At 40.1% G+C, this 70,751-nt stretch overlaps 5 protein-coding genes and 1 non-coding gene across 7 annotated transcripts; 3 read left to right on the top strand and 3 right to left on the bottom strand.

The window, feature by feature from the left end:
• Positions 1–4,584: 4,584 nt before the first annotated feature.
• Positions 4,585–10,560, bottom strand: LOC105938253 (complement C1q subcomponent subunit C). The gene is made up of 7 exons (XM_021307256.2): positions 10,433–10,560; positions 9,753–9,947; positions 7,902–8,078; positions 6,266–6,345; positions 5,996–6,112; positions 5,812–5,895; positions 4,585–4,906 (listed from the first exon to the last, which is right to left on the bottom strand). Exons 2-7 carry the CDS (start codon positions 9,913–9,915, stop codon positions 4,754–4,756), a joined length of 774 nt encoding a protein of 257 aa, XP_021162931.2. The 5' UTR covers positions 9,916–9,947; positions 10,433–10,560; the 3' UTR covers positions 4,585–4,753.
• Positions 10,561–11,674: 1,114 nt separating this feature from the next.
• On the bottom strand, positions 11,675–17,418 carry LOC105938225 (zinc-binding protein A33). Its single transcript, XM_012879893.3, has 2 exons — positions 17,347–17,418; positions 11,675–14,110 (listed from the first exon to the last, which is right to left on the bottom strand). Exon 2 carries the CDS (start codon positions 14,091–14,093, stop codon positions 12,699–12,701), a length of 1,395 nt encoding a protein of 464 aa, XP_012735347.2. The 5' UTR covers positions 14,094–14,110; positions 17,347–17,418; the 3' UTR covers positions 11,675–12,698.
• Positions 17,419–17,620: 202 nt separating this feature from the next.
• Positions 17,621–32,623, top strand: LOC105938239 (deoxyribonuclease-1). 2 transcript variants are annotated; one of them, XM_021307254.2, is made up of 10 exons: positions 17,621–18,070; positions 20,058–20,150; positions 20,389–20,477; positions 21,810–21,896; positions 22,751–22,863; positions 23,485–23,588; positions 26,419–26,576; positions 28,584–28,680; positions 29,114–29,186; positions 31,917–32,623. In XM_021307254.2, the coding sequence occupies exons 2-10, from the start codon at positions 20,070–20,072 to the stop codon at positions 32,033–32,035; spliced, it is 921 nt and encodes a 306-aa protein (XP_021162929.2). In that variant the 5' UTR covers positions 17,621–18,070; positions 20,058–20,069; the 3' UTR covers positions 32,036–32,623. The 2 variants fall into 2 exon arrangements, with proteins under 2 accessions (XP_021162929.2, XP_021162928.2); XM_021307253.2 differs by lacking the exon at positions 17,621–18,070 and adding an exon at positions 19,705–19,805.
• A 3,221-nt stretch (positions 32,624–35,844) lies between these two features.
• On the bottom strand, positions 35,845–35,917 carry trnal-caa. Its single transcript has one exon. It is a non-coding gene; the product is annotated as a tRNA-Val (tRNA).
• Positions 35,918–39,424: 3,507 nt separating this feature from the next.
• Positions 39,425–56,430, top strand: LOC105938240 (deoxyribonuclease gamma). Its single transcript, XM_021307255.2, has 10 exons — positions 39,425–39,578; positions 44,413–44,498; positions 44,679–44,767; positions 45,602–45,688; positions 46,843–46,955; positions 47,083–47,195; positions 51,832–51,989; positions 52,206–52,302; positions 52,990–53,065; positions 54,400–56,430. The coding sequence occupies exons 2-10, from the start codon at positions 44,418–44,420 to the stop codon at positions 54,552–54,554; spliced, it is 969 nt and encodes a 322-aa protein (XP_021162930.2). The 5' UTR covers positions 39,425–39,578; positions 44,413–44,417; the 3' UTR covers positions 54,555–56,430.
• Positions 56,431–61,483: 5,053 nt separating this feature from the next.
• LOC118567252 (deoxyribonuclease gamma-like) lies at positions 61,484–69,096 on the top strand. Its single transcript, XM_036151926.1, has 6 exons — positions 61,484–61,679; positions 65,242–65,327; positions 65,493–65,581; positions 66,616–66,702; positions 68,741–68,852; positions 69,073–69,096. Exons 2-6 carry the CDS (start codon positions 65,247–65,249, stop codon positions 69,094–69,096), a joined length of 393 nt encoding a protein of 130 aa, XP_036007819.1. The 5' UTR covers positions 61,484–61,679; positions 65,242–65,246.
• Positions 69,097–70,751: the final 1,655 nt, after the last annotated feature.

Below are 70,751 nucleotides of genomic sequence, written 5' to 3'. Positions count from 1 at the left end.
AGCCAGACGTTTGATTTGTTCCAGAAAGCGAGAACATATTTTAGAGTTCAGTTGTTCCACATACCAGATTAAAGACAAAGGGGGATCGGGTTTTTCAATCTGTGGCACCAAAGCTGAGGAACAATCTACCTCTGCAGCTACGTTTAGATGACTCTGTGGAATCTTTTAAGAAGCAGTTAAAAATGTTCTTTTTCAAACAGGCCTTTTGTTGAATGTTTAATTTTATCGTTATTTTATCTTATTTTTATTATTTTATTTCATTGTTGTTTTATTGGATTTCTGTACAGCGCTTGGTGATTGCTTTGTCTGTGAAAGACGCTTAAGAAATAAAAAGGCCTGTGATTACATTTGTCACTGTGTATGTAGTGACAAATGTATTTGACTTTTCACCCACACCTTGATAATAATACTGATGAGCTTCTCAGTGTGTTTAAATCTCTTTTGAAAAAGAAAAATATTTTCTTATCTGTTCAAAACCCAACTATACAGAACAATCTGGTTCTGCACATCAAACTGTTTTTTTTCTTCTCAGTGAGGCTCTGCCAGCTTCGGACTGACTCTGGTTCAGTTTTATTTATATGGAAAAACAGAAGCTTCTGAAGGATTGAGAAACACCGGAGCTCCGCTATGAAGACAGAGAAAGGGTCATCTGAGGATGGACCACCACATTCCAGAAAGAGGATGTAAAAAAACCCAACTGGTTTCGTTTCCTTCATCTTTAACAGCAGCACACAAACATTGTCTGGAGAGAAGGACGAACAGCATCAGACATGGAGGGATGGTCATCTTTTATAAAACAGAAGGGAAGATAAATTTATCTGTCGTGCTACCAAATATTGTTCCAAAATACACCCAGAGCATGCTTGCATTAAACACATAGCTTTGTCTATGATATTTCTTTTTCTGAAACTCCTTGAAGCCTTCATCATCCCTTTAAGAGCGTGTGAAGGTCTCTTTGTTTTTCTACTTTATTTCTATTGTTTCTTTTTTTTAACAGTAATTTTTTGTGTGGCACTAGTGGCCTTTATAGGAGAGCATGCTGACAGAAAATGGGGCTGAAAGAGAGGGAGAAGACATGCAACAAACACTGAATTCAAACTCAGCGCTTTATTCTACCAACTTTTTACCAAAACTGCAAGTTCTTAAAAAATGAAAAATAACTCTCTGAAGGGGGCGGAGCTTGGGTCCTGGGTCTGCGTTTGTGATTTGGTTGGGAGGATGTTATGACTGTAATATTAACCTACATGGCTAGAGTGCAAAAAGAAGGAAAACTGTGATGTTGAACTTTTTATTGAGCCTTTTTTTTCTATCATCTATATACGTCTATCGACCAATATGTATTGTTATTTAATAATCGTCCAGCGCTATGGGTTTTATGATCTACCTCTGCGCCCCCACCACATCCCTTGTTACAGTATTTTCAACAATATTGAGAAAATAAAAAGAACATAAAAACAGAGGAGGTGCATATGTGATCTGGCCTGGTAACACCTGGTTATTCCCCAGAATGAGCTGGAGTCTCTGGGAAGAGGGATGTCGAGGTTTCTCTCCTGAACCTGGTGCCCCCGCTACTCAATCTTGGATAAGCGGCAGACGGTGGATGGATGGACAGACGAGTGGGTTGAAAGATGATTTTATGCATCTAAGTGTTATTCCCTGGTATCCTTTCCAAGTTGTTTTTCTTCTTCCCACTACCAAAAAAAAACTACGGCAGCGAGAACTTAATTCTGCTCACCATAAAGCGGGACTTTCCCGTTTTTTTGTACTGCAACTGTTTTCCTCTGGATAAATAAAGCATCTTGAATCTTGAAATGCCTTTGCAGGTCTGGTAGGGAAAGCCCACCTCGTTCCATAGGAATCTGTAATGTTTTTGTACCTGTGACCCTTCCATATAAAACCCCAGAGCATTCTGGTCTACATGGTATGAAGGCTTCTTATTTACCCTCCTGTTTCCTTCAGGTCATATTGACCCTAAAAGCAGAATTTTTTTTTTTCCATCTTGAAATTTGATGACTTTTCCTAGACTGACCCCAAAAAAGTATACATTTTTACCTTTATTCTTATTACCTTGTAAGCTGTACAAAAAGTTACAAATATCGTCTTTGGATCATTTTGACCCAACAGTCATTTGGCATTGAAATCACAGTAGAGTCAATTACACACGACAGTGACAGCCATCCCTTTGGCTTTGGCAGCCAAGGGGATGGCATCATAGATGAGGGTGTCTAGAAATGTAAAAATATTGCCAGCTGGTCAATATGTGTGCAGTTTTTCTTGTGTTTCATTGCTCAACAGGTTCTAGAAATCCTTTTTTCAAGCAAGGCAACTCTGATTCAGAAGAGGGGGAGATATCAGAAGAAGGTTTATTATTATTTTTCTTTGTTATTGTTCACTGGCACAGAAAAGACTTATTGGGGGGAATAAAAATTCATTAAAATGTACTAGCTTTACAGTTCGGCGACTTTAATTTATTGAAGTACTACACAGATATTGCTCACCGCGACAAAACTAACCCCCTACACAAAAACTAAAATTATTAACAGTCTCATTGACGCGAGTGGTGGTATCTACTGAATAAATGTAGTGTTTCTGCCATGTGGAGAGGGAAAATTCAGGCATTCACTCTATTTGTGGTGAATGGCAAGTTGTCCCTTCGGGCAAAAATATATTTGGTGTTTTAAATACAATTAAACTGCTTTATAGTGGCGGTTTAGTGAAGCACACAGGGTGTATATAGAATACGAGGACCACAGCATGGTTAACTCACCAAGTTTCTCCAGATACAAAAATTTGGGCTTTTTTAGATGTTTCACAGGCCCAACATGGAAAAATTATATACAGCAGGTTCTGTAATGTCCGTCAACATGTTGCTGCGCTCAGAATATATGAAGGGATTCAGTAATAAACAGTGTTGGAGATTTTGTGATTATAGAGACTGAAGCTTTTCCCTCACGCCCTGATGGAACCAGAAGGTACCCTGGATGGTCCGGGCCTCAGGTCCACACAGAAAGCACACAACTAGATTTCATTAGCGGCAGATATAAACCTGTTCATTTGTACGTCAACAGCTTGTGCCTCAGGAAATTCTGGTTACATTTGAGAAATACGCAGTAATGTCCCTGGATAGACAGGGAAGCTTATATTCAAGCCAGACACGGTGTTAAGTTTTTAAAAAAGTTTATTAATGAAAACTTGGAGACTGTCAGGGAACCTCTGCAGGAGCAAGCTGGAGACCAATGCATTTCAATGTTATTTATATAGCGCCAATTCATGAAACATGTCATCTCAAGGTTCTTTCCAAAGTCAGACTCCATCAGATCCTCCAGGTTGGTGAGAAAGTTTCCTCTCTAAGGAAACCCAGCAGGTTGCATCAAGTCTCTCCAAGCAGCATTCACTCCTCCTGAAAGAGCGTAGAGCCACAGTGGACAGTCGTCTGCATTGTTGATGGCTTTGCAGCAATCCCTCATACTGAGCATGCATGGAGCGACAGTGGAGAGGAAAACTCCCCTTTAACAGGGAGGAGAACCTCCAGCAGAACCAGAACCAGGCTCAGTGTGAACGCTCATCTGCCTCCACCCACTGGGGCTTAGAGAAGACAGAGCAGAGACACAGAAAGCTCAGAAGCTCACATTGACCCAGGAGTACTTTCTATGTTAGAGAAGACAGAGCAGAGACACAGAAAGCTCAGAAGCTCACATTGACCCAGGAGTACTTTCTATGTTAGAGAAGACAGAGCAGAGACACAGAAAGCACAGAAGCTCACATTGACCCAGGAGTACTTTCTATGTTAGAGAAGACAGAGCAGAGACACAGAAAGCACAGAAGCTCACATTGACCCAGGAATCTCCAGGAACCAGGACCTTGGTTTCTTCAAGAAGAAATCTTTATTTGTCATTGTACAGTCCAATGGAATGTGTCTTCTGCATTTAACCATTCCTTAGGGATGGCTTATTGACTGCCGAGGCGGTAGGCAGGATAGCAGAGGCTATAGGTCAGAGTCCGGGAAACAGGCTTAAGTCCAGGCGCTGCTTTTTAGAAATAAAAGCTACATTTGGAGAGCCTTAGAATAAAGATTATAAAACCACATAACCGTAGGTAGAGGAAAAAAATTAGACCAGCAATCATCCCAATGTTCCCTGAAGTGAATATGTGGTTTATTGGTTGGCAGTTTACTTTTGTTTCCATGCTGTTATTTTATTTTATTTTATTTCTTACTTCAGTTTATATTTAAAATCCTTTCTCTCTTTTTAGACTCGTTAGCCAATTTGTATTTTTGCTATAACATTGCTTGGTGGTAGTCTTGTAAAACTGCTGTGTCGCTGTTTCTTATATAGGCACATAAAAAAATTTGATTATGTGAAAAGTCAAAGAAGGTATTGGCCGGTTTATTGCTTGGCGCTGCAACACGGATCTAAAAAATGTGTAATTAACAGACTTTACAGCATACTGAGGGAGTGGTGCAATCGATTGGATCAGGTACGATGAAGCAGATCTAAAACACGTCATGGGGGGGGGGGGTCTGAGATTGTCTGGTAGAGTTATACTCATTGCAAGCTGATCATGACATTAAAACATACCTTCAGACTCAGAGTCATTATTTAATGAAATGGACTCAGAAACACTGAGGTACATCCACAATGTTTAGCATAAGAGTAAACGTTCAACAAACTACACCGTTAAACAGTCGTTTGTCCAACACACGAACAGAAAGCAGAGACTGGCGAACCTTGCAGAGTCGGGGCTCAACTACAATTTATTCTTGATTTGAGAAGATCAGGAAGCCGTTGAAGAAGATCTGTTTTTCTGCAGTGTTTCGCGCAGCAGATTCTGTCAGCGAGTTTCTGACGGACTCCAGCCAGACTGTCTGTCCCACTATCAGCTCCAAGACCACGCCACCGGACAGCACCTGGAAGACGACACATCACGGCTTTTAGAGGAAAAACTGCGCTACACCTCTCTGCTGTTGATAGAGTCCTTAAAGGGCAAACATCATGAAAATCCTGATAACGAAGAATAGAGCAAAAATGTCCTTTATAGTCGCTCAGTGCAGGAAATTAAGTGCAGTGGGAGCAAAGAGACATGCAAAAGGAGGCATGCACATACCTATAACTATTAAAAATAATAGAATATACGAAATATGAGGTAGGCGAATATTTACAACATCAGAAATAATCACTGTGAATCAATTTTGCATAATTGCAAAGAGATGTGCAACAGAATAGGTTAACTTTCTAGGTTTTCTAGGTTTTTATTGTAAGTGAGACACTAAAAATGAGGAAAATGGTGACCATATATTTTATATTTAATTCCTTTAAGCAGGTATTAAACACTTTTCAATAAGCCCCAGTTTCTTGTATGAAAAATGTTTTTTTTATTGGTCTGATGCAATATTCTAATCTCAAACGTTGTGTTTTTAATAGCTGGAGGTGGAAAAAAATCATGAATAACAGAAATAAAGGCTCTAAAACATAATCTGTGTCATTCCATATGATGTATATTCCTTTGTGAATTGCTGAAATAAATAAACTTTTCTCTCTCTCTCTCTTTATGCATATATATATATATATATATATATATATATATATATATATATATATATATATATATATATATATATATATATATATAAAACTGGATGATTGAATTGAACTGACTTCATAAAATGCCCTAAGAAGATGAGTTGTGAACTGTTGCTTGCTGTATATATATAAAAAACTATATTGAATTCTATGCAACTGTGTTAAAAAGTTGTTTACAAGGACCACTTAGGTCAGTTTTTAAGCATCTTTTGACAAATGATGGTATACTCACATGTTCTTGGTTCCTGGTGTTCTCATCACAGAACACTTGCCGCTCCTCTTCGTCTTTTCTGACCAAACTCAGGCACATGCTGACCTACAAACACGAGCAGATATTTGACAACAGTTTAATATGTTTTATGTTTTTTATTCCGATATAACTAAAGGTGACGACGAGGAACCGGGTGGAGAGATACCTTGGCAACAGCGTGGAAGGTGAAGTAATAAAAACCAGGCACTCTGCAGGTGAAGATGCCGGTGGCTATGTTGAAATCATCGTACTTGTTGACGACGGCAGTCTGAAAAGTTACTTTCTGGCAGAGACAAAGAAGACTTTAGGTTCAGTTAGGTCTGGAAATCTAAACAAATTAGAATAATCAGGAAGACCTGAACCCGTCAGCAGGAGATTTTTACAGTAAGTTGTTAAATGTGTCACTTAGATCATGTTTGATGGCTGTGAGACGAACCTGGCCGAAAGCTGGATAAGTGTTGCTGGTCCTGATCACAGAGAAAGCTGAATGAGCCTGCTGATTGGACGAGAGTTTCCCTGAAAGCCCAGACAAACACACAGACACATTTAATAAACTAAATACAGACGTATTAACACAGACGTGATGCTAACTGACCAACTATGTCACGATCCTGAGCTGCTTGGGTTTATAATTTTCTGTATTTTTTTGTCTTATAATCAATCCATTCACCTTCTCTTTTGTTTAGATTATCTTCTAGTTTCCTGGTAATTCTGTTTTCCATAAACTTTGAGTTATTTGTGCTTGGTTCCTATCATGTTTTGTTTTTATCGGTCAGATTTCTCTTGTTATCCCTGTTCCACCTGTGGATGTAGCCAATCGGGATCCTTTCACCTGCGTCATGCCTTATGTATGCTGGTCAGTTTCATTCAAGCCTCACAGGTGAATGCTCTCCTTCTCTGTTGGCGCCTCTCCATCGTGGTTTGCTGGGAACTTTTCAAAGACCGGGCCAAGGTCAGTCCCCTCGCTGCTTTTCCTTCCACCTCTTTGGCCTCTGGTCGTCGTCGCCGGAGCTCGCCAAAGCACTGAGGTGGCAAACACCTGGTCTGGGCTCAGTGCGGTGGGAGATCGGACTTCCACACAGCCTTCTGTTTCCTGGACACGACCTGGACTGATCTCTCTCTCTCTGATTCCAGCCTCTGCCCTCCTGCCTGTGGCCTGCTGCAGACGGCTGCTCTCTGACGGTTTAAAGCGTAACACTGTGTCTGGTTCTGTCAGTCGGGGCGTTACACTCCAGGCATAATTAACCACACAATCTGTTAAAACGATCTGAATTTCATGTACGTAAAAGTCTTGCATCATTGCATGTCCATCTAGCATTACAAATGCTGCAGAACTCTTAGTTTCTAAATGCATTCTTGCACAAATGTCCTTTTGCACAATCAAATTCTGTACATACAAATGGTTTTTAAAAATACTCACCTGTACACTGTGACTTTCTCCTGCATTGTTTACATTTCAATTGTTTTACTTTTAAATCACTGCTGCACCTTATACTGTAATTAGATTTTTACTGCAATTTACAAGCTGTATGCAATGAAATTTCGTTCTGTACGCATTCTGTGCATACAAAATGACAAATAAAGTTGTCTAAGTCTAAGTCTAAGTAGAAGAAGAAAAAGTGTGAAGTTTCCTGAGAAACAAGCCTAACAGGAGAGCTAATAAACTTTTTATTACTGTATCTGCCTCAGGTTTATGTGCACAGGGCTGCAGTGTTTCAGTTTAATCTCTCTGGAAATCACAGCTTTTGCATCCATGATGAAGGAGCGGGCGTCAAAACGAATTGCCCTGATTGCCATTTCCTCATTTATTGTAGTGTGATTATAGTTGTTCTGGCATTTACTCTCATAATAAATCAGCAGTTTCTGCTCTATAGTCTTTGAGAGCAGACCCAAAGCCTGTCGCTTTTAATTTGCTATATTTTAATCATGTAAAGCACTTTGCATTGTCCCTGTACTGAATTGTGCTATATAAATAAATTTGCCTTGCCTTGCCTTGCCTTGCCTAGACCTGTTTGCCATCAGCACCACCATGGCGTTCAGTGGACCGTAGGGGGTAAAATCGTCATGTTTACCGGAGTCGATGTTTTTCCCTGGTGGGCCGGGTGGACCAGGCGGGCCGTCCTTTCCCGATGCTCCCACTTCTCCACGGTAACCTTTAGGACCAATCGGACCTGGAGGGCCCGGGCTCCCTCTGTCCCCTTTCAGCCTGTGCAGCACGCTCGGATCCACTGGGCCATCCACGCTGACAGCTGAGGACAAAATCATAAACCCATGAACGCTAATTTTCTACAAAAACACAATTCAAACACACCCAGATTTGTTTTTACACTCATCTTGTGTTTAGCCATTAAGTTGTTTGTTCTGATTTATTTAAAGGAAACAACTGGACCAATGTTGAGCAAAGATTGGACGCCAAAAACTAAAAGCAGTTTGAAGATCAGACATTCTTCTGTGTCGCCTATAGCAGAGCTGGACAATTCTAGTCCTGGAGAGCTACTATCCTCCATCTGTTTCTGGAGGATAAATGTGAGATTAAAAGATCACGTGACGTCATTAACACCTTCTCCAGTGCTTCAGGTTTGATCTTGAACATAAATAAATGTGAATTACTTTCTATTAAAGCTCCTTTAACAGACCAATTTCTTAACATCCCTATATCTGGGGATCACAGTCATTCAACATGAAAGTCTAAGATTCTTGAAAAGTTGGAGCCAAATTATTAAAATTATGTGTTGTCATTTCTGCTTTAACTTTCTGCTCTGTCTCTTTTTTCTTCATAGTAGGTACACCTGGTCTGGCGTTCTGTTAACTGTGACATCATCCAGAGAAGACGGCTCACCCGCTACTACCATCTAATGTAGAACAGATTACTAGATCAATGTGTGCTTCTGTGCTTTTTTGTTTCTCTTGTTGTGTCTCTGTTCTGTCTTCTCTAACCCCAGTCGGTGGAGGCAGATGACCGTTCATACTGAGCCCGGTTCTGCCGGAGGTTTTCCTTCCCGTTAATGGGTGGTTTTTCTTCCCACTGTCGCTTCATGCTTGCTCAGTATGAGGGATTGCAGCAAAGCCATGTACAATGCAGACGACTCTCCCTGTGGCTCTACGGTTCCCCAGGAGTGAATGCTGCTTGTCGGGACTTTGATGCAATCAACTGGTTTCCTTATATAGGACATTTTTGACCAATCTGTATAATCTGACCCAATCTGTATAATATGATTGAACTTGACTTTGTAAAGTGCCTTGAGATGACATGTTTCATGATTTGGCGCTATATAAATAAAATTGAATTGAAAATAGTTGAGCAAAGATATAACCTGTGGCTTCTTTTAGGAAAATCCTTATTAGGATGCAGATTAAAAGCTGTAGAATAGCAGCTCTCAGGCCTTGTCTCTGGTCTACTCATTTCTGCAGGGTCATGTTTTGTGGGAAGGGTCTCTATCTCCAGCAGTCACTGGGTTGGGTCAGACATGCACACACACACATTTATACCAAAGGACAATTTAGATACCAGTTAATAAACCATTCAGGTTTTGGGTCTGTGGGAGGAAGCTGGAGTACCTGGAGACAACCTGTGGCCCATGAACCCCAGGCCAAGATTTGAACCCAGACACGTTTTTGCTGCGAGGCAGTGGTGCTACCAAATGCTCCGCTGTGCAGACCCTGAAGTTAAGACACATCTGCAGAATAAATTTCTGCTGTGGCTGTAGAGCAAACTAAAGCAAATCATTAAAGTCTCAACTTTGGGTGGCTTGGTTCAGCGACAGCCGTTTGTCTAAAAGCACATAAAGATACGAGATGTTCTCAAACTTAGAGACCTTCGTATCATCGATGTTAGTGTTGATCCTGATAAAATGACACATCTAAATATGCGTTTAGCTGACAGTTTTAAACCCATCTTTGGATTTTAAGCAGGATGACATTACCTGGCTCTCCCTTCTGCCCTTTCATCCCAGCCAGTCCGTCCCGTCCAGCGGATCCGGCCTCTCCGGGGTGACCGTCCGTCCCCTTACAGTTCACATTACATTGGACGGCTGACAGCAGCGACGCCACAGCGACCAGAACCGCAAACCCGTAAAAAGCTCCCATGGCCCGAAACGCTGGAGAGAAAGAACGACGAGCTGAAGACGATGACGGCGGGAGTCAAACGCAACGCAGACAAAAAAAAATCAGGAAGGACAACGAGAAGTTCGGATTTTATGTAAAACTTTAACAAAATATGCATCTACTACACAAAATAAGGTTACACTACTTTTGATTTAGGACTTTAACTTCATCTAACAAAATCAGTTCATGTGAACTATAAAAAACAAAAGAAATTAGCCAATAATAATTAAACGTCCTCAACTTTCTATTTATGTTGTATTAAATATTAATTAACAATTAACAGTAAATAAATATCACCTTTAGAAGAATTTAAGATTTTAACACAGTGTGTTAGTGCAGAGAAAATCTCAAAATCAGATAAATTTTTTCATTCCAGTTACTTTATTAAAAACAACTAGCAGTGGTGTTTGAGGTGGATAAAAACTAATAAAAAAATGTTAAATCCAGTTCTGTGCTCCTTTTTTCAGCTCTTTTTAATAATCAGGAGAAACGATCTTACCAGTGGAGTCTGTCCAGGTTTCAGGGAACGGCTGAGTTTTCCTTTTTATTGACGTAAATCAGATTTGCTGACTTACTGAGATCTGGAGACGCGCAGCCCAGCGACACAGAGAAGACCTCACCAGGAAGGAAATGAAACCCAGAACGATCCAGGGAAGCTGCTTTAACATCTGCAGTCAGATTTACTTTAAATAAACCTTTAATTGCTGCACTCCTGAATTTATACTCCTCAATTATATTAATTTTAAAGTTCTGAAAGTTTTCCAGCCTAAACCTCAGATAAAAATGGGACTAACAACCAACTTAAAATCAATGTAATCAATGTTATTTGTGCACTGAAGGAAAAGCAAAGTTCAGACTTACAATTAAAGCAATCTAACATTGGTTTAACATATGAAATAATACAAATCTGACATATCTTTAAAGTTATCAAAAGGCAGCAAAATGGGAAAAAAACACCATCTTTAACAATTTATTTTTATTTATTTATTTAACATTTATTTAACCAAGAAAAGTCTCATTGAGGTTTAAAAATCTCTTTTATAAGAGCGTTACAACATTTATCCACACATACAAAATAAACAATTACAAACCAGTGAAAGTATCAAATACCAAGTCTATCTTATCTTATCTTAAATGTCAGAAATAACAGATTTTACAATATAATGAAATATTAACATTGTTGATATAATTAAAAATGAGCATAAATCGTTTATAAATTCCAGAGTAAATGTGAGATATTTTAAGTCTTTTATTAAACTAATAAACATACCGTGATGCATTACTTCGGGTCTTGCAAGCTTGCAAAAGAGTGAATTTTAGAGCTGTGGTGTCCCCGTGTGGTCATTAACGTAATAGAAGTAAAACTCAGTTTAATTTATGAGAAATGACCAACATCCCATAACGGAGCCACGCTGAGTTATCCTTCTCCTTAGCAGCAAGTCCCCATTTTTTATAATAATTCATTAAGGCTATATAACATAATAAGTTTTGCTGAATCAAATCACCAGAAATGTATATACTATGTTAATTAGCAACAAACGTAACAAGAAATGTGGTTTATAATGTAGATATTGTTGAAAGAGAACCATAAGAAGTCCTGTTTGTAGTTTGCCACCAGCCATGCAAAGGTTCTCAAACTTTCCGTGACCAGGAACCCATTTAGATTCCTCATGCTGATAGTATTTTAAACAGCCTTTTGTACTGTTAAATACATTAGGAATTATGTATGTTTTTAAACATATATACATAAATACAGTCATTCTCAATGTAACTGTTGTCATACTTCCTAATTTTAGCTAACATGCATTTCATGGACCTCCATCCTGTGGTTCGCGGACCCGCTGGGGTCCGGGTACCCAAGTTTGAGGGCCACTGATCTAAGGGATGCAGGAAGAAGATTTTTGACTTTTTTGTGAGGCAAAATTTTAAACAGAAAAAAGACATACATTATATACACTGTAAAATATTTCTTAGCAATCCCACTGATTTAGCATAGCATAGCTGTTTTATTGTCAGTTCAATGGTCAGTGTGTTAAAATAAGGTAACATAGTAATAACACCAATTTCTTTATACTTTAAAGAATAAAATACTAAACTCAACTTTATATAAAAGTTAAAAAAACACACAAAAAACTAACATTTCTGACAACCTTTAAATAAGCTACATATGAAGAAAAATACAAGTCTATGGAAATTATTTCATATAGTCTTAAGTTAACATGTTTCAGCCAAAGTTTCAGCAACTAAACTCTATTAAGACAAAAGTTGTGACTTCAAGTGAATAACGAGCTGGAAGTCTGAAGAACTTTTATATAATTTTTTCCCACCTTTTATGCACAGATGCACCCATATGAAAATTTGAGACAGTATTGAGAACTGATGTTGCCTTTATGGCTGAAAAGTGATATTATATTATAGACATTTTACTACCATTTTGACAAAAAATTAACAAACCGCTGACATCGCTTCCCTGCGTCAGTCAAACATCCATCCCCTGAACCCAAAAACACACACAAGGGGTCGGAAAATGCAAATATCAGTTATTTTTAGAGACCGATATCAGCCGATACCGGTGTTGATACTTACTTATATTTGCTTGAAGAACTCACAATGAATGCGCTGATTTCCTGCCTGAGGAGACGTTAAATGTTTCAGAGCATCATATCAGGATGGCAGGTATTTCAAAAATTTAAAAAAATGAAATCCTTTATCAACATAGATATACTGCAAACCGCCAAAGAGAGAAAACAAAGGGGACGTCGTCATCAGGTCTTGTTGTCAGTTTTATCACCCATCGCTGGTCCACAGCTGCTGAGTTTCAGCTGTTGCCCCTTGTTGATGCTGAAGAAGGGAAACAGTTTCTCAGTAAAGCTGTGGGTGAAGGTGTGGATGTGGGCTCCGGTGTCGGCATCAGAGAACGACAGTTTTCCCTCCTCCCAGTCCAGGTGGACCCTGATCCTCCTCGGTGTGTTGATGGAGAGGACAGCATTTCGAGCCGGAGGGGAGATCGCTTCATAGCGACCATCAAACCCGATTGTCCACGATCCAGACCTGATGAACCCTTTCCTCTCCACAGACTCTGACGCCACACCCAGTTCCCAGCCTGAGCTGTCGCCAACCTCCACATCCCAGCTGTGAACCCCGCCGCCGAAGCCCTCAGAGCCCAGAACCACGTGAGAGCAGTGGAACCTCTCTGGGTTGTCTGGAAGCTTTTGTGCCGGTCCACGGGTCACGCTGGTCAGATCCTCAGACAGGATCAGTTCAGGATGAGCCGTGTTTGGATCCAGAATCACAGGACAGTAGCAGACGGCCTTCTGCATGTTGCTCCAGATGTTGAAGCTAAGGTTGCCCAGATGTTTCGCCACGCCTATCAGAGCTCCTGAGGACAGTTCTGGATCCGCCAGTAGGTGGCACTGTTCCATTCGCTTTAATGCATCTTTGTAGGCGTGCAGGAAGGAGGCATCTGCAGCTTTCAGCTCCTTCTCAGTGGCTCTGATTGTGTTGGAAATCTCTGTTATATTTCTGATTAGAGCTTCGGTTTTGTCCCTCGTCAGTTTACTTTTCTGCTTTTCCTCCTCCCTTAAAGCAGAGATCTGGGCCTCCTCCTCCTCTTGCAGAAGCTGATGGAGTTTCTTAAACTGATCCTTGATCCTCTTCTCTGTGTTTCTGTTTTGGATCTTAATCTCCTTGGCGGTTTGATCCCAGTTTCCTTTCGCTTGTTCAAAGAGTTTCAGCTTGCGCCGTAAAGGCCCGAGGGCCTCCTGGACCTTCTCTCTCTGTTCGGCCGCAGCTTCGTCGACGGGCCTGAAGCTGTGGCTGCTGTGTGCCTTCGAGTCTCGACAGATTACGCAGATGGACTGCTCGTGATCCAGGCAGAACAGTTTCAATTTCTCCTTGTGCAGACTGCAGATATCCAGCTCTGAAAAATTGGGGTTTTCCTTCTGCAAGAAAGCTTCACACAGGTTCTTCAAAGCTAGGCTAACAGGCGGGTCACTCAGTGGCAGTTCCTTACAAAGCGGACACTCTTTAACGTGTTTTTCCCTCCACCAGGCGTGAACGCAGGCCTTGCAGAAGCTGTGGCTGCACGACAGGACAACAGGATCTCTGAAGATATCCTGGCAGACAGGACAGGAAAGGTCCTTCTCAGAGCAGGAAGCCATTTTCTCTTTGAACGAAGCTGCAAGCAGAGAGTTAGACCAGCAAGCTAATTTACCTCGTTTCCTTCAGCCAATTAAATGATAAAATCTCTAATCGTCTCATGCAGGAAGCAGCGGAAAATGCAACCTTTCTTCTTTGTTCCTGATATAAGAGGTGGAGCTTTTAGGGGTCACTGGTTTCACTTTCAGTTTTCAGCATGTGTGCGATAAATACAGGCTGTCCTGCTGCAGAGACAAATTAACTCATTATGTCAACACGCCTTTCATGGGAGACTCACAAAGGTAAACATGGCAAGTTTAGGCATGCAGGTGGAAAGAATCTTGGAAGGAAAAAAAGAGGCGAGGTGGCAAACTTCTGACACTTTTTGCAAAGTTTAGTTTTTCATGAAATATAAGAAACATCTAAAGTGTTCAACAGGTAATAATCGCTGCTTTTGACCCCAAAACTGATTTGAAAGAATATGACTTCTAAATAAAATGCTTCACAATGTCTTTGAGGGATTTATTTGAGTTATGACATGCAAATGAGAAAAAAGTGTTTCTCCTTTATCAGATTTCTTCTATTTTTGCCTGTTTTTACCCACTGAAATGTTTCAGATAAAATACAAAAGACAATTAAAACGAAAAGTCACCCAAAACCAACCTGTCCCTATGTGAAAAATTAACAACTGGTTGTGCCAACAACTGCCATCAAATCCCTGATGATAAGTGTCATTTGTTGTTATTACAACTTTATGTGCTCTAGTAGCTACACTGCTATTAAAGCTATTGCTGCCAATTACTTTTGTCTTTTTCGCTCAGATAGAAAGTTCTCCTGGATCAGTTATTCTGGGCTTTTTCTGTATCTCTGCTCTGTCTTCTCTCACATAGAAAGTACTCCTGGGTCAATGTGAGCTTCTGTGCTTTCTGTGTCTCTGCTCTGTCTTCTCTAACATAGAAAATACTCCTGGGTCAATGTGAGCTTCTGTGCTTTCTGTGTCTCTGCTCTGTCTTCTCTAACATAGAAAGTACTCCTGGGTCAACGTGAGCTTCTGAGCTTTCTGTGTCTCTGCTCTGTCTTCTCTAAGCCCCAGTGGGTGGAGGCAGATGAGCGTTCACACTGAGCCTGGTTCTGGTTCTGCTGGAGGTTCTCCTCCCTGTTAAAGGGGAGTTTTCCTCTCCACTGTCGCTTCATGCATGCTCAGTATGAGGGATTGCTGCAAAGTCAAAGACACATGCCGGTATCTGTCCACTGTTCCTCCATGTTCACCCAGGAGGAATGAATGCTGCAAGTCAATGACTGGATGCAACCTGTTTGGTTTCCTTATAGAAAACTTTTAACCAATGTGATAATAAACTGAACCTGACCTAATTGTTTAACAGGAATGGATGTACTTGACTTGGATTCTGTCTGTATAATTCAACTGATTTAGCTTCTTTTATTGTAAATTTGCTCAAAACGACATGTGCTGTGAATTTGGGGTCCAAGTGATAAACCTTTCTGCAGCTTTAGTAGAATACATTTACACATTCATAAAGTCTTCCAGGGAACAAAGGCCTGACTGAAGTAGGATTGTCGTTACAACAGCCTGAGGTGTAGTACCTGAGCTCCTGGCTTTGTTCCTGGTTTTTAGGTTTAATTTCACCACAGGCTTGACTAGTTAGATAATATTGCCTGCTGCTCCAGTTTGGTAATGTTTGCATGAGGCAGGAGCACATCTGAGACAACTAATCGGTGGGTTTTTTTCTGGATAAAAGATCTCCTCCATTAATACAGCTGAGCTTTGTACAACCAATTTACGGATTATTATTCTTCCTCCAAGTTACAGAGAAGAATCACTGACATTTAAAAAAATCCTTTAAGTCTTTCTTTGACACTTTAAGCTCTGTTTTGGTTCTTTTTTTATTTTTCAGCTGCCAAAGAACATATTTGAGTTTAAATGCTATTTTTAATAAAACACTTCCATTTGTTCTTGAACGAAACCAAATTCATGTAAAGTGAAGGATTAAAACATTTAGTTTGCATCCAAATGATAGAAAGGTCTAAATAAAAAAAGGATTCTTTGTATTATTTTTGCATTTCTGTTGTATAAATTCTATGCAAATATAGCAGCAGAATTTAAAGCAAATAAAATGTGCATTTATTACCTTTGCATTTAAAATATTCCATGGTTCTTTATCACTTTAGGCCAAGGTTATGAAGAGCCACAGGTTGCAGACTCCTCTGTGAAACCATTTCTAATGACACATCCCAAAGGTAAGAGTCGTTTTGAGCATAATGGCCTCCTTTCAAAGGTTTTGTCCCACATGTTTTTTTCATCACCAAAACATGAATACATTTTAAAAAAATAACAAGTATTATAAACTTTGCACAAGGAAAATAAACTAATTTGGTATGATTTCTTCATTATAGGGACCACAACAGGTTGCAGGGCCAGTTCTACAGGGGCACTGCCTCTGGCTGGCCCTGGTTCACACCACCTATGCCTAAAAATTACTTTTGGAATCATAGTTTTTAGATAGTTTTAGCATTTTTCTATCTACTGCCTCAGATTTTTGTTCAGGGTCACTGAGGGGACAAGAGTCCATTCAAGCAGTACTAGGATGGACTCAAACAAGACTGATTTTCTCCTTATATTTAGTAAATACATTTGCAAGAGTAAAGCTGCATGGCAAAAAGCAGTTATATTATAGCATCTATTGCATCTATTGACCTTAACAGTGTCAGATGTGTATTCATGGCAGTTAGAAATAAAATCCTGGTTCCTAACATTCCTTTGCATAATTATTTATTCTCTGTAACCAGTGGGGACAGGAACGTATTGCAGGGGGTACAAGAATAGTCTTGCCTTTTTTTGTCCAGAGAATAAATTCTAAATGTGCAAACAGCACCCCCTGCTGTTTGGTCTGTACCTACGGTCAGTAGTATGATGAATACTATTAACAAACTCCTAAACCAGTACAAAACTCAATGTAACTGAATTTTGTCTATAATATTAATGGCTTGATATAATTTTTGTCATATGAGGTTAATAGCTAGTTAGTTAAAAGTTCACTGCAGGTACCAGTCAGGCTAAAACCCTTTTATGTTGTTAATATTAGGTAGGTAAAAAGGTGTGGCAATGTTGACACATTCTAGTTGTTAGAAACTATCTAAATGTTATATATTATCACATACACTGTGTGCTATAAAATGTTCCTTCTTCAAATGGGGGAGCAACAGAAAACATTTGAAAACCACTGCTTTAAACTAATGTGAGGCTAATTTAGCTCCTACCTTAAAGTCCATGAATTAACACTATCAGAGATTTTCTTTTTAGTGTTCACGCCTTTCATTTGGCTTATTGTCTAGTTATTCAGTCCTACATATGATCATATCTAAGCTCCAGAAATACTGCTCCGGGTTGAAGTTTTGGTTGAACAACCAAAGATTGTCCACAGAGACCCAGACAACAGTACCAGGTCCTGCTGGGTTAATCATTTGTTACAGCTCCACCTCTTGTCCAGCCTGCAGATTGCAGGTTTGAGATCATGTTGCATTTGGTCTTTCAGTTTGATTCTACTTTCTGATGGTGGTTGCGCTTCGTCTGCATTCTTTAAATGTCTTCAAGAAACGTCAGAGCATATCATATTTATGATGCTTTTCATTTCCAAAGCACAGACCCAGAGAGGAACTAACCTCTTCTCACACGCAGCTCGTGTCTTTATGCTGTCCACCAGTCTGAGAGACAAGCAGATCCAGCAGCAGGTTTCTAAGCAGGAAGGCATTAAGGGGCTGGGTTTTTGTTTTGCTACTTTTTTTCTTTGTCTATTTTGAACCTGTTCCACCGCTTGGCTTTCGACCAATCAAACAGCCGGTCTTCAGACTCTAAACATTTCTTTGGTAGTAATCCAGCACTTGCTTAAGAGTGAAGTCTCCACATCTACAGCAGAAGTCCTCATTTTGTTGGATTTTAACTTTAACTCTTTTTGGAGTGGAGCAGCAGCAGATTTAACTGCAGGTGAGGAACAATTTTTACGTGTTTTCTTCCTTTCAGCTCTGAATGCCTGAGACGTTCTCCATCGTCTCTTTATAGTAACCAGGGTCACAGGTATTGCCTTATTGTGTAGGAACACATGTTTTTTAAAGGAGCATTAAACAAGAGATTTACTGCAAAATAAACCAAAATCATACACATTTGTCACCCGCATAGAACTAACATTCTGTATAAAAAGTTGTTCCTATTTGTTTTTGTCAAGTTTTCCCCCCTCCAAATTTAGAGGTGCAGTGAAGAACTACCTGGGTCTAGAGTGTAGCCTGTATTTACTTCCTGGTTCCTATAGCCAATCATGAGAGTTCCCAGAGTTCCCTACACAGAGCATTTGTCTTTTATCTTGGCAAAATAGCAGCAGCCTGCAAACATGGAAGCCATAAAGAGAAGCAGACCAAAAATAGAACAGAAAACATCATGTAAGCAAATATTCAGTGGGGTTTCACAGTTCAATTCAGTTTTATATAGCACAACACATGTCATCTCAAGGCTCTTTACAAAGTCAATTCAGTCAAATAATCCAGACACTTCAGTCAGAAAGTTTCCTCTCTAAGGAAACCCAGCAGGTTGCATCAAGTCTCTCCAAGCAGCATTCACTCCTCCTGAAAGAGCGTAGAGCCACAGTGGACAGTCGTCTGCATTGTTGATGGCTTTGCAGCAATCCCTCATACTACATGCATGTAAGGTAAGGGACATTTATTAGTATAGCACATTTTAGTACAAGGACAATGCAAATGCTTTACATTACTAAAACATAGGAAAATAAAATATTGAATAAATGTAAAAAAAAAAAACAAAACAAAAAAAAACAGTTGGACTACAAACTTAAACTGATGATGTTTCAATTAACAGTTTAACTAGAACAGTCAAAGGCAATCCTTAACAAAATCGTTTTTTAACAATGATTTTTTTTTTTTAAACTAGGGGTTTCAGCACGTTTACCATCTTTTGGAAGTTTGTTTCTATAATACCAAGGACTGAGACCTTGGACCTTGATCTGCATAGTTATGGAAACTGATCTTGTTTTTTGATATAATCTGAGCTAAGGGAAGCATGTAGATATTGAATAGGAAAGGGCCTAAGAGGAAACCTTGTGGGACCCCACATGTAATTTCTGTAATCTCCGATTTAAAGTTACCTACTAATACATAAAAGTTCCTGTTCAAGTAAGATTTAACCCAGTAAAGTTCTGTGCCAGAAAGAACACCCCCGTTTTCCCAATGTTTTAATAAAATGGAGAGATCCCAAAAATATGGGATTTAAATGTATTGGTCAAAAATAACACCAATATTTTTTACTTTATTACCAGACGACAATGTACTGCCATCCAGATTGCGTGATTGATTAAGAATTTTAGTTTTGAAAGAGCGAGAGAGGCTATCTGCCTTTGGTTTGTGTGTTTTTGGGTGGCTGGCTGCTTGGTCTCTCCACAATCAGCTTCACCTGCTGTTGTCAATTAACACCAAGTCGTTTCACCTGAGACTCCACCTATTTTTACCTGCCTCACACAGCCAGTCTCCACCAGATCATCTCACTGCCTGTATGTTGTGTTCCTGTGTGGATCAAGTGCTTGCTATGCCCTCTCTGGGAACCCATTGGCTGCATGTTCTGGTCAGGACCTGGACTGACTTTGGTTTCTGGATTCCTGCCTAAGCCCTTAGTACTATTGCTTTGGTCATCAGCCAGTCTCAGTCATCAACTTCTGATCAGTTTGTTTCAGTCAGCCATTACCAGCCTGTTCAGCCATCACCTGTTCGGTCTGTCATCGCCTGCCTGTTTTACCTGTCACCGTCTCTTACCTAACAATAAATGTTTTACAACGTAACACCGTGTTCATTATTAGTTAGATCTGCTGCAAAAGAAAAATACCACTACCAATACACAACATATCCGGAGGATGTTCAGACACAACACGCTCTTTAAAACTCTAAAAATGTTTTCTGCTTTTTCTTTTCAGCTTTCAGCCACCATGAGAATCGCTGCGTTTAACGTTAGGAAGTTTGGACAGAAGAAAGTGTCGGACCCTGAGGTTTTGAAGACCCTTGTTAAGGTGAAAACCTTTAACTCATCGTGCCTGCTAGTTTGGTTTCTGCTCTGTATAAAATTGGCATAAAGAAAATATTTGTTTACTTTAACTGCTGCTCGGAAATAAAGTCATTTGATTTACAGTAAAAAGTAACTATGAATTTAATGACTAATTTCAGGTGTATTAAGATGTAAATCCAAATCTATGACCTGATGTAGCAAACAGATGTGATTTTTATTTATTTTTTTTCTGTCACTTTCAGATTATTTCTCGTTATGACATCATTGTGATCCTGGAGGTCGTGGACGTTACCGGGAAATCAGTGGAGACTCTAATGAAAGCTCTCAATAGGTTAGTAAAGGCAAAGTTTTCTGTCTTTGTTTTGTATTTTGAACATTTCTTTAATGTTACTTTCTTCAATTTATTTTTGAGGTTTTGGGTTTCGTTATGCTCCCATTTCTCCCTGTCCTCTAGTTTCACTTTCAGTTCATTTGTGGATTAGGTTTGTTGTTTGTTCTGTGCATATTTGCTTCCATGTATTTCCCTTCAGTTCCTGTTTATTGCAGTCCTCTGCTCATCTCCATTGGTCTTTGCTCTTCCTCTTATTCCCTGTTAAACTCCACCGGTCTGTCTCATTTTTACCCACACATTCCTCAGTATTCAAACTCCCTGGTTTTCATTCCGTTTTGTAAGTTTCTTCTGTTATTTTCATGCTTCACGTTGTTTTATTACCCAGATCATTTTTTTCTTTTTCTAGTTCTGTTCTTGGTGTGTGGGTGGGTGTTTGTTTAGTGCGTATCATCACTTGTGGTTTGTCTGTTATTTGGGTCCCTCCTCAACCACATAGATGACCATTTTCAAATGATAACCAACTGACAGCTGATCTCTCATTCACTTAATTTTTTCTAAAACATTCTCCTTCAAGGGTTGACACATGCAACAGGCAATATGTCACAACTCCAATGATTTCAAAAACTTGATAATCACACAGGTTCCACATATGTCATACAGACTCAAATATGAAAACAGGCCAACACAAACATTTAGCAAAACTTCCCTTAGCAGGATGTTTTTGGACCACATCAACAAGCTTCTTGCACAATTGTGGTTGGATATTTCATATCAGTAGTATTTTATTTACATTTAATTGGTTTCCCTGGCTGGTTTTCTCTGCCCTGCCCTGCAACGGACTGGCGACCTGTCCAGGTTGTACCCCGCCTCTCTCCCATTGACAGCAGGATGAATGAATGGATGGATGGTTTCCTGCCAGTTGCACAAGTGGTAGCAAGAAGGTCACATGGTCTTCCTGCATGGAGATTAGGAAAGTGATTAAGGTGGAAATTTCTTTGTTCTTTCCAGTTACTACTTCCCACGGTTCAAAAACATGATGTGTGTTACCTTGCCCTGCCTCTCTAAATTCTCCTTAGGTATGCATGCATGCATGCATGCATGGTTGTTTCTGTTTCTCTTTTCTTTTTTTTTTTTTTTTTCTTTTTTTGTTCTGTCGACCTGTCTGACATGTACCCCGCCTTGGTGGTTGGTGGTAAACCCAAACCAAAATGTATATATATATATATGTAAGGCCAAACCTCAAACTTCTTGTGAATCAGCTTTATATACTGCTCTTCTGTAAAATAAATACATTTTTATAATGGCAACAGATTTCTGCGTGTTTCTGCTCAGACCCAACAGAAAGCATCACTACACTCTTAAAATCAGCAAACGTCTGGGCCGAACACGCTACAAGGAACAATTCATGTTTCTGTACAGGTGAGAGTTCCTTCATTCATTCAGATGACAGTCCAGTTTACAAACTGCCTGTAGGGTGAGTTAAACTAACTCTAAGAGATGGGGATATTGGGTTTGATACAGAATTAGGTTAACGCTGAGGCTGAATTCAGATGAAAAAAATATTTTCTATTCAGTTTTGTAGTTATCCCTTGGCTGTTAACTTAGAAATTGGGTAGTGGAAGATTTATTTGTAATTGCATTTAACCTATCATCCTTAGGGAGCAGGGGGGAGCTCACCATGCCCAGGGAGTTGGTTCCATAGGAGAGGAGCCTGATAGCTAAAGGATCTGCCTCCCATTCTACTTTTAGAGACTCTAGGAACCACCAGCAGACCTGCAGTCTGAGAGCGAAGTGCTCTGTTAGGAACATACGGGGTAATCAGAGCTCTGATATATGATGGAGCTTGATTATTAAGGGCTTTATATGTGAGGAGAATTTAGAATTCTTAATTTAACGAGAAGCCACTCTGTCATACTGTGGGAGCCGCTTCCCTTACCCCGGGGTTCTACTGAACGCCGAAGCGTTGCGGGAGTGCCACGCTTTTTGCCAGGCGCCCTTTCCACCGGGAGGTTGGACTCGAATCATGTGAGGATTGCATCATGTGCTGTGGCAAATTAGGTGAAACCGCTCTGACTAGAGTTGCAGCGACCAGCCGCAAAGGTGCCGTGACGTTTCTGCGTTCAGTGAATTCCTGAGGTTAGGAAGCAGTCCAATAGGGAAGCAGTCTGTGGGGGTCAGACACAGAACCTCCAGGGCAACAGTTTATTGCTCCAACCACTAGGCCACCACTCCAAACAGCTTTAAAAATAAAGTTATATTGTTTATGCATGCAGGGATGACTTTGTTGACCTGCTTGACTCATACCAGTTTGATGACGAGAAGACTAAAGGCCAGGATGTCATTGACAGGGATCCATATATCCTTCGATTCAACTGCCAGAATACAGGTGAGCAATAACTTGGGGATAACTGTACTTTGATGTATAGGCCTACTTATTTCCATGTTTGGTCTGGCTCAGTAATTAGGATCATTACCTGCACCTGTGTACCTCCTCCTTGAGTCAACGCGCAGCACCTGTACTCTCCTGCCACAGTGCAATCAGTCTCACTCAGTTCACCTGTTCCTTTGCCTTTTATTTACTGAGCTACCACAGCTACCTACTGTTGCCAGATTATTCAAAGACATTAACGGAGTACATGTCCAGCATTTCATGCCATCCTTGCCAATGTTCCAGTTTCTGGATTCCTTGTCTCACCTTGCCTCTGTTGGACACCTCAGGGGCCTTCTATGGAAAATGACCGAGACATTTTCATAATCACAAACCTTGCCCAGCCATTTGAATATGTCAGCCTTGCGGACCTGTCTCAGTACTGTCTTCATGTCTGCATCAAGGCTTGATTTATTGTTTTAACAAACCTTTTAAAACTCACCATCATGTTTGGCTGGATATCGAGTGCTCTGATCATTTCGCACATTACACTTGTAAAATAAATAAACAACCCTGAAAATAATGTAGTCTTGAATCTAAAACTTTATTTCTGTCTGATTCTCCTTATTGTTCTGAAAGATCTGGTGATGATCCCAGTTCACACCAAACCAGAGGACGCAAAGAAGGAACTGGATGAACTCTATGACGTCTTTGTTGAGGTCACGAAGAAGTGGAAGACGAACGTAAGGACTCGACACAGACAAAAACTTTGCTCTTCCTTAAAACGTAAAAGAGCTAAAACATCTAATCAGAGGATAGTCATATATCAGTGATTTATTAGCTCAGCCTCATTATCAAAATCAATTATCGAATATCTCCAGCCGACCTTAGCAGGCCTGCACAGATTAATCTGTTAGAGGGTAATGGCAGATGTTCTCCATATATATAGATATATGATGGAGTTTGATTATTAAGGGCTTTATACGTTAGAAGAAGAATTTTAAATTCTATTCTTGATTTAACAGAAAGCCAATGAAGGGAAGCTAAAATTGGAGAAATATGATCCCTCTTGTTGATTTTCATCAGAACTCTTGCTGCAGCATTTTGGATCAGCTGAAGACTTCGAATTCCATTTTGTGGACTTCCTGATAGTAAAGAATTACAATAGTCCAGACTTTAAGTAACAAATGTATGGACTAGTTTTTCAGCATCACTCCTGGACAGAATGTTTCTAATTTTGGCATATTTCCAGAGGTGAAAAAAGGTAACCCTGGAAAACTGTATGATATGTAATTTAAATGACAAGTCCTGGTCAAAAAGAACACAAAGGGTTTTGACTTAATTACAAGAGGCCAAATTAATGCCATCCAGATTAAGTGATTGATTAAAAGTTTATTTTTGAAGGATTCTCGTCCAAAGACGACTTCTTTCTTGTATGAATTTAAAAGCAAAAAATGTAGTCATCCAGGGTTTCATGTCAAGACATGCCTGTAGTCGAAGTAACTGACATCAGCATAACAGTGGAAATTAATCCCATGCTGTCTGATAATTTTACCAATCAAAAGCATATATAAATAGATAGATAGATAGAACTGGCCCAAGGATTGAACCCTGTGGAACTCCACAAGTGACCCTAGAGTTTCAAGATGTATTAACACGGACTTGATTGTCACATGACCTGGTTACAAGCCAATGTAAATGAATATGCCAAATAAAATCTAAGACTGAAATGTATTGCGGAGCCAAGTTGTGACAATACCATATTTCCCTCTGTGAACCAATGTGGTTATTAAATGTTTTTCAGTGAGACTGGATAGAATTTGAATACCTGCTCCATGGAGTTAGGCAATAGGCAGAAGGAGAGAAAGGGAAATTAACTGACAGGGGCAGAGGGAGAACTAAATCTAACAGGAAAAGATGAAGAATGGCCAGAAATGAGAGATTAACCTTACTAAACAAAGGACAGGCAGGCAGAAAATAAAGATCTAACATAAAACTACTAAAATCATAATGAACTGAATCCAACAGACAAGAATAAACTACTAAAATAATAGAGTTAAATGGAGCAGTTGATCTTTGTTTCATGGTGAAAAGGCGACCACAGAGAAAAAGCCAAATCATGAACCTCTTTTATTAGAAGAATTTTATTAAATGTGCAAATCAGAGGTAAAAGGTCAGATGTTGTCTACATGAAAATAACTTCTTATGACTTGTTATGAAGTCAACAACCGTTGAAATCCCTCTGAGGCTGTGCTTTCAGATCAACATTCAGAGCATGGAAGGAGCTGAGGAGGCCCCCTATAATAAATAAAAATAAAACTTGCATATTAATCTTGTCTGGAACAGCAGATCAGAGAACCCATTATTGAAGCCAGACATGGAGTTGCACTTTAAAAGTTTATATAAAAAAAAAAAAGTTAAACTCTCTAGGTGGAGCAGGCTCCTGATAGTATTAGATGGCAGGCAGGAGAAGGCAGACAAGAACAAAGGCGCTGGGCAGGAATGGTGTCCTGTCCACTGTGGCTCTACGCTCTTTCAGGAGGAGTGAATGCTGCTTGGAGAGACTTGATGCAACCTGCTGGGTTTCCTTAGAGAGGAAACTTTCTCACCAACCTGGAGGATCTGATCAAATCCGTATAATCTGATTGACTGTCTAATTTGACTTTGGAAAGTGCTTTGAGATTACATGTATCATGAATTGGTGCTATATAAATAAAATTGAATTTAATTATCAGAGAGCTGTCCAAATTCATGTACAGAAGTAAGTAGGCTGAGGTATCCAGCGAGGGCAAAGCAAGCAGGGAATCCAAAAACAGAAACTGCTCAAAAACACGTGACGCAAACACTAATGCTGAATGGCTATTCACACGAGGCTTTCAGACGATTTGGCAGAGAATCTCTGTGGGAGGCAGGTATAAATAAAGTCCCAGGTGACACAGATGCTGGATAATGAGCACAACACAGGTGGATTGAATAAGATAAATTGACTGGGGCTATGGTAGAGGGTGACATACTGAAATAAACATGAATGGAGCTGATTAGAAATGTAAGGACATAATCTGATTGAGGACACAAACACAAGGCCCCAAGTAAAAGGAACTAACTGGAAGGCATAAAGTAAAGGAACACAGTAACAAGGGGTGGAACCAGGACACGGTATGAAAGACATGTAAGTTCTTTAATACTTTTAATAGTTTTGAATACCGGTATTAAGGACACGGTATTCAAAGGCTCTGTTGGCCATCAAAACGATGGCCGACAGAGCCTTTGAAGCCACAGCTCCCCGTCTATGAAAGGCTCTCCTGGACCATCTCAGAGCCCTGCAACTTACATTTTCAGAAAGACATACTCTGCCTAGTTATTGTTTTTATGTTTAATTTTATGTTATCCGTTTGCCATTGTCGCACTTTACGTTTGACCTCAAAACTCAAATAAAATGATTTTTTATTATTATTATTATTATTATTATTATTATTATTATTATTATTATTATTACATGTCATGTTTAAAACCCCAATTGCAAAGTCTAGAAACTGGTGAGATTTGTGAAGATGATCTGTCTCTTTGCTACAGAATGTGATGATCCTGGGCGATTTCAATGCGGGCGGCTCGTACGTTTCCAAGAAGGCCATGGAGACCATCAAAATCCGCAGCAACAAGAACTTCCACTGGCTGATTGGAGATGACGTGGACACCACTGCAAGCAATGAAAACACCTACACATATGACCGGTAGATATTAACCATCCAGCTTCTCAAAAATAAACCATAAAATAATCAATAGTTGATAAAGCTTCATCATTTAAAAGCAATGATTGTAAATAATGATGCAAATTATGTGGTTTTGTCTTTTTGGTTGAACTATCTTTGTTCTGAGAAAGTGTGAGGGTATCTTGAGACCTTGTGCTGTTTGCTGTGTTATATCTAATCAAGTATGTGAACATTTACAAAGTAATGACCTATCTGAAGAGTTTCAGTCAGGCTTCAGAGCTCATCATAGCACTGAAACAGCTCTGGTGAAGGTCACTAATGATATTCTCATGGCCTTAGATAATGGACTTGTGTCTGTACTTGTCCTGTTAGATCTCAGTGCTGCATTCAATAGTTGATCACAATATTCTCCTAGAAAGACCTGAGCATACTGTAGGGATTAAGGGGAAAGCATTAGGCTGGTTTAAATCTTAACTGTCTGACAGATTCCAGTTTGTTCATGTTAATAATAAATCTTCAAACTCTAGGGTCACCTGTGGAGTACCACAGGGTTCAGTCCTTGGACCAATTCTCTTTACTATAAATATGCTTCCGATCGGCAAAATTATCAGACATCATGGGATTAATTTCCACTGTTATGCTGATGATACTCAGCTATATTTATCCATAAATCCTGATGAATCCAATCAATTACTTCTACTGTAGTCATGTCTTGATGACATCAAAAGCTGGATGACTTTAAATTTCCTGCATTTAAATTCTGACAAAACAGAAGTTGTAATCTTTGGACCAGAGTCCTCAAAAAAATAAACTTCTTATTCAATCACTTAATCTGGATGGCATTCAATTGGCCTCTGGTAATAAAATTAAAAAAAATGTTTAAAATCCCATATTAAACAGGTTTCCAGGGTTTCCTTTTTTCACCTCCAGAATATCGCCAAAATTAGAAATATTTTCTCCAGGAGTGATGCTGAAAAACTAGTCCATGCATTTGTTACTTCAAGGCTGGACTATTGTAATTCTTTACTATCAGGAAGTCCACAAAATGCAGTTCAAAGCCTTCAGCTGATCCAGAATGCTGCAGCAAGAGTTCTGATGAAAATTAACGAGGGATCATATTTCTCAAATTTTAGCTTCCCTTCATTGGCTTTTTGACCAATCTGTCTGGATGATTTAATTGAATTTGACTTTGTAAAGTCCCTTTAAATAACATGTGTTGTGAATTGGTGCTATAATGTATAAATAAAATTGAATTGAAAAAATCTTATGACCTCATCTTATGTCCTCAAAAAGCATCTAAAGACAATTACAAGGTCGGCTTTTTATCACCTGAGGAACATTTCCAGGATTAAAAGACTAATGTCTCAGCAGGATCTGGAAAAACTAATCCATGCGTTTATTTTTAGTAGAATTGATTACTGCAACGGTGTTTTCACAGGTCTGCCTAAAAAGTGGATCAGACAGCTGCAGCTGATCCAGAACGCTGCTGCCCGAGTTCTCACTAAGACTAAGAAAGTAGAGCACATAACCCCAGTTCTAAAGTCCTTACACTGGCTCCCTGTATCTCAGAGAATAGACTTTAAAATACTTCTGTTAGTCTATAAATCCCTAAATGGCTTAGCACCTAAATACATCACAGACTTGTTATCAGTGTATCAACCCTCCAGACCACTCAGGTCTTCTGGCTCCAGCCTTCTCTGCATACCTAGAAAACGAACCAAACACAGAGAAGCAGCATTTAGTTCCTATGCTCCACTTATCTGGAACAAACTTCCAGAAAACTGTAAAAGTGCAGAAAGCCTGAGTTCCTTTAAATCGAGATTAAAAACACATTTGTTTAAAATTGCCTTTGAATGTTCAAGTTAAAATGTTTTACTGTTTTCAAATGTTCTTTTTTGTTTCTACACTATCGCTACTTGCTTTATTTTCCTATATTTTAATCATGTAAAGCACTTTGCATTGTCTCTGTACTGAATTGTGCTATATAAATAAATTTGCCTTGCCTTTGCCTTGCCTTGCCTCATTCAGGATTGTTGTCTACGGGGACGACATGCTTCAGGCTGTTGTTCCAAAATCTGCTAAAACCTTCAACTTCCAGGACGCCTACAATCTCTCTGATGAGGAGGTCTGTTATCTATGCAAAAAACATGTAAACAGCTGTAATTATAGATATTTTATTAATGGTCTTGGAGTGAAAATTGTCGCTCCAGCCATTATCCATTGCATATCTGTGCATGGTTAAGTGTGGGTGGAGGGGTGTCTATCTTCAGCAGTCACTGACCAGGAGGCAGAGTACACCCTGGCCAGGTCAGACGTCCATCACAGCGCAACACACAGGGCAAACAACCATGGACATACTCTCACACCAAAGGGCAATTTAGAGACACCAATTAACCTAATGATGAACAAGAGAACATGCTAATTCTTTGTGGCCGTTAGAATGTCCCCCCTTTTCCCCCTGATATTTGTGTTTATCTAGAATTTATCTAAATTGCACCAGCCCCAAATATAATGTATATGTAAATTGTAATGAAGTTTTTATTTCTTAATTGTTTCAGGCTTTGAAAGTGAGCGACCATTATCCAGTGGAGGTGGAGCTGAAGGTTGAAGGAAAAGATGCTGCTGGTGGTGGTAAGCTGTCATAATAATTATTATAAAGGTGTATTTGTATTCTGTGAAAAGATTAACTTACTTTACCTTTGACAGATGTAGGAAAGCTTGTAAAGAAATTGGTATTGACTGAGTGCTTAATGCGTAACAGAGTAATCAGATATTTAAACTTTTGTCACAATGATGGTATTTAGTTGGTATACTTTGCATCTCCTTGTAAATAGAAGTCTAAAAATGTATCCTTTTTCATTATTTTTAAATAAATAAATTCTTTTTGTGTTAAATGTATCATGTATATATATGAAAAAGTGAATGATAGAAAAAGTTTTACAGACAAAGGCTATAAGCTTACCAATTAAGAGCTGACCTGCTGATGATGAGTTTGTTTTTAATAGAGCATCAGGCTGTTTTGAATAACAAAAATCTAATAAAAACTTAAAAATAAAATATGCAGCAAATTTCCTTGAAAGACAGGTTTTAATCGTGACAGAAAAAAATAAAAGCATTACAAGATTATCGCTATTCCTGCATCCAGGATTTGGATATTAATTTTAGTTTTAGGGTTGAACACGATGCATGAAAACCATAAAAATAGAAATCACTCAAAGGTTTAATGTGTTTACGGACTGAAAACTGGCATATAAGATACCACCTTTTTATAATAGTAACAGAAATAGAAAGAGGAGGATGTAAAGTATCACATGGTCTTTGGTAATTTTACATCACCATTGCTCGGTTGAAACATTGTTCAAAACATTCACAATTGGACAAAGAAAACTTGATCTTCACGATGATGTGCTGCCCTGTGTTCATCAGTCACATAACAGCCCAATACAACAGAGTTTGTGATTGTAGCCTGATCAAGTGAGAAAAAGGTTCAATGGATCTAAATACTGTTACAAGGGCCTGTATTGTAACCAAGTTTCCAAACAGGTCTCTATGAGACACATTTTATGAATAAACTAGCTATAATTCTATACTACCCCTAATTAGGTTAGATGGAACAACAAAATAGAACTTTTTTATACATAAAATATAAATATATGGTCTTTGGGAGTAAGAAAAACCCAAAAGCTAAAAGTTATATGGGACCAAAACCCTTGTAGTGTCTGAAAGAGAAAAAAAAAAATCCCCATACTTTGGCTTTTACAGCGGTATTACGAGCTCGAGAGGAACCTGGATGTAGAGTTAGCCAAACAGACGATCACAGATCAGAATCAGATATACTTTAATAATCCCAGAGGGAAATTGCTGTTTCAGTACCATCACCATTACATAAACATCACAAACATTTCAGGGGGGAGACGGTTCACTGAGGCCATGCTGCCAAGAACACTACTGTGTCCACAAGGCGCTGCCCTTGATCTGTTGAAGGAAGATTACAACAACATGGGGGAAGGGGAGGGAGAAAAAAGTGACAGATGCTTGACAGTTTATGCTCTCAACAATAAAGAGTCAAACAACCAACAAAAAAAACAAAAAACTCATTGCACGAGAAGCACAAATAACACAAGACACATTTAGCAGAAGGTAAACATTTGAGACCCGTCGCGTGTACGTAAGTTCATCAGTTTTTATGAGCATCAGTTATGTGTGACTGTTTGGGTGAAAGTGTTTATATCTCCCTGAACACTCTCCAGAGGCCAATGTCCTTGATGTTATCAGCCAGCCAACAGTTCAGAAAGCATCCACAGATGTCAGCGGGGGAGGAGGGAGCGGGGAGAGTTCTTAGCATTCTCCGCCATAACAATCCAGGAGTAGAGATAGGGAGGGCATAATCCAAATATGTTATTTGTCATGAGGGCAAGCTGCACCGCCTTTCCTGTCAGCTTTAAGTCTTTTGCTGGCCCCAAATGGTAAATCCAATTTTCCAAATTATTGGGCTTTTCCACGCTTCACTTCCAGATTTTATCCCATAACCCCTTTGAGTTCAACCACCAAAGCCAGTCTGCGTTCCAGCACAGCCAGCTTTCGGCTCTGCTCCTTCACCTTCGAGGTTTGTCCATTCACAGCCTTAGTGAGCGCGTCATTTGCAGCCGGCAGCCTGATCAAGGCCAAATGGCTCCCGACATCCGCTGTATTTGCTGATACTTCAAAAATCCACAAAAACCAATAGGTAGAAATCCAAGTATCCTTAATCAAAATGTAAAAGTTTCAAACGTCCAGGAATGACAAATTCGAAAGACACACCGTTTTCCATCCAAGAATTTATGGTGTATCTCACAAAATGAGTCAAATCAGGACCGGACGGGTCCCCCTTTCGTTGCCTACCCGTCGAAAAACATTTATCAATAGTATTGAGAGACCAGCTTACCAGATCCATGTTTTTCAGAGTTCGGTTGATATGAAGATGAAGAAAGTGCTCAGAAAGACAAGACATAGCAGCAGAAGCAGGAGAGGGGGTGAAAACTGCAGAGGAGAGAAAGACACGACCGACCTCGGAGAGAGACAGAACAGAAAGCCTCTTCATTAGCTATGATTAAATGGACAAAAGTAATTGCAATAAAGAGCCGATCGGAATAAAAATGCATCATGTAAACAAGCCAATCAGAATATTGTGATGGGATTAAGTTCAATCAGAATGAAATGTGGACTTTTGCCGCATGTCTTCCCCCCCCCCTCTCTGAACCCTGTTTCCTGTCTGTCAACTTTCAAATAACGGCCGCTAGTGTCACAAACAAATCTGCTTCACTTGCACATGTTGATCTTGCTGATTAGGTAATATGTTTACTTTCTCCTTTGTTCTGACAGGTGTTATAGCGGGAAACAAGAATTCTGCTTCGGGAAGGAGAGAAACTCAACCTGAAGATCGAGATCCTTCAGATGATGGTCACAGAAATGCCATATTTCGGTGTTGTTGTTTGTCCTGAAGATGTTAGATCCATTGGAAAAACAAGCAAAGTAACTATGAACTACTATCATACTGGTTACCTACCTCTTACAGTCTGTGCTACTAGTTACCACTTGAACAAGGTTCAATGGACTACCAAATAATGTGGTCCTGGGGCCTTGTGTATAAAGCTTGTCTAAGCATTAGAAAAATTTGCTGTGCAATGTTTATGCACAACTCACGCTGCATGAAAAATTAATGTGTGAAAGTGTTTAGAAATTGATGCAAATCTTTTACCTGCCATGAAAATGTGAGGCTGCAATGCAGAGTTTTTCAATCGACAATAACAAACCATAAAGTCAAGGCAAGTTTATTTGCTTAGCACATTTCAGTAGCAAGACAATTCAAAGTGCTGTGCAAAACCCATCCTGAATAACTGGCTCAGAGATTATCTACTTCGCTGCATTTTTTCTCTTGGAGACAGCCACCTATGGAGCTAGTCTGCCATCACCCTTTCTCATATTGAAAGTACTCTCGGACCGGTGCTTCTGTGCTTTCTGTGTCTCTTCTCTAAGCCCCAGTGGGTGGAGGCAGATGAGCGTTCACACTGAGCCTGGTTCTGGTTCTGCTGGAGGTTCTCCTCCCTGTTAAAGGGGAGTTTTCCTTTCCACTGTCGCTTCATTCATGCTCAGTATGAGGGATTGCTGCAAAGCCATCAACAATGCAGACGACTGTCCACTGTGGCTCTACGCTCTTTCAGGAGGAGTGAATGCTGCTTGGAGAGACTTGATGCAACCTGCTGGGTTTCCTTAGAGAGGAAACTTTCTGACCAACCTGGAGAATTTGATTGAACTGACTTTGTAAAGAGCCTTGAGATGAAATGTGATGTGAACACTATTTAAATTGAAATAAATTGAGTTGAAATCAGTCAGAATCTGTTTGTTTTTTTGTTTTCTTTTACATAGCCCGTCTAGCAGAAACCCTCAGAATTGATGGCTGAGTGTCACAGAGAAGCCCAACAGATTTACTTTCAGAAGTGGAGCACTGTAAAAATAAAACTACATGTAAAAAAATGTATTAGTTTGTTTTGGGATTTATTCAAATGTGATTGACATGGAGGACACAGAGGTGAAGGACGCCCAGAGCACAGGAGCCACAAGAACAACTGTACCCCATCCTCACCTCTCTCCCCACCAGAGGAGAGCTCCTAGCCACATCACAGAAGCATCCTGGGAGTTGCAATCACGAGACCACAGGCCCAATCCGCAACCAGCTACTCAAAAGCAAATTAACCAGTACACACTCAAGCACTGGGAACCACCAACGCACCAATGGGTAAGTGTGATGAGGAATTTCAATTCAATTTGTTCCGGCTTCATTTTATATCGTCCATTGGAAAATCAATGCATATGATCCAGATTTGCACATCAACTTTACCCTACCACAATGCAGCGGTGGCAGGTTTCAAGCAGCTCACCATTCAATGGACAGATAATTATAGCAACAGGTGATGGAACAGCACTCAAAATCAAAGGAAGCACAAAAAACCTGATCGACGAGTAGATGATTCAAGGATAGTGTTGGAAGAATGTCCGCCAGGTTACGGGTTGTAATCGAGTTACAAAAAGCTAGAATAGTCTATTGTGAAGTCAGCGACAAAGCAGTAAGATAAGATAAGCTTTATTGATCTCACATTGGAGAAATTCACATTTCTCCAATGTGAGAAACAGTGGTTCAATATTCAAGCGGTTTGTTCCCAACAAATGATCAGACACTATAGCGAGTGGCAGCATGGGCTGTAGGAGACATGGAGATTCAAGAAGTGTCCAGAGCTCGCCCTTTTAACGGGACAGGGCTCATCACAATCGAGCGCTACTGGAAGTCGGCTCTCTCTATGTGACGTGGGTTATACTATCATCAAAGTTACCCAGCAAGCAAACTGACATGTCAGACACTTTGCCAAGTCTTCACATAGATGGACCCAGAACCTCTTAACGGGTGTATGTACATAACAATAGTGCATGAATATAATTATCAGAATTATTGCCTGTGCACTGTGAACAGATATTAGATTGTGCAAAACCCATCTTGAATAATCTTTGACCTGTATAGTGTACTCTGTGAAGGATTTTGCATTGTATTAGTTGTAATTTTGGGATTCGAGTCATTTTGAAAGTTCTTTAACATATCTGAGCCCAGATGCTTTGTTCAAAGCTGACTGATAAACCCTCGTCCCATTTCATAATATAGAAGGATATTGAATCATGTTTAGACAGTGTCCTGTATAATTCAGACAGTAGTTTGGGGGGGGGGGGTTAGATCCAGGAACTCTAATATATTTATTGGAATTTGTAAACCACCTTTTAATATGCTTACATTTATTTTTTGGATGGATGTAGCTGGAGTCGCTGAAAAACCCAGGAGGATTTTCTCTAAACTCAACATCTCAGTACATTTTAAACCCCACAGGACCCTCAGACAGAGGCTGGTCCATCCTACGGATAAGACACCCAAGCCAAAGATGAGTGAAGTGGTGTATGCAGTTCAGTGCAGTCAGAAATTTTCTGATCTTTATATTTGAGAAGCCAGACAACCTCTCCAGGGATACATGGCTCAACACAGGAGAGCTACCTCCTCTGGAAAAGACTCTGCTGTCCACCTACACCTAAAGGACAAAGGACACTCTTTTGAGGACCAACATGTTAACTTTTTAGACAGACAAGACACGTGGTTTGAGAGGGGGGTGAAGGACGGCATTTATGTAAAGCGAGAAAAAACAAGTTTGAACAGAGGAGGAGGGCTCAGGTTTCAACTTTCAGAAACTTGCAACACAGCTCTAGGTTTGATTCCTGCCAAGTTTCACCCCAGTTCACACCTCCATGCATGTGACCACAACATTCCTCCTGTGAGCCAGGCTAACGAGGAGCCTAACGACTCTCCATAGTTGGGGCGATCAGTTCCAGGTGAATTTACCTGGAACTGATCGCCCATCCAATCTAAGCCCTAACGAGGCCTCACCTGTAGGTCTATAAAGCTGAGAACTCCTCACTACTCCAGACGAACTGAGAAAGCTTCCTGAATGGGAAGCGAAACGTCTTCAGCTTCAGAATAGAAGTCCAGTTGTTTTATTTCTTAACCTTTTTGTTTATTTAATTTTTGATATGTTGTTAGATCTTCCTAAAATATGTATTCATAAAAGCAATACTTGATTTTTGCTAATTAAAAGCCAAATTAATAACACATTGTCTCTTTAAGCTTAAACATAATAGCTTAGAACTGGATCTTACCTGATTTAACTGCATTTTTATGTATCACATCCTGATTTGCTGCCACGTCCTTTTTGCACCATTCGGGTTGTACCTAGACACCTAATTGTTAGTAATGTGGCGTATGAGTAGAATGTAGAAATGGGATGAACGAGTGGAACGTCGGTCCTGGGAGCATCATGCACACCTAGACAGTCTGGGACACAAGGCTGGGACACAAGGTCATCAGATAGCACCCAAGTGGTGACACATTATTTTACTGACAACATGTTAGGAAGTGTACAGCCCTTGCATGGGCGTGTACCTAGACTTCTTTATAATGCTTAAGAAATGATCAGTCGGGGCTCTTGTTACTTTCATTGCTGTTGCATCGTGTTCGATCAGGAGCCCATCAGCGCTGATGTGTCTGTAAACATTTGTCTGATTTTGCTAGATTAAACCAGTTAAAGTTCAGATTTCTGTTTCTTGCGTCATAAATTGGAAAACACTTTAAAGTACAAGTGGGGTCACCCTAGGGGTAAAGAGCTGGGGCAACCCAAGGTGTTTCATCCCCCAACAGGGTGTGGTAACTTTAACAAATTGGTGTTTCCGCCCGGTTTCGAACCGGGGACCTTTCGCGTGTGATGCGAACATGATAACCACTACACTACGGAAACTGGGGGCTCGTCCGGGATATCCCCCTGATGATGTGCCTAAATGGCACATCACCATGATCAATACCCACTTCCCTTTTTTGTTGGTGAATGAGTGTAGTGTGAGACTACAGCTTTAAAGGTAGAATCTGCAATTTTTCCAGAAGTTTCCCAAAGTGAACAACTGCTGCAAGACCGTCTTACCTTGCTCTTCCGCTCCTCAGGGGTATCACGTGAAAAAATCTCCCAAATCCACTCTGGTCTTATTTCTTTCTGCTGAGTCCTTCCTCTTCTTCTAATAAATGTTTGTGGTTTGCTTCATGCGACTCTCAGTCGTGTTCAAAGTCTACGGTGCGAGCAGCAGAGCTACAATGAACGGCTAACACCCAAGCTAACGGTTAAGCTAACAGCTAAGCAAACGTCTAAGCTAACCACTAAGCTAACCGGAAACCAGACCTCTCAACTTTTATCAAAAGTTAAGAGTGAGATTATGCTAATGTGGGGGCAGGGCTTGTTTGGGGGCGGGGCTAACCGGACCCTGGACGAGCCGGTGGAGTCAACTCCATCTCATTTTTATCCTACCAGACAATGAAGTAGACATGTATTACTTGTGTTAAAACAAGAAAGAAACGTATTAATACTTTATTGTTCAGTTAATGGATTAAAAATACCCAATTGTTCAAATAATACTGAATAAAATTAAGTAGTTTTAAGTTATTGACCGAATTATTATACTGTTACACATTCATCTATTGGTTGTTTATCATTGTAAATCTATAACCTGATTGGTGAATCAGGCTGAGTTTCATCAAGCCTTTATTATCAACATTTTCCCCTCAGCAGCAACACTGAAGCACACAGAGGTTCCCGCTGTGTCTTTACGCACGATCCAGCTGCTGATGTCTCCCTCTTTTCAGCGCAATGCACTTCTAGACTGTTACAGTTTATAACCATTATCACCTTTCACAGCGACAGGTTTCTCAGTCAGTCGCCGCGCTGACCAGACAAATCTCTATTGCTCTCGTCAGTGCGCTCTGGGCACTAAATTAAGACTAAAATTATTCATAACTCTGATCACTCTTCCTGCTGCTCTGTTAACACGAACTGCAGCAGGAATTACTGATGGCCACAAGCTGTGAAAGAAGCCGAAACAGCTCAGCAGAAGGCGGAGTTTTGTCGTCCGCAGCCCAGATGGGCTTTGTGATTTTCATGCGTGAGAAATTCCATGTTTGCGTGTGAAATGTCATGTGTTGTGTGTGAGCGTGTGAAGTTAGTGAAATGCGTGTGTCACACGGTCAATGCGTGAGAGTTGAGAGCACTGCCGGAAACATAAACACTAGAAGTGCACATGCGCAGCTAGCAAGAGGAAACTAAGAAGGAACGAGCATTACGTGAGTGCGTCAGAATGATTGGCATGTGGGACAACCAATAGAAATGGCGATACCACCCCCCCACTATCACAAAATTCTGACCAATCCCTCGCAAGACATGCATACTTTGAGGCTTCTTACTTCCTTCGCGCTATCTGTTCCATTGATGAGGGCTTCTTTCATGATTTGATCTGCTGTTAGACCAATGGACAGCAACCTTTATAACCCAGAGGTACTTTAAAATATGTCTAGACCCACATAACTTAACTAAGCGTTTAAAAAAAAAACTAGATTTTGAAGATATAAAAAGCATTTTTGGATTAAATTACAGGATGACATTTTTATATTCAGTTTTCTGTTAGCATGCTGAACGTGTGTAGTGAATGTGGAGAGGAAAACGGCCTTCAACAGATAGGAACCTCCAGCAGAACCAGAACCAGGCTCTGTATGAACAGCCAGCTATCCAGATAAGCTCTAAGCCAGTTTTCAAGTCAAGAGGAAGAAAGAGACTATATGCAGATAATGAGAGAGAAAAGAGAGAGAGCTCATATATGGAAAAGTTGAAATAACATCAAATAATTGGAGAGTAATTGGCAAAAGTTTTTATTTATTAGTTTATTTTGAACAAACAAAATAAAATACAAAAAATTAGCATAGACATGTGCATTTAAATGAATTTGTTTGAAAAAGAAGGTAGAAAATAAAATTGAAAAATTATGATTTACTGGACCTCTCTTACATCTCATCATAAAATCATTCATGTCTCCCCAACCCAGAGAAATCCTTAAAGAATTCCTACAATAATCAAAACTTACAGAGGGAGAGAAAATTGTCATTTGTTTAATTTAATGGTATGTTTTGGAATAAAAAAACATTCAACATTGTACAAAAAGATAATAGGACATCCTTGAATTAAACCATATTTATGGAAAATGAAGAATAAAAACATTTTGTTTGCGTCCAAATGACATATCTGAACCAAAGAAAAGTGTTCCTTGTATCATTTATGCCTTTCGTTGTGGAAATGCTATATAGTTGGAAAATTGGAGGAAAAATGCTAAACCATATATGTTTATTACCTTTGCATTTAAAAATCTTCCTCGGTTCTTTATAACTTCAGCCCAAGGTTGTGAAGAGCCGCTTTGGAGGCCCTACAGAGCCAAAGACTCCTGTGTAAGACCATCTTTCCAAAGGTAGGAGTAATTTTTTGTGCACAATCGGCTTCTTCTTAACGGTATTGTCCCACATATATTTAATCACAAAACAGATAAATGAACGTGAAGAAAAAAAAAATTAACAAGTATCCAAAACTTCGACAACTTTGGACGAGGCATTATTTCTAAAGCCTTTTTAGTCACCAAACACCTACAATTTATGGGCAGATGATGACACCACTGAGCTACAAGAGTGTGTGGTGTGTTGCCAACAAACAAAGGTGACCGGGGGAGAGAAAACAAACCCCGCCCCTGAAGGTATTGTGGGAATTACATGCTGGCCATACAAAAACAAGGTGATTCATTCATGACGGGTCCTCAGATTTTGATCTTCCTGAACCGGTTCAGGTCACCCAAAGTACACTTTGTTTTTGTAGTCATAGTTTTTAGGTAGATTTTACAGTTTTCCATTTCCTCATTCCTCATACATTAATTTATGGTTACTGAGGGCACAAGAGTCCATCACAGCAGCACCGTGGAGATAACAGGGGACTCACGTTACCCTTAAATTTAGAGGAAGTAAAGCTATGCGGCACAAAGCGGTTATATTGCAGCATTTATTGCTTCCAGCGCTGTTTGTGACCTTTGTCCTCATCAGCAACAGGTGTGGGCTGCTACTGCAGGTAGATTACAGGTCTGAGATCATGTTGCATTTGGTCTTTCAGGTTGGTTCTACTTCCTGTTGACGGTTGTGCTTCGTCTGAGTTCAACGCCAGAGCACTAAAACATCCATATAATCTCATATTTATGCTGCCTTTCATTTTCAAAACACAGATCCCGAGAGGAACTAACCTCTTCTCACATGTTGTCCACCAGTTTGAGAGACAAACAGATCCAGCAGCAGGTTTTCAAACAGGAAGGCATTAAAGGGGCTGGATATTTGTTTTGACTTTTTTTTTCTCTTTGTCCTTTCTGAACCTGTGCCATTGGTTGGCTTTCGACCAATCAAACAGCCGGTCTTCAGACTCTAAACATTTCTTTGGTAGTAATCCAGCACTTGCTTAAGAGTGAAGTCTCAAACATCTTGAACAGAAGTCCTCATTTTGTTGGATTTTAACTTTAACTCTTTTTTGGGAGGAGCAGCAGCAGATTTAACTGCAGGTGAGAAATACATTTTTCTGTGTTGTTTTCTTCCTTTCAGCTCTGAATGCCTGAGACGCTTCTCATACCTCGAGACAATGAGCCAACCCTGCTCCTCTTGTTCTCTTAAAGAAAATAGGCTCATTCTTCAGAGAATTACTGAATAACTTTAACGCTAGAAACATCCAATGTGATGCTTTAAAAAAAGGAAAGCTGCAGTTTTTCACCTAATTTATTTAGGATTCTTAATTTAGCAGAAGCCTTCCAGCAAAGCAGCAACAAACGCATGTGTGACACTGATAAAGGGGAGATAGTCTTCAGCCGCCCTCAGGAGGTGGGCGGCCTCTCAGACTTTTCTCCCATAGACACCTAAAACCTAAATATAATCATTTAAAGTTAAGGCGATGCTGAACGTCTGCAATGTCAATACAGTGCAACTGGTTCTGCAGAGTTTTAATAAAAGTCTGATTAGTTAGGTTAGGCCGTTAAAGAACTGCAGTCTGTGTTTTCATTAATGCTACAGTAAAAAGCTGTTTTAGAAAGGGGATTTACACCAAATATGCTCAAGACTTTGACCTTTTTGTACCAGCAAGCAGCCGGAAATTTACTTTTTTATTATTATTACTGAATATACAGATAACGTTAAACTTAAATACAAGCTTAAATTCTCAAACTAATAAACAAGGAATGTTTAAACATTATATGGAAACTTTTCAATGCTTTAAAACCTAACTGAAATATATTTACTAATATGTCGTCAGCCGTATATATATTTAAAAGGAAATACTTTGACTTTAAAGACGCAATTCATCCTAATATTACACTAAACATGATTAAACCTGGGAATTCATACATAAATTTATTTTTTTTAACTTTATTTTTACAAACATACTTCTGACACACATAACTTTTTCTAGCTCTTGTCAGTAATAATTTGCAGCTGCTGGCCAGGGATTAGATGGCTCTGAAATATGACTCTGTCAGTAAGACGCCGGATGTATGGAAAGGGTTTTAAATGTTGTTTTTTTTGCCTGCTCTTTCTCTGCTGACAGTTAAAAGTTCAGTAAGACTGGAGCTGAGGACTAATTTGCAGCGTCATAACTTTAAAATGTATAAATACGTTAAACTTTATCCTGAAAAAATGCTTCACACGCTAAGCAGAGTAAAAACAACCGTCATTAGGCATCCAGCCGTATGTGAGCTAGTCAGAGCATGAAAGGAAGAAAATCTATGGGATCCTGAAGACAATAACACTCAACAGGAGTCAACACCCTGAGTTTAATTAATTAGCCCTCTAATCTGACGGGAAAGTGCTAAATATGCAACCTGTCCCCAAACCAGTTTGGAGACATCTCTGAACTGCTTCTTTTTTTATCCCCCTTTAATCCCGTCATACATGGACTTAGAGTTTCACTCAAAATTTTCCACAGTATTCAATCACTGTAGCTGAAATTTAAAGGTGTTTTCCTGCAGGACGTACCAACAAAATGTCGTTTCCTGAGTCTTGATGCAGCCTCACAGTGGAAAGTTTAGGCCTTTAACTTCTCATACAAAGTGGAAAGTTCCTCCTCAAAACCTGAATCAAATGCTGGTTTAGCATTTCTGGTTACCCCCCCCCCCCCAACCCCCACATGCAGGGACAACTTGGCACAGGTATCTGTTGACCCTATACCCCACCCCCCTATCCCCCTCTTAGGTCTTACTTTACCTTGTTTTTATTGTAATTAAAGAGAAAAACAGAATTTCCATTCCTCTGTGTGCCCTGCATTAATGTTGAATTGCTAAATACAGATCGATTGTTTTAAATAAAGAAGTTTTGGACTTTTGTTAATCCAGAAAAGACACAAAAGAAAATACTACAGGAAAAGATAAAAATAACCAGAGACAACTGCAGCTTCTGTGTCGTGTTCTCTCTTGTTGGGTTTTCCTTTTGCTTAAATACAGGAAGTCTGTTGCATAAGCGTAATTTAAACATCAGTAAAGCTGGCGGAAATTTCCATCTCTTTCTGCTGCTTCTGGTCCAGTTGCCCCTCATTTAATGCTTTCCATATGGAGGCTTTTTATCACTAATCAGTGATAAACTGATAATGAGAATATTGAGGTATTTGCTCTTTGCAATTAATGCATTTCTAAAGCAGTTTTTGGGTAGATTTGATCTTATCATTGTTCCAGCTAATGATCCCAAAAATGTGAATAAAAAAGTCTAATACAATGCCTCCAACATATATTAGCTATATCCTGACTTTTTTGTTTCTTTTTTTTTGTTTACATTCTGAATTTCCCCTGTTGTGGATCAGTAAATTACTTTCTTATCTGTTCTTAATCTTAAGGCGCTCTGAAACAGTTTTCAAGACAGAACTAGTCCCAAACCAACATGTGATCCTACAGTTTAAACTGACTTTAAGGACAAGTGTGTCTGTTTGTCTTGGCCTGCTGCTATCTGCAGCAGCATCGACTGATCACTACAAAAATGTGTTGGAAGATTTCCAAGAATCATGCCACTGCACAAATACTGAGAATTACTGCGTCACTAAAACCAACAAAGACAAACGAAACTTGTTCTTAAGAAGGCAGGAACCCGGTGTCAGTCAGTCAACCCATCCTTTATTTAGGGAGGACCTTTACACACCCAGGTCATGGAAGTGCTTTACACATCCATTGAAAAACAAACAACAAATGGAGAATAAAAACAACAATACAAAAGTATGTAGAAGAAAATAAAAGACTAATAATAAGAACAGTCCGATATTTCTGCTCAACTGGACTGAAATTAGAACTGTTGGGGTTTAAAAGGGATAATACAGGGTATTAGGTTTCCTTACAGACAGAGGAAGACCGTTCCAGAGTCTGGGAGCAACGACAGAAAAGGTTCTGTCTCCTCGGGTCAGCAGACGAGTCCTAGAAGCATCCAGAAGCAACAGTGGTTCTGACCTGGGAACGTTGTTGTGTAAAAGCTCTGTTAGATCTTTAAATCAGTTCTAAAACATGCAGGAAGGAGGAAATGGAGGTAATGAGCTCATGTTGATCGTTACCCGTTAGCAGCCGGGCAGCAGCGTTCTGGACCAGCTGCAGGCGACAAAAAAAGAAAAAATATATATTTTTCTATAATCTGTATTTTTTTTTAGAATAAAGACACAAACTCCATATCTATCAGCTTTTAGCTACTATGAATATTATTACAAGTGGTTCTATAATTGAGGCAAGGCCTTAATTCAGAGGGAGGAGGAATGCAGATCCCTTTTTACTAAGGCTGAACATGCATCGTTTGTCTGTCCGTCCGTTTCTTTATGCGTGGTCACAGGAGGCAGCTGTCGGGTCAGAACCGTGTCCTGCCTGTCTGAGACAAACCAACACACAGAAACCCAGAGACAGGAGATGTTAAGCAGTAACGCTCCTCTGTGTTGTTGCCATGTCGAAAGTCTGAGCCACAGTGAACAAAGAGATTCAGTAAAACATTGGAGCCATAGAGTCACACCTGAGACGCACAGAACTCAGAACCGAGCCAGATCAGAATCAGAAGGCGGGCCTGATCAGTATTTTAACCCTTTGTGAAGCTGCGGCTACCTTGGTTTGATTCACTCTGCAGTACAGACAAAAATGGGAATGCAGCCGTTTTATCTTCCCACATGGTAAAAATAGGTCACTTTAAAAGATTACAAGATAATAAATGCCTTTGTTTTTAAAGGGGATAATTATTGCTGACAATGAAAACTAATCATCTTTGATTTAAAATTAAATGTAATTAAATGTTTTTGAAATCAGCTAAAATTAAAGGAAAAAAATGATGGTGGGAAATAGATTTATGGCTTTCTAATTATGTTAGAAATGTTATGTTTCTTATTATGACAGTTTCCTTAACGGTACTGATTTAAAGAAACACTGGACAGGCTGGTGCTTGATGCCAGACTGATGGAGGTGCTGGTGTGGCACTAACTTAACATGTAGGAGCAGGTCGGTCCCACCTGTTTTCTGTAAGGACGTTCTTTTGAGAAACTGACCCGAAACGACCCAGTTTGGGAGCAAATATAGAAAAATATAGCAAAATATAGAGAAGCTAATGATAAGTCAACATAGACAAGAAGAAAGGAGTCCATTAATCATTAATTAATTAATTAATAATAGACCTAAAACTGGCACCATGTTGATTTTAAATGTTTTTCTGTCAAATCACAAATCTAAAATCACCTGAATCAGACTCACTAAGAGAAACACGCCTTCTTCTTAAAACTGGTCCAAGATGAGGCTGCAAAGATCAACCAGCTGCTCAAGCCGCCTCTGGCTGTCCATAAATCGTCCTGCACAGATGTGACCTCTCATAATCATTTCCCGTGAACCAGTGGAGCCGTGAAGACACCAAAAGCTTTTCATGCCCTCCTGCTGCTTGTTGTAAAGCACTTCCTCTACCTTCTCTCAGAGCTCCTTATGTTTTGTGCACTGTGGGGCAAGTATGTTGTCATTGTTGCAGAAGCTCAGATATTAGATATTTTTGCTCCATTCAGACTTTTAAAAGCTCCTAAATGTCAGGTTTTATGGTTTCCGCAGATTCTGATTAAACATAAGATAGGCTTTATTGATCTCACATTGGAGAAATTCATATGTCACATCGACTTAGTAATACAGAGATTAATTGAAATCTACTAGCACAGGTGCCAAACCACACCTGTTTTCTTTGGCCTTGTGTCTCCTTCAGCCCTCGAGCAAACTAACTGTAAAAGCTCTCACCTTTTATTAGTCACGTCTGCAGTTAAACAAATAACCACTACCAAAAGACAACATGTCCCAGAGTATGTTCAGACACAATGGGCTCATTAAAACGCTAAAAATATATTTTCTGCTCTTTGTTTCCCGCTTTCAGCCACCATGAAAATTGCAGCCTTTAACATTCAGAAGTTTGGACGCAGCAAAGTTTCCGACCCGGAGATTCTGAAGATCCTTGTTAAGGTAAAAACTTTAGCCAGATAACGAAAGTTACACCTGTAGGTTTGGTAAAAATGGGTTTAAATAAAATATTTGTTTTTACTCTGTGGCTGGAGCAGTGATTTTAATTACTGATTTATCAAGATGTTAACCTGAGTCTATGACCCGATGTATCACACAGATGCGATTTTCCGTCTCTTTCAGATTATTTCCCGTTATGACATCATCGTGATCCTGGAGGTGGTGGACGTTACGGGGGAATCAGTGGAAACTCTGATGAAAGAACTCAACAAGTTAGTAAAGGCAAACACAAACATTTGAAACTTTGCAGAAACACGTTGAACTGAATCCAGAGGTTTATGTCCACTCGTCAACTTTATGAATACCATGTTAATTTGGATGGATACAAGACAGACAAATGTGGTGGCCTTTAAAGGTGCCATGACATCATCGTATAAACCATTTCATGTAGTTGGTATGGCTGCATGTTCTCCAAAGAATTTCACTTAAAAAAAAAAATAATGTCAGCTTGTTGTTTTGTCAAGCCCAATATCGCTAGCATTAAAATTTGGCTAAAATTACCGAAGCAAGTTGCATTTCGATCATATTCTTTCTGCATGCATAAACATGATTCTGGCTGGATATTTCTTGTCAGAATTAGTTGTTTATTTAGAATAATTGGTTTCCTGGCAGCTGCATGGTTGGACAGACGGTAGCAAGAAGGTCCGGTGGTCAAATTCCAGCCTGTGTGGAGATTAGATATACTCTCTCTGTATGCCTGGGTTCTGTCTGGGTAATCCAACTTCCTCTCACAGTCCGAAACATGGCTGTTAGGTTAATTGGCCTCTCTAAATTCCCATTAGGCTAAAGTGTGCAAGTTGGATTGTTGCACTTTGATGGGCTGGTGCTCTGTCCAAGACGTACCCAACCTCTCACCCAATTACCACAGGAGATGGCTAGTCCAATAACTCTAACCCATCCAGCCTGCATGGGTTAGAGTTAGGGATTTACCCAAACCAAAAATGATCATTATAGCTGAGGTTGAGCCTCAAACTTCATGTGAATCTGCTTTATGCTCTTCTCTGAAAGAAAGTTTTATAACAGTAACACTTTGTGTGTCTGCTCAGATCCAACCGGAAACATCACTACACTCTGAAAATCAGCACTCGCCTGGGCCGGACACGCTACAAGGAGCAGTTCATGTTCCTGTACAGGTGAGAGTTCAATCAATCAATAAACCAACCAACCAACCAACCAACCAACCAACCAACCAACCAACCAATCAATCAATCATTGGACAATTTAGTTCATCTCTACTGTCTGTAGGGAAGTGTTTAAATCTGACTGACAGATGGAGACATGCTCATGGGTTTGTTCAAACTGAAAACATTTAACTCAACTACTGATTTCAGATAAAATAGCTGCTTTTTCATGCTTTTCTAGTTTTCTAAGCTGTCAACTCAGCAAAAATGAGGGAAAGGTCAATCACAAGCAGGAAACTGCCAGGTGTACTTTCCATGGAATCACATTAGTGGGAGCTCTGCCCAACCTTTCCTTGATTGCCTCGTTGACATCAGGAATTGGTTGGCAAAGAAAACCTCTGGTACTCCCTCCTCTCCCCCTCACCATCCTCAACAATACTGCGTCTGCTGTGGATCACTGTCTCTCTGATGAACACTTAACAGCCTGAGTATTCAAGTTCTTGTTTATGCCAATAAAGCAGATTCTGACTCTGAATTTTCAAAACTTCGATGTACATGACTGAAGTCAGCTGGTTCAGGGCCTTCTAAGCCTCCTAAAAAAAACCTTACACTTTACTCCGCGTTGTCCCATAAAAAGTCCCTTAAACTAACTTGGGAAGGAAAATGGCTTCCACCCTGTAACTTAGCATTATAGCCTCTGAGGTAAAGTAATAAACTTCGTGGTAAAATCCTGCTTTTTTCCATTTACAGCATTTGTCAGAACTCAGATCTGTTCTTTCCTAAATCAACCAGAAGACATTGATCTGTGATTTTATTACTTCTCTCCTTGATTATTACAACGCTCTCTGTTGATATCAATGAGGCAACCATTGCTCTCCTATAACTAGTGCAAAACACCACCGCTCCATTTTTAACCAATTACACTAACTTCGCTTTCCTGTCATGGGCTTCCTGTTTATTGATGAATTAATTTTAAAATCACCTGATTTGTTTTTAAGTCTCTTAATAATATTGCTCCATTTAATAGACCATCTCATTCTCTTAGATCGGTGCTTTCAAAGTCGAGATGTAAATGGAGTTATTTCAACACTGTACAGCGCTCTGGACAGCCTTATTGTTGTTCTTAAACAGCTTTATGAATAAAGTGATGTGGTTTGTGGATGCAGGGACGACCTGGTTGACCTGGTGGGCTCCTACCAGTTCGATGATGAGAAGACTGAAGGACTGGATGTCTTTGCCAGGGATCCGTATATCCTTCGATTCAGGTGCCTGAACACAGGTGAGAGATGGCTTGTGGTTACAATTGTCCTTTCAATATTTAAGGTCAACTAGGACTATGGTATTCAACCCCCAGAAATGATTATAGTTGAATCTAAAATCTTATATCTGTCTGATTGTCCTCACAGTTCTGAAAGATCTGGTGATGATCCCAGTTCACACCAAACCAGATGACTCGGAGAAGGAGCTAGACGAACTCTACGACCTCTTTGTTCACGTCAGGGATAAGTGGAGGACAGACGTAAGGACTCAAACCAGACAAAAACATTTCTCTACGTACTTATTAGCTCAGATACATCATCATAATCAATTTACCATCTAATTGAAATATCTCCTGCAGACCCGCACAGATTAATCAATAACCCGTCTTTATTGATTCTAAACAACAAAATATAAAGAAGGAGAAATGAATTAGCTAATTTAAGTGAATCAGCAATAAAGAGTCACAAGTAAAAAAATAAAATCAGAATCGCCATAACAAACAAACAAACATCACAAACATTTCAGGGGGAGACGATTTACTGAAGCCTTGCTGCCAAGGTCACCACACGGTGCCCACATGGCGCTGCCATTACTCTGTGAAAAGATAGAGGCCACAAAAAAAGGAAGGTGGGAGGGAAAAAACATAACTCATACTTTATCCTATAACAAGATACAGTTTGAGATATCAAAAACCTCTTGCACAAAAAGCACAAATAGACGAGACACATTTAGCAGAAGGTAAACATTTGAGACTAGTCGCGTATAAGTTCATCGGTTTTATGAGCATCAGTTATGTGTGTCTGTTTGGGTGAAAGTGTTTATATTTCCCCGAACACTCTCCAGAAGCCATTGTCTGGCCAACAGTTCAGAAAAGCATCCACAGATGTCAGCGGGGGAGGAGGGAGCGGGGGGAGTTCTGAGCATTCTCCGCCATAACAATCCAGGAGTGATTAGATAGAGAGGGCATAATCCAAATATGTTATTTGTTATCAGGGCAAGCTGCACTGCATTTCCTGTCAGCTTTAAGTCTTTTGCTGGCTCCAAATGGTAAATCCAATTTTTCAAATTGTTGGGCTTTTCCGTGCTTCACTTCCAGAGTTTATCCCATCACCCCCTTGAGTTCAACCACTGAAGCCAGTCTGCGTACCACCACATCCAGCTTTTCGGCTCTGCTCCTTCACCTTCCAGAACTGTCCGTTCACCTCCTTAGTGAGCGCGTCATTTGCAGCCGGCAGCCTGATCAAGGCCAAATGGCTACCGACATCCGCTGTATTTGCTGATACATCAAAAATCCACAAAAACCAATAAGTATAAATCCAAGTATCCTTAATCAAAATGTAAAAGTTTCAAACGTCCAGGAATGACAAAGTCGAAAGACACACCGTTTTCTATCCAAGAATTTATGGTGTATCTCACAAAATGAGTCAAATCAGGACCGGACAGGTCCCCCTTTCGTTGCCTACCCATCGAAAAACATTTATCAGTAGTATTGAGAGACCAGCTTACCAGATCCATGTTTTTCAGAGTTCGGTTGATATGAAGAAAGTGCTCAGAAAGACAAGACATAGCAAAGCAGGAGAGAGGGATGGGTGGGGGGTGAAAGCTGCAGAGGAGAGAAAGACACGACTGCCTGGAAGAGAGACAGAACAGACTGTCTGTAAAAAGGCAACAAAATAAAAATAATTACATACACTTCTGCCCTAAAGGGGTCAAAGCGTTCTGTGTCCTGTCTTGGACCCGTCCCAAGCCCGGATAAATGCATCAGGAAGGGCGTCCAGCGTAAAACTTTTGCCAAATTTACCACAGCGAGTCAAGAAGATGACTCTGTGGAAACCCCAGAAAGGGAAAGGCTGAAAGAAGATATATAAAGTTAAATACAATGTTGCAAAGTTAAAGATTATTTTAATGTGTCCCAGCTCCATCTTCAACAGGCGAACCTATTTAACACCTCCCAGGCTGGTGCCTATCTCCAGCAATCACTGGGCGAGAGGCAGGGTTCACCCTGGACTGATCATCTGTCCATCACAGGGGAGACAGCAAGACACACACATCCACACCAAAGCGCAATTTAGAGAGACCAATAGTCCAATAATCCTATTTTTGGACTGTGGGAGGAAGCTGGAGTCCCCAGACATGCACACGGAGAACATGCAGAAAGACCCCAGGCTGGGATTTAAGCTCTTGCTGCACGGCAACGGTTATCAAAAATAAGCATTTTGTTCCAGTGCCTGGGCTCAGCCTTAGAAATCATTGAAGGTATCATTAGAAGGAGGTATCCAAGTCAGAAGGAGACCTTCCTGGAGAGACCGTTTGACCCTTCGGTTCTGGGAACACCTCAGGTGTCCTCAGGAGGAGCTGGAGAAAGCTGTAGGGAAGACGGATTCTTTCCATTTCCAAGCAACTGCTATGTGGTCCACCTGTAAAAGGCTTTTATTTCAGCGGGTTTAAGTAGAAACTAGCTTTTAATGCATTGAAAGATAGACATCATTTGGTATATTCTGCTCAGTCGGAGACAGAGAAAAAGCCAAAAACAAATACGACAAACTGGGCCCAAAAATAAAGTAAAGCAGCTGAATGTGTTCTGCTTACTTTAGAGATCCCAGTATCGGTCCTATGTTTGTTCTTTCAGGAACACAGCAATAAAACATTTTTATTTGGTCTATTTAGAGCTGGTGAATTTCTTTCCTAATCCTATCGCTCCTGTGGGGGTTTCGTCACAGTAGGAGGGAGTTAAAGTAAAGTTTGCCATATTTTCCACCTTAAAGTTCAGAACATACATTCATCATTACTATTAATGGCATAATAATTCAGGGCCTTTAATTGGTTATTCAGGCAGTTCTTTTCCATGGATTAAAGAATTAGAAAGCAAATTTTTACACTCATTTTATAAACCAAGAATGAGGTTGACACGTGTGTTTTTGTGGTGTATTTTCTCTAATCTTACAGGATATTTGAAAGCTCATTTATATTGGTTGGTTTCCTGGCGTCAGTCATGCTTTCATAGTCTGCAAATTTTACACAGCTTAATGTTTTCCTGCTTTTGTTCATCCAAGAACCTATTTGGAGGTGTGCTTTTCCTTATTGTCCCACTGGATCACCCATTTTTGTCCCAGCTTTAATCATCTAGCTACTGAATTAAATTTAGGAACTCTGAGGTAGTCCTCTTTGTCCATTTTTCCATTTATCTTGGCAGTGCCACTAGTAGTGAAAGAGCCCCACTGCTCAATGCTGCCACTACCAGGATTGACTTCTGAAGGAGGGTGTGGTTGCTTCTCCTATTCAACGTCTACATGCTCCCCTAGGCTCAGATTATATTAAAAAACAAGATCAGATTCCATAACTATGCGGACGACACACAACTATACATTACAATGTCACTAGGTGACCATAAAGATATTACAGCATTAGCTAGATGCATAGAACAAATCAATACATGGATGTGCCATAATTGTCTTCAGCTGAATAGACACAAAACTGAAGTAATAATTTTTGGTCCAAAGAAGGGTTGATCCCAAGTTAGCACATAACTTCAGTTTCTACAGCTATAAACCACAGATTGATCTCTATGGGTTCCTTTGATCGGCTCCACCACCTGGTGGGAGTGGGGGGCTGTGGGATGTGTCTTGTGGGGTGTGATGGTTGAGGGGGGTGCCTGGTTCTTGGGGGTCTGGGGAGTGCCCAAAGTGGGGTGTCTGGTGGATCCGGCACCAGGGTTTGTTGCCCCCACTGGGGTGGGGCTTTGGGAGCCTCGGGGTGATCTCCGGGGCCGCTTGCGATGCTCTTGGTGGGGTCTAAGCCAGTGGACATCTAACAAGCCTGGTAGCTGTGCTGCTCCTGGGTGGGTCTGGGATTGGTCCAGAGCTCGAGGTTCCTTGGGTGTGTCTCCTTTGGCGAGTGTCCTGGCAGGACTTTGGGGGTTTGGGTCCTATGGAGTATGTCACTGGGGGTTTGGGCCGGTTTATGCCGGGTGTCTGGCCCTACCCAGGGTATCTGGGGCCCTGGCAGGTATATGGCCTGTCAAGTTGGAGGGGTGTATGGACATTAACATGTAGTGGCAGATGCTCTCCCCTTGAGGTAGTGCATTCTGCTGGTGTGGTATGGGCAGGAGAGGGGGTGGGGTGAACCCAGCCTGGGTGTCTATCGATTTATGTGATGTGGGAGTTGTTTGAATGTTGGTGTTGTGATGGGTTTAGTATAAGTTTTCTTTCATCGGTATGGGGGGCATGCCCCCTCTCCTGGGACATCTCAGGTCTCCAGTAAGTGTGGAGCCCACGGGCTTGTCGCTGCAGCTCCCGGGGGCTTCAGCGTTGTGACTGTTGGGGGGTCTCCTGGGGCTCCTTTCTGCTCCTTCCTGGGATTGGTCCCTCTTGGGCACCTTTGTTCTGGGGTTCCTTTCGGGCGTCTGGGGTTCTGGTTTCCCCGATGTCTGCCTCAGCCCTCTGGGGGGGCGGGTCAAACATGGAGAAGCAGCATTTAGTTCCTGTGTTTCACAAATCTGGAACAAAGTTATTTTAAATCAAGGTTTAAAACACATTTGTTTAGGATTGCCTTCAACTGTTCTACTTAAACTGTTAACTGAAACATCGTAAGTTAAAGTTTGTAGTCCAACGATTTTTAAAATCATTCATATTTGCTTTTAGTTTCCATTTTCCTATGTTTTATTTTGTTAAATTTTTCTACATTTTATTCCAACAATGTTTTTGACTTGCTTTTGTTTTAGTCATATGAAGCACTTTTCATTGTTCTTGTACTGAAATGTGCTGCACAAATAAACTTGCCTAGCCTGTTTCCCATGGTTGTAAACGGGACGTAAAGTTTTAGATCCGTCACTGAGAGTGGATCAAATTGCAACAGAGTCCAGAAACTAGCTAAGATTTTCTGTCTGTCTGCCACAGAACGTGATGATCCTGGGCGACTTCAATGCCGACGGCGCGTACGTTTCCAAGAAGGAAATGAAGATCATCCGAATCCGCAGCGACAAGAACTTTCACTGGCTTATCGGAGATGATGTGGACACCACTGCGAGCACAGAAAACACCCACACATACGACAGGTAGATATCAACCATCCAGCTTCACATGATAAACCATAAAAACAACGATAATTCATAAAGCTTCAACATTTAAACACAGGCTATGATTATAAATACTAATGCAGAATATGTGGTTTTGTCCTTTTGGTTGAGCTCTGCTCTCTCTGAGAAGGTGTGAGCAATGAGAGTGAGTAGAGGCCTTTGCTTGGTTTAATCTTCTCTTATGTCCTCATTCAGGATTGTTGTTTACGGAGACGACATGCTTCAGGCTGTTGTTCCAAACTCTGCTAAAACCTTCAACTTCCAGAAGGCCTACAAGCTCTCCGACGAGAAGGTCTGTTGTTATTTTCACAAGTCACAGCGAAGCTTCCTGTTAGTTCTGAAAATATATTCTCTGATTTAAATTACACAGGATGGGCTTTCAGTTACGCCTTCAGAATGAGATAAAACTGAGCTAAGAACCTTTTACTGGTCAGGAATATGAGGTTGGAACCGTGGCTCATACAAATGGCATATTTTCACCGGTTACTATAATTTTATACAAATAACAGATAAACTGCTGAAATTATAATCTAGATATTTTATTGACGATCATGGAGCTAAAGTTATATATCCATCACTTATACATGAAAGGTTGCAGGCAGGCTGGTGCCTATCTCTGTCTGTCATTGGACGTGAGGCAGAGTCCACCCTGGACAGGTCGCCAGTCCTTCACTGGCCAACACAGAGACAATCAATAATGGACACACATGCTCACACCAAAAGGCAATTTAGAGAGCCAAACTAATTCAACAGTCATGTTTTTGGACTGTGGATGGAGATTGGAGTACCTGGAGAGAACCCACCCTATCCTTAAGGAGAACATGCAGACTCCATGCGCCACCTTGGCAGCCCTGCGATATAATTAATTGTCAATAATTGCATTTTTCCTGCTGATATTTGTGTTTATCCAGAATTACATCAGGCTCAGAAGTTTAAATAATCTTAACATTAATCTTTCATTATTTCTTAATTGCTTTAGGCTCTGAGAGTGAGTGATCATTATCCAGTGGAGGTGGAGCTGAAGTCTCTGGTTGCAGTAGATGATGGAGACGTTGGTAAGCTATAATAATAATAATAATAATAATAATAATAATAATAATAATAAAGGAGTCCTTATTTTGAATATATTCAAAAGAGCTTATGTAATACTTAGTATGCAATTACTTAATAGGGATTTTAAAACTTCTCATTAAGATATTTTAATAATTGTACATCTTTCGTTGGCCTAATCTGATTGTGAAGTCTTAAGAAAATTAAAAAAACTAAAGCCACGTTCAGAGAAAATGTACAAGACGAGCACGTCCCCTTCTTGCCTTCTTGGTGAGACTTTTATGAGGACTGAGTAATGGGGGGGTTGAAGTCCACACAGATGACATTTGCTAATTGTAGTCAAAAAGCCTGACAACAATGATTTTTTCCTGTATTTGTGCATTATGATGACAATGTTCACACATGCATGCAACTGATTTAAGAAGCAAGTCACTGCAGCTTTCACTGCGTTCTGGATGACCGGCTGCCATATTGGATTCTGAGGGTCAGATTGCTTTGCTGCCCCTCATTTTCCAAGTCACAGTTTTCCAGTAAATATTTCTGACTTTGAGTCTGGAAGGTGAAACTAGAAAGCAAGAATAAAACCAGGGTTGCAAGTACTGAAGAGGGGATGAACTTTAGCACGTTGGCTTTATTTATGTAAGGAAAATGTCTGCAGGATGTGACCGGCTACAGTGGTCAACGAGGGACATAACCTGGGTCTGTCTTGTAAAAAGGCCTTTTAATAACAATGTAATTTTCTGTAAAAATATTTTTATTAGCCTCATAATATTTTATGCAATATTAAAGCCTAGTTACGTTGGTCCTCCCAGTATCAGAGGCAGGGGAGAACTGCAGTTAAACGACATGTTCAAGATTAATTAGTTAATGTATGGATGCATAAAATGCATAAATCTAATCTTTGCAATTTATTTAATAAGATATATGGCATGGCTTTTAATGTATATACCTGAAAATTACAAAAAGAGAGCAGTAGAAAGTCAGTTGAGCTCTGAATCTTTAAGTTTGTGCAAAGGTGAGTCCTTCTTCCAGACTTTAGCTGCACCTTTGTCTCCGCTATTAATCTTTAAAAGTTAACCAAAATAAATAATGCAGGAATCTAGAAAATTATCTTGAAATCATTCATGTGAGGATCTCAAAGCTTTGTGATCCTGACATAAAGGAGATCACATAGAGGAGCTTGTTGCTTGTGACTTTTTCTTTAGGTAATGCTGGTGGCTGCTTTGTTTTGTTTTGCTGGAGGAAAGGAAGAGAGAGTGTAATTATCTCCAAAAATCAGATTCACTTACCCGTATGGATGTTGCTGTGTGATTAAGTGACATATTTACTTCCACTGCAGGGCTGACAGATTATACGGGAGGGCTCAAGACAGGTGGAGATAAGGATCTAGTCGAGCTGAAGAGAGGAAATCTGCTCCTGGAAAGAGAGAAGCTGAACCTGGAGATCCAGATCCTCCGGCTGAAGGTCGCCAAGATGAGTAGAGATGCAGTTTGATCTGAGGAGGGCCAGAACCACGTGAAAAGCACTCAACATAACCATAAACTACAAAAATACTGGTGACCTAGCTGCACAGTTTGTGCTGCTAGTTATCCGTACAAGGTTCATCTCAAACTGAACACTGAAAGAACTGGTCCGGATCAATCAGAATCAACTCTGATTTGATTTGACAAGCAAGCAGAAACTAAATGAACACTTCACGTTCTCCGGAGACAGATACCGTTTAACCCTGGCTGGTGTGTGTCTGAGTGTGTCTCAATGCAGGAATCCTGCCTGGTTGGTCAGGTTCCCTGGAAATCACATCATACTGCGGAGGTTCGTTTTAAATTTGAATTACGCCGCCAGCACAAACACGAGTTTCTGGGAAAGAACAACATGAGGGCTGCCAAATTAAAAGTGAAAGTGCTCAAGCTAAAACACTCCACCAGTTAACAGACAATCAGGTTTGATTATCTTATATCAGAGCATGTAACTCAAGAAGCACACGTTTGATCAACAACATCCTCTCAGAAGCTTTTGTCAAGATTATCTCTTAAAAACAACAAAGATTTGTAAAGATATGGTTAAAAAAACAGCAACAGGGAACAAAATCTAAAACTTGATAACTTGAGAGAAATCTGATTAAAGATGAATTATCTCGTACAGACCTCTTCTAGTATAAGGCCTCCTTTAACTTTGGATTTTAAGGCACTGACACGACTTCTATAATCGGTCAATCTGGAAAGACAAACTCCAGTTTGAAATCCATGTGACGATGCGGTGGCCTCCCTACGGCAGTAGCTTGGAAAGTAACGTTAAATTTGGGACGTGCTAAAAGGACAGAGGCATAGTAATTGCTGTTACTCCCACAACCTGTGTGAACATTTCAACAATGAAGTCGGGGGAATCATGCACTGAAAATCAAAGATCTGCGTATTTTCACCACCCACTGTGAGACGATCAAACCAAGGCTCTGAAATTGGTTTTACTTGTCCTGTTTCTTTATTGTTATATACACCATATGGGCCAGTGCCCAAGCGCCCTCCCACCCCCAGATCAAGTCACAACAGACCCATCAGAGCGAGTAATGTAAAACTGGTGAGTAGTAGGAGAATGTAGCAGAGTGAGGGAAATGGGTCATTATGGTGGTGGTTAAACACCACAAACTCAACACTGAAGTTTTGCGTTAGGGAAGCTCTAACAAGCGTCAGGAGGAGCGCGATGCATTCTTGACTAAACCCAAACGGGCTAGAGAGATCATCAGAACTAGTCAGGTGTAAATGGGTGCTAATAAATAATTAGCTTTACCACGCATTCTTGTGAAGCCCTAATAAACCTTTAATAGTATCAGTTGAGAAACTACATGTGCAGCTTACACATAATGATAATCTGTATTTTTATTATTTACATAATTTTAGAAAGATTTACATGGTGACAGTTAATTGTTATTAAAACTGAAACCACATGACCGATTCTGTTCAAATTTCCAAATGCTGGGCACAAACCAGCAACACATGAGCAATCCAGACAGAGGTCAGCACCACACTTTGTTTTGTTAGATGACATTCATTTTTTATGACTGCAGGGATTTAAAAAAATGCCTTTAAGTTTGTATTTCAACAGATGACTGAATTCAGATGTTTTATTTTTGCTTCACACAGGGTGAAATATAGCAACTGTGTTTTTGTTTCTGACAGGATTGATGAGCTAATGTTTTAGTATCGCAATAATTATTAATGATGCTTAAAAAAAATAATTGTGTGTAATTCTTTTACCTCAGGATTTTTTTGGCTGCTCTTGTTGTCATGTCACCAATATGTTTTGTACAGAAGTTGCTTTAACCATATTTTATGAATAAACTGATTTGCAATAAACACTGAAAACAGCAGCTGTCTGAAATATTCCTGCTGTGTGTTTTTGAAGACAATCGTTCTTTAGCTTTTCCATCAACAGGTGTCCACACACGACTCCACCTCCTGGTAAAATCATTGGAAAAAGCAACAATGTAAAACAGCCAGAAGTGGAAATGGTTATAATTTTTTGTATTTATTTTCCCAAACAGCTGGATTTTATTGAAAGTTTGAATAAATTGTGAACTGATGCAGTTAGTTTGCTTTCTCCAGTTTGATAGAGTTAGCGGCTAGACAGCATGATGCCTTGTAAAGGAATCATCCATTTGGGACTAGCGCTGGACGATAATTCAATAACGATATATATCGATCAATAAACGTATATCGATGATAGAAAAAAAATTCAATAGAACAACAGTTTTCCTTCCATATGTATTCATAGCCATGTAAGTTAATATTACATCATTACATCCTCCCAACCAATCACAACGCAGACCCATTAAGCTCTGCCCCCTTCAAAGAGTTCTGAGAGCACGGGTCCTTTTTTCAAGACTTACTGTTTTAGTCAAAAGTTGTTTGAATAAAGAGTTGTGATTGAATTCAATGCTTGTGTGTTTTGTATCTAAAAATAGGTTGCTAAGCAACAGCATAAAATGGCCACGGCTGCCTTGAAATATGTTTTGAATCTTCTGGGTTTCCTTTAGATTGGAAACTTTTTGACCAATCAGTCTGGAGGATTTGACTGAACTGACTTTGTAAAAGGCCTTGAGATGACGTGTGTTGTGAATGCCATTTAAACAGAAATAAATTGAATTGAAATCAGCCAGAAGCTTTTTTTTTTGGCTTGGCTTGTCTAGCAGAAACCCTCAGAATTGATGGCTGAGTGCCAAAGAGAAGCCCAAAAGATTTACTTTCACAAGCGGAGCACTGTAAAAATAAAACTACATGTAAAAAATTGTTTTTTATTTGCTTTGGAATTCATTAAAATGTGATGGACACAGAGGACACAGCAGTAAAGGACCCCCAGAGCACAAGAGCCACAAGAACAACTGTAGCCCATGCCAGAAGCCTCCTGGGAGTTGCAATGATGAAACCATAGGCCCAATCTGCAGCCAACCACTCAAAAACGACTCAGCAGTGACTATAAACACAAGTAAAGAGACCCGGCCAGTGTTGCTGCTGCCCTACAGGCAGTGAAAGGGTCCACTGATAGCGTATAGTGTTATAAGTGGCTTGTGTTATGGAAATATCTATTGATTTTTGTGTTAAACATGTATTTTTCTTAAAGCACAAATAGTTACCTTCTAATCACTAAAACTGTGTGGCATGGAGTCTACAGAGGGGGAGGTTTGCTGCAATAAATCCATTCAAGCACTTGTAGATACCCCCGGCACTGAGAGGCACCGCAGGTTTTATGGGAGACCTCTCAAGATGGCATACAGCTTTTTTATGGTTCTTAATGTTTTTCCTGGTACAATCTTAAAACCACTTGGGCTGTTAATTAAAAGTTAGTTTGTACGTTGACACTTGAGGATCTGTTTTGCTTGTGGGAAGATAAGCGCCTGGAGACCGTGTCCGTGGACCACACCCCCAAATTACTCCATGAGGAGCCGACTGCCTATAATAAACATGCGATTGGGGGTTTGCTGGCAGACAGATGCTTACAATGGTCATGGAGGGGGACTTCGGTAATATACTAAATTAAGCTTTATGGTAATGTTGTGTTTGTCTCTCTTCGGAATTCCAATTGTAATAAATAAATGCATATTATAAGTGTTTTGTCTCTGATACTTGTTTTCTTCCTTTGCTGCCAAATCTCCGAACCGAGTGAGGCGGGCCGTAATGAATGAAACAGGAAGAACTAGAGGCTGTCTTAACACTTGGTTTTCACTGTCACATCAACTAAAAGCTGGAAGAGTGGATTCAGTCAAATACGTCTCATGTTTAACAGACTAATTTGATTATTAAGGGTACAAAATCAATGATCAGAGTCACATCAAGGCAATGAAAACACCCCCGATTATAATTAATCTACGGGTTTGTTTATCAATGTAGGTCTCTATCCTTATTTGTGACTGAGGCTGAGTTTCATCAAGCCTCTATGGTCCAACATTTTTCCCTCAGCTGCAACACTTGAAGCACTCAGGGGTTCAATTCAATTCAATTCAATTCAATTTTATTTATATAGCGCCAAATCATGAAACATGTCATCTCAAGGCACTTTACAAAGTCAAGTTCAATCATATTATACAGATTGGGTCAGATTATACAGATTGGTCAAAAATGTCCTATATAAGGAAACCAGTTGATTGCATCAAAGTCCTGACAAGCAGCAGTCACTCCTGGGGAACCGTAGAGCCACAGGGAGAGTCGTCTGCATTGTACATGGCTTTGCTGCAATCCCTCATACTGAGCAAGCATGAAGCGACAGTGGGAAGAAAAACCACCCATTAACGGGAAGGAAAAACCTCCGGCAGAACCGGGCTCAGTATGAACGGTCATCTGCCTCGACCGACTGGGGTTACAGAAGACAGAACAGAGACACAACAAGACAGACAAACAAGCACAGAAGCACACATTGATCTAGTAATCTGTTCTACATTAGATGGTAGTAGCGGGTGAGCCGTCTTCTCTGGATGATGTCACAGTTAACAGAATGCCAGACCAGGTGTACCTACTATGAAGAAAAAGAGAGAGAGCAAAAAGTTAAAAGCTGAAATGACGACAGTCATTTCAATGTAATACAATGCAAAACTGGAAAACAGTAGACTGAAGAACAGTAGAAATCAGTAGAGTGAGAAAATTAGACCCTGATGTCCTCCAGCAGCCTAGGCCTATCACAGCACAACTATAGAGATAGCTCAGGGTATGAGCCACTCTAACTATAAGCTTTGTCAAAAAGGAAAGTTTTAACATTAGTCTTAAAAATAGATAGGGTGTCTGCCTCACGGACCAAAACTGGGAGTTGGTTCCACAGGAGAGGAGCCTGATAGCTAAAGGATCTGCCTCCCATTCTACTTTTAGAGACTCTAGGAACCAGCAGCAGACCTGCAGTCTGAGAGCGAAGTGCTCTGTTAGGAACATACGGGGTAATCAGAGCTCTGATATATGGTGGAGCTTGATTATTAAGGGCTTTATACGTTAGAAGGAGAATTTTAAATTCTATTCTTGATTTAACAGGAAGCCAATGAAGGGAAGCTAAAATTGGAGAAATATGATCCCTCTTGTTGATTTTCATCAGAACTCTTGCCGCAGCATTTTGAATCAGCTGAAGACTTCGAACTGCATTTTGTGGACTTCCTGATAGTAAAGAATTACAATAGTCCAGCCTTGAAGTAACAAATGCATGGACTAGTTTTTCAGCATCACTCCTGGACAGAATGTTTCTAATTTTGGCGATATTCCGGAGGTGAAAAAAGGAAACTCTGGAAACCTGTTTAATATGGGATTTAAATGACATGTCTTGGTCGAAAACAACACCAAGATTTTTAACTTTATTACCAGAGGCCAAGTTAATGCCATCCAGATTAAGGGATTGATTAAGAACTTTATTTTTTGAAGACTCTGGCCCAAAGATTACAACTTCTGTCTTGTCAGAATTTAAATGCAGGAAATTTAAAGTCATCCAGCTTTTGATGTCATCAAGACATGACTGCAGTCGAAGTAACTGATTGGATTCATCAGGATTTATGGATAAATATAGCTGAGTGTCATCATCATAACAGTGGAAATTAATCCCATGCTGTCTGATAATTTTGCCAATCGGAAGCATATATATAGTAAATAGAATTGGTCCAAGGACTGAACCCTGTGGTACTCCACAAGTGACCCTAGAGTTTGAGGAAGATTTATTATTAACATGAACAAACTGGAATCTGTCCGACAGATAAGATTTAAACCAGCCTAATGCTTTTCCCTTAATCCCTACAGTATGCTCAAGTCTTTGTAGGAGACTTGAGCTGTGTCTTTACATATGATCAGCTGCTGATGTTCTCCCTCTTTTCAGCTCCATGCACTTTGAGCCTGTTACAGTTTATAACCATTTCTCATCTTAGTCTCCGTGCTGACCAGACATTATATGTCCTCTATGGCGCAGGGTCCTCTAGTGTGTATTTACGCAAGCCGAAGGCTGAGTTTGAAGTTCTCAGAACACGTTGTGTTTGTGGTTGGAGCGGACAGAATGATTACTTTCTGCGTTGCTTTTAGCCCACGAATAGTCTTAAATTCGTAATCCTACAGGAAATATAGCACTTTTTATACATTGCTACCCCAGATTTGATGAGTATAGGTGCAGCTGTTCAAGATCTGTCTCTTTCTGGTTCCTAATTGACAGAAATCACTATTTGGCAACGTCTGGTACCAGCATAATCTATATTTAATGATACCTGTTTGAGGCAGTGAGGTGGGCGGAGTTGTTCCCCCATTGGTGTGCTGCGCGTGAGGAACAAACAGTGGAAAAATGCATAAAGATTGTAAAAAGGCTCCTTTAGAGGGAACAGGAGAAATGATGGGTCTGAGCTGAAGCCCCCAATGTTACAAGTTCCTTAAAATTAACTTATCCAATCTCCTGCATCCATGACTGGTTCTGAGTGAAGGCTTTATCTGGCAGTCGCCCCCCCCCCTCCCCCCTTGCCACTTGCGTAAACCAGAGGTACTTTTCTTTTTGCTCCTACTAAATACAATACTTAAGAAGCCTTAAAAATAGATTTTGAAGATATAAAAAGCATTTTTGATTAAATTCAAGGATGACATATTTATATTCAGTTTTCAACTGTTTTATTAGCATGCTGAACGTATGTAGTGAATGTGGATAGGAAACCAGAACCGGGTCCAGTATGAACAGCCAGTTATCCAGATGAGCTCTAAGCCGGTTTTCAAGTCCAGAGGATGAAACAGACCATATGCAGATAATCACAGTGAAAACTCCGCTTTTCATTTCCAAAGCACAGTTCCTGTGAGGAACTAACGTCTTCTGACGCACAGCTCGCGTCTTTATGTTGTCCACCAATTTGAGAGATAAACAGATCCATCTGCAGGTTTTCAAACAGGAAGGCATTAAAGGAGCTGGATATTTGTTTTGACATTTTTTTTCTCTTTGTCCTTTCTGAACCTGTGCCATTGGTTGGCTTTCGACCAATCAAACAGCCGGTCTTCAGACTCTAAACATTTCTTTGGTAGTAATCCAGCACTTGCTTAAGAGTGAAGTCTCAAACATCTTGAACAGAAGTCCTCATTTTGTTGGATTTTAACTTTAACTCTTTTTTGGGAGGAGCAGCAGCAGATTTAACTGCAGGTGAGAAATACATTTTTCTGTGTTTTCTTCCTTTCAGCTCTGAATGCCTGAGACGCTTCTCATACCTCGAGACAATGAGCCAACCCTGCTCCTCTTTTTTCCTAAAGAAAACAGGCTTGTTCTTCAGAGAATTACTGAATAACTTTAACACTCGAAACATCCAATGTGATGCTTTTAAAAAAGAAAAGCTGCATGCAGTTTTTCACCGGATTTATTTAGGATTCTTAATTTAGCAGAAGCCTTAACGTCTGTTTTTTCATTAATGCTACAGTAAAAAGCTGTTTTAGAAAGTGGATTTACACCAAATATGCTCAAGACTTTGACCTCTTTGTACCAGCAAGCAGCCGGAAATTTACTTTTTTATTATTATAACTGAATATACAGATAACGTTAAACCTAAATACAAGCTTAAATTCTCAAACTAATAAACAAGGAATGTTTAAAAGTTATATGGAAACTTTTCAATGCTTTAAAACCTGACTGAAATATTATATTTACTAATATGTTGTCAGCCATATATATTTAAAAGGGAAGACTTTGACTTTAAAGACGCAGTTCATCCTAATATTACACTAAACATGATTAAACCTCGGCATTCATACATAAATGATTCATTTGTATCCCTAAATTTTTTTTACTTTATTTGTACAAATATAATTCTGACACACAAAAATTAGAGTGTTTTTCCAGCTCTTGTCAGTAATAATTTGCAGCTGCTGGCCAGGGATTAGATGGCTCTGAAATATGACTCTCTCAGTAAGACGCCGGATGTATGGAAAGGGTTTTAAATGTTTTTTTTTGCCTGCTCTTTCTCTGCTGACAGTAAAATGTTCAGTAAGACTGGAGCTGAGGACTAATTTGCAGCATCATAACTTTAAAATGTATGAATACGTTAAACTTTATCCTGAAAAAATGCTTCACACGCTAAGCAGAGTAAAAACAACCGTCATTAGGCATCCAGCCGTACGTGAGCTAGTTAGAGCATGAAAGGAAGAAAATCTATGGGATCCTGGAGACAATAACACTCAACAACAGGAGTCAACACTTTAAGGACAAGTGTGTCTGTTTGTCTTGGCCTGCTGTTATCTGCAGCAGCATCAACTGATCTCTACAAAAATGTGTTTGATGACTTCCAAGAATCATGCCACTGCACAAATACTGAGAATTACTGCGTCACAAAAACCAACAAAGACAAACAAATCTTGTTCTTATGAAGAAAACTGTGTCAGTCAGTCAACCCATCCTTTATTCGGGGAGGACCTTTACACACCCAGGTCATGGAAGTGCTTTACAGATCCATTGAAAAACAAACAGGAACAACAACAAATGGCCAGTAAAAACAACAATACAAAAGTATGTAGAAGAAAATAAAAGACTAATAATAAGAACAGCCCGATATTTCTGCTCAACTGGACTGAAATTAGAACTGTTGGGGTTTTTAAAAGGGATAATACAGGGTATTAGGTTTCCTTACAGACAGAGGAAGACCGTTCCAGAGCCTGGGAGCAACAACAGAAAAGGTTCTGTCTCCTCGGGTCAGCAGACGAGTCCTAGAAGCATCCAGAAGCAACAGGGGTTCTGACCTGGGAACGTTGTTGTGTAAAAGCTCTGTTAGATCTTAAAATCAGTCCTAAAACATGCAGGAAGGAGGAAATGGAGGGAATGTGCTCATGTTGATTGTTACCCGTTAGCAGCCGGGCAGCAGCGTTCTGGACCAGCTGCAGGCGACGTAGCTGCCCAAGTTGAGACGGCTTCCTTGAAAACTTTCATGTTTTCTCAAAAAAAAAAAAAAAATCTAAATTTCTTTTTCTATAATCTGTATTTTTTTCAGAATAAAAACACAAACTTCATATCTATCAGCTTTAAGCAACAATGAATATTACTACATGTGGTTCTATAATTAAGGCAAGGCCTTAATTCAAAGGGAGGAGGAAAGCAGATCCCTTTTTACTGAGGCTGAACATGCATTGTTTGTCTGTCCGTCTATTTCTTTATGCGTGGTCACAGGAGGCAGCTGTCGGGTCAGAACCGTGTCCTGCCTGTCTGAGACAAACCATCACACAGAAGCCCACAGACAGGAGATATTAAGCAGTAACGCTCCTCTGTGTTGTTGCCGTGTTGAACGTCGGAGCCACAGTGAACAAAGAGATTCAGTAAAACAATGGAGCCACAGAGTCACACCTGAGACGCACAGAACTCAGAACCGAGCCAGGTCAGAATCAGAAGGCGGGCCTGATCAGTATTTTAACCCTTTGTGAAGCTGCGGCAACCTTGGTTTGCTTCACTCTGCAGTACAGACAAGAATGGGAATGCAGCCGTTTTATCTTCCCACATGGTAAAAATAGGTCACTTTAAAAGATTACAAGATAATAAATACGTTTGTCTTTAAAGGGGATAATTATTGCTGACAATGAAAACTAATCATCTGTGCTTTAAAATTAAATGTAATGTAATAATAAGAAAACACCTGAATAAAATGAACCTATTACTGTTTTTGAAATCAGCTAAAATTAAAGGAAAAAAATGATGGTGGGAAATAGATTTATGGCTTTCAAATTATGCAATTTGTCTGCAGACTTTGGCTTCTTCTGGAGCTGGGACAGTTTCCTTAACGGTACTGATTTAAAGAAACACTGAACAGGCTGGAGCTTGATGCCAGACTGATGGAGGTGCTGGTGTGGCACTAACTTAACATGTAGGAGCAGGTCGGTCCCACCTGTTTTCTGTAAGGACGTTCTTTTGAGAAACTGACCCGAAACGACCCAGTTTGGGAGCAAATTATAAAGAGAAGCTAATGATAAATCAACAGTGACAAGAAGAAAGGAGTCCATTAATCAAAACTTTTTCAATAATAGACCTAAAAGTGGCACCATGTTGATTTTAAATGTTTTTCTGTCAAATTACAAAGACTGAAAAGCCTAAAATCATCTGAATTAGACTCATTAATAAAAACACGCCTTGTTCTTAAAACTGGTCCAAGATGAGGCTGCAAAGATCAACCAGCTGCTCAAGCCGCCTCTGGCTGTCCATAAATCGTCCTGCACAGATGTGACCTCTCACAATCATCCCCGTGAACCAGTGGAGCTGTGAAGACACCAAAAGCTTTTCATGCCCTCCTGCTGCTTGTTGTAAAGCACTTCCTCTACCTTCTCTCAGAGCTGCTGATGTTTTGTGCACTGTGGGGCAAGTATGCTGTCATTGTTGCAGAAGCTCAGATATTGGATATTTTTGCTCTATTGAGATTTTTAAAAGCTCCTAAATGTCAGGTTTTACGGTTCTGATCAAACATAAAGATTCTGATCAAACATAAAGAGATTAAATCAAATCTACTACCACAGGTGCCAAACCACACCTGTTTTCTCTCGCCTTGGTCCACACCTTGTTGTGTCTCCTTTAGCCCTCAAGCAAACTAACTGTAAAAGCTCTCACCTTTTATTAGTCACGTCTGCAGTTAAACAAATAACCACTACCAACAGACAGCATGTTCCAGAGTATGTTCAGACACAATGGGCTCATTAAAATGCTAAAAATATATTTTCTGCTCTGTGTTTCCCGCTTTCAGCCACCATGAAAATTGCAGCCTTTAACATTCAGAAGTTTGGACGCAGCAAAGTTTCGGACCCGGAGATTCTGAAGATCCTTGTTAAGGTAAAACCTTTAGCCAGATAACGAAAGTTACACCTGCTGGTTTGGTAAAAATGGGTTTAAATTAAATATTTGTGTTTGCTTTGTTACTGCAAGTGAGAAAAAAGGAACCCCTTGATTTTAATTACTGATTCATCAAGATATTAACCCGAGTCTATGACCTTTCAGATTATTTCCCGTTATGACATCATCGTGATCCTGGAGGTGGTGGACGTTACCGGGAAATCAGTGGAAACTCTGATGAAAGAACTCAACAAGTTAGTAAAGGCAAACAGAAACACTTTGCAGAAACAAGTTGAACTTAGGAACTTGGGCGACTGTGGCTTGGTGGGTTGAGTAGTCGTCTGGCAATCTGAGGGTTGTGGGTTCGATTCCAGCTTCCCCCTGCCACATGTCGATGTGCCCCTGGGCAAGGCACTTAACCCCAAGTTGCCTACTGAGCTGCGTCTCGGTGTATAAATGTGTGTGCGTTAGTGAGAGCGACTGGGTGAATGTGGCTATAGTGTACAGCGCTTTGGGTGGTCAACATGACTGGAAAAGCGCTATATAAGTTCAGTCCATTACCATTTAAGCCAGCTTTATGAATACCATGTTAATTTGGATGAATATAAGACAAACAAATGTGGTGGCCTTTAAAGGTGCCATGACATCACCGTATAAACCATTTCATGTAGTTGGTATGGCTGCATATGTAAGCTCTTCAAAAAATTTCATTAAAAAAAGTAACATCAGCTTGTTGTTTTGTCAGGCCCAATGTCACTCCTTAGTAAAAGGGTTGGTTGCGGTAATGATATGCAGCTCTACCTCGTTGACTTCACTCTGATTGGCTACAACCATTATTTTATAAACAGGTGTGTGCTCTGACTGTAGAATATGTACAGTCAGACACAGAAAGACAAGGAGTTCCAGTGGTCAGAATCCAACCTGCGTGGAGATTAGATGTTCTCCCTCTGTATGCCTGGGTTCTGTCTGGGTAATCCTAATTCCACCCACAGTCTAAAACATGGCTGTTAGGTTAATTGGCCTCTCTAAATTCCCATTAGGCTAAAGTGTGCAAGTTGGACTGCACTTTGATGGGTTGGCTTGGCGCTCTGTCCAAGGCATACCCAACCTCTCACCCAATGTCCACAGGAGATGGCTATCCCCATAACTCTAACCCATCCAGCCTGCATGGGTTAGAGTTAGGGGTTCTCCCAAACCAAAAATGATCATTATAGCTGAGGTTGAGCCTAAAACTTTCTTAAAGAAAGTTTTATAACAGCAACACTTGTCTCTGTGTGTGTCTGCTCAGATCCAACCAGAAACATCACTACACTCTGAAAATCAGCACTCGCCTAGGCCGGACGCACTACAAGGAGCAGTTCATGTTCCTGTACAGGTGAGAATCAATCAATCAATCAATCAATCAATCAATCAATCAATCAATCAATCAATCAATCAATCAATCAATCAATCAATCAATCAATCAACCAATCAGTCAATCAATCAACCAATCAATCAATCAATCAATCAATTAGTCAGTCAGTCAGTCAGTCAGTCAATCAATAAATCAATCAATCATTGGACACTTTAGTTCATCTCTACTGTCTGTAGGGATGTGTTTAATTAAATCTGACTGACAGATGGAGATGAATTTAAGTACGAGGTTTAGAAGTAAAATCAGAAGATTTTCCTGGAGTTGTTAATTTCTCTTTTAGCAAGCCAAGAATGGCTGAAGCAGGAAGATGGAGGAAAGAGGGAGAGCTGTCTGGTTGATCCACCACCTAAAAAGTGGAAGAAATGAGCACACTTCTTTAACAATCATACAATTATTAATATCTAGATATCTAAACTTTATCATCTCCATAGAGGGAAATGAATTGGTTTTTTTGCAGCCTGCAGGTTAAAGGCACAGCTCTTGTAACATAATTTTTACCGAGGACACATAAATAGTAGGAAATAATCATGAATAAAAAGTGGAGAAATTAACAAAGAATATATATTAGAATATATATTTTCTCTTGCATGATGATCAGTAGCTTAAATGGTCTTTTAGAAGTTCCCTTGTGTGATGCCATGTCCTTGCTTTTGATCATTGCATGGAGTGCTTCTCACAATCCAGGTTGGTGCGTGAAAGCACCGAGACGCACAGAGAAAAGGATGCACTGATCTGTACCAATATGCTTTAAAGTCTGTGTATTTGCGCCGTGATCCCGGGACCATTTTACTTTTCAACCACTCCTCTGTTCTCTGAGCTGTGCAGAAGGATGTGTTGCTGTTCGGGTTTTTTGCATTCTTTTTTCCCCCCTTTTATTTCAGTCATTTTGACAAAATACGACCACTTTATACAAGAAGGCAATGCCCAGTAAAATGCGACAGGTGAGAGTGCATTAATATCAAATAGATGAAGTTGTAAAATGACTAGTGAGTAAACAAAACAATAATGATGAGGATGTAGGATGCATTCAATCAATAAACTTCATCATCATGTCACATTTCTTAATTCAGTCTAATTAGTTAATTTCTCTTCTTTGATCACTAGGAGCGCATTTGTGCTTTATTCTTTCTTCTTGTACAATCAACCAATCGCAGCTCTTAAAAGACAGCCGTCACCAACGGGTCAATCAATCTCATCACTAGATAAAACCCTTCTGTCCTCTCCTTCCTCAGTGTCGCTCTCAGCAGGATCTGAATCGCTCTTGAGCCAAAACTCCTAGGTAGGAATATTTAGGCTAAGATACAACCTCTCTAAGAGACTCTGAGGATCTGACGTTGTTCCAGAATGTTTGAAACATGCCGATGTTCAACCTCTGCTAAGGAAATTACGGCCTTCATACCTCTGCCACATTTAAGGCCAGTTTCCAGGTTAGCTTTTTGTCAAATGTTCTGGGAAAAAAATTTTTTTGCTCCCAATTTCTTTCAGTCCAGGGTTTTAAATTTCGTCACACTGTGGAGTCTATTATTTTGAGGGGCTTTAAAGATATTTTTATTGGCAACAGACTCTGATGCCTCTACTCTTAGATTGAAACAGCTGCTTTTGATGCTGCTGAACTTGCATCATCCCTCCAGTGTGCATTACAGGTTCAGATCTGAAATTGTTCAGGCCCTACCTCTCACAGAGACATTTTTGTGCTTTTGTACCTTGTTAGGTTACCGCAAGGCTCTATTCTTGGTCCTTCTCCATTTTCTCTTCATATCTGCTCCCACCATTTTTGCAGAGACATAAGGATGACTGCCAGATGTACTTTCCATGGAACACATTAGTAGGAGCTCTGCCCAACTTTTCCTTGATTGCCTCGTTGAAGTCAGGAATTGAATGGCAAAGAAAACCTCTGACACTCCCACCCTCTTCCCACTCACCCATTCTCAAACAGTACTGCGTCTGCTGTGGCTCACTTTCGGCTTTATGAATAAAGTGATGTGGTTTATGGATGCAGGGATGACCTGGTTGACCTGGAGGACTCCTACCAGTTCGATGATGAGAAGACTGAAGGACGGGATGTCTTCGACAGGGATCCATATATCCTTCGATTCAAGTGCCGAACACAGGTGAGAGATGGCTTGTGGTTACAATTGTCCTTTAATATTTAAGCTCAAATAGGGCTAAGGTATTCAAACCCCAGAAATGATTATAGTTGAATCTAAACCTTATTTTCTGTCTGATTCTCCTCATAGTTCCTGAAAGATCTGGTGATTGATCCCAGTTCACACCAACCAGAAGGCTCGGAGAAGAGCTGGATGAACTCTATGAACTCTTTGTTCACGTCAGGGGATAAGTGGAGGACAGAAGTAAGGACTCAAGCCAGACAAAAACATTTCTCTACGTACTTATTAGCTCAGATACATCATCAAGATCAATTTACCATCTAATTGATCAAATATCTCCTGCAGGACTGTGGTCGGAATTCCTAGAGTTACTGAACAAGGAAACGGTGGAGTGATGAAGTTCCAGCACTTTTATTGAGAAACAGAGCAGAGATCACATAGATGTAAAGTAATCACACCCCACAGTGCCGCTGCAATCTACATCTGCCTGTTTTTGCCCTGTCTCCTTTCCGGCTCCCCTAAATACTCCACAGCCGTACCGTGAGATAACAACAGAGACGCTCATATCCCAGACATTCATTATCTGCATGGTAAAACCAGAGCATTTGGCCTGGCAATCAGCAGAGCCGAGGAGCTGAAATGAGCGCCTTGTGTGTGTCCTTGTGTCTCCAGTCTAAGTTGGTGTCAGGCCATAGTGACTTCAGAATAATATTCCCATAACATTCCACCCCTTTGATCACAGAGATAAAGACAAGATGACACATCACATGAATATAAGGGAAACACAAAGGAACCATATCAGTTATAATGTGCAACCCATTGTTCCCATGCTGGAACCATTAGCAATTATCAACATGAGTGCTTCAAACAGTTTTAACACACAAGATCAAAGGTTTGGCATTTTTCTACAATTTAGGTTTCAACTACTTGAGTCAGGCTGTTTTATGTTCCTATGCGCACATTATTTTAATTCAGTTGAATTCAATTTTATTTATATAGCGCCAATTCATGAAACATGTCATCTCAAGGTACTTTCCAAAGTCAAATTCAATCAGATTATACAGACTGGGTCAGATTATACAGATTGGTCAAAAATGTCCAATATAAGGGAACCCAGTTGATTAGATTAGATTAGATTAGATTAGATTAGATTCAATTGATTGCCCTGATGTCCTCCAGCAGCCTACGCCTATAGCAGCATAATTATAGAGGTAGCTCAGGGTAACATGAGCCACTCTGACTAGAAGCTTTTGTCAAAAGGAAAGTTTTAAGAGTCTTAAAAACTGGGAGTTGGGTCCACAGGAGAGGAGCCTGATAACTAAAGGATCTGCCTCCCATTCTACTTTTAGAGACTCTAGGAAGCATCTTGATTTAACAGGAAGCCAATGAAGGGAAGGTAAAATTGGAGAAATATGATCCTCTCTGGTTGATTTTCATCAGAACTCTTGCTGCAGCATTTTGGATCAGCTGAAGACTTTGAACTGCATTTTGTGGACTTCCTGATAGTAAAGAATTACAATAGTCCAGCCTTGAAGTAACAAATGCATATTTTAATTTTACATTAGACTAGGTAAGCTAAACCTATTCAGTAACCAAGGTCAAATCCGTCTACACTTCCCCCACCCAGAAAACCTCCTACACGGCCCTCCACTCTCCATTCCATGGACAAACATCCATCACTTCAATACCTTACAAATCCAGAAATAGCATTAGGGGGAATCACAGGGCCTTTCCCCACCAGAAAATGCCACCCCCTCTAAGAGACGATAAAAACTGATTAGACCCCCAGGGAAAACCGCTCTCGGCCAGTCTGAGCAAGAGAGACCCCATCTTGAATCTGAAAATTATCATTACCAAGTATTTTGAGATATGTGGTGCCAATCAGATCCTGGTTCTCCCGAT

This window comes from Fundulus heteroclitus, chromosome 20 (genome assembly GCF_011125445.2).
Source record: "Fundulus heteroclitus isolate FHET01 chromosome 20, MU-UCD_Fhet_4.1, whole genome shotgun sequence".
NCBI lineage: Eukaryota > Metazoa > Chordata > Actinopteri > Cyprinodontiformes > Fundulidae > Fundulus > Fundulus heteroclitus.
The sequence above is the reverse complement of the archived record's forward strand: the minus strand, read 5'-3'. Positions and strand labels throughout refer to the sequence as shown.

Coding starts and splice junctions, on each gene's coding strand:
- LOC105938253 (XM_021307256.2), bottom strand. CDS start 9,915: ATGGGAGCTTTTTACGGGTTTGCGGTTCTGGTCGCTGTGGCGTCGCTG. Junction 8,079..9,752: donor AGGGCAGAAGGGAGAGCCAG/GTAATGTCATCC, acceptor TTTTGTCCTCAG/CTGTCAGCGTGGATGGCCCA. Junction 6,346..7,901: donor AGGGAAAAACATCGACTCCG/GTAAACATGACG, acceptor CTGGGCTTTCAG/GGAAACTCTCGTCCAATCAG.
- LOC105938225 (XM_012879893.3), bottom strand. CDS start 14,093: ATGGCTTCCTGCTCTGAGAAGGACCTTTCCTGTCCTGTCTGCCAGGAT.
- LOC105938239 (XM_021307254.2), top strand. CDS start 20,070: ATGAGAATCGCTGCGTTTAACGTTAGGAAGTTTGGACAGAAGAAAGTG. Junction 21,897..22,750: donor CAATTCATGTTTCTGTACAG/GTGAGAGTTCCT, acceptor TTATGCATGCAG/GGATGACTTTGTTGACCTGC. Junction 26,577..28,583: donor AACACCTACACATATGACCG/GTAGATATTAAC, acceptor TGCCTCATTCAG/GATTGTTGTCTACGGGGACG.
- LOC105938240 (XM_021307255.2), top strand. CDS start 44,418: ATGAAAATTGCAGCCTTTAACATTCAGAAGTTTGGACGCAGCAAAGTT. Junction 45,689..46,842: donor CAGTTCATGTTCCTGTACAG/GTGAGAGTTCAA, acceptor TTGTGGATGCAG/GGACGACCTGGTTGACCTGG. Junction 53,066..54,399: donor AGTAGATGATGGAGACGTTG/GTAAGCTATAAT, acceptor CTTCCACTGCAG/GGCTGACAGATTATACGGGA.
- LOC118567252 (XM_036151926.1), top strand. CDS start 65,247: ATGAAAATTGCAGCCTTTAACATTCAGAAGTTTGGACGCAGCAAAGTT. Junction 65,328..65,492: donor TTCTGAAGATCCTTGTTAAG/GTAAAACCTTTA, acceptor ATGACCTTTCAG/ATTATTTCCCGTTATGACAT. Junction 65,582..66,615: donor CTGATGAAAGAACTCAACAA/GTTAGTAAAGGC, acceptor GTGTCTGCTCAG/ATCCAACCAGAAACATCACT.